Genomic DNA, 72,089 nt, shown 5'->3' with positions numbered 1-72,089 from the left:
ATCAATACAACACTGACATGATTCTCGATAGAACGCAATTGCAAAACATGTGTAAGCAGGAGCACGAGTCTTTCAAGGAGTACACCCAGAGGTGGAGGGATTTGGCAATCCAAGTAGCACCTCCCATGATGGAGAGGGAGATGATTGTAGAAGCAAGCTTCATGATGATGAATCAAGTTAATTCAAGTAGTTTAGATGATGAAAAAGATGATGACAAAAAGCCCAAAGAATGATTTCAAGATTGAGTCAACAAGTTCAAGATCAAGTTTAATTTCAAGCTTCATAAGAAGAAATCAAGAAGATTCAAGAATAAAGAGAAGTTTGATTTCAAGATTCAAGAAAAGATGAATTCAAGATTCAAGAGAAGAAGTCAAGAAGACTTCACAAGGGAAGTATTGAAAAGATTTTTCAAAAAACAAACATAGCACAATTTTGTTTTTCAAAAGAGTTCTTTTCAAATTTTCTAAGTTACCAGAGTTTTTACTCTCTGGTAATCGATTACCAGTTTCTTGTAATCGATTACCAGTGGCAAAGTTTGATTTCAAAAAGTTTTTAACTGAATTTGCAACGTTCCAATTGATTTCAAAATGGTGTAATCGATTACAAGATATTGGCAATCGATTACCAGTGTATCTGAACGTTGAAATTCAAAATCAATTGTGAAGAGTCATATCCTTTCATAAAAAGCTTTGTGTAATCGATTACATGATTTTGGTAATCGATTACCAGTGACAAGTTTTGAATAAAAATCAAAATATGCAACTCTTCCAATGGTTTTTAGGTTTTCTCAAGGTCATAACTCTTCCAATGGTTTTCTTGACCAGACACGGAGAGTCTATAAAAGCAAGACCTTGACTTGCATTTAAAGAATAACTTTTCCAATTTACTTTTGAATATTTTCTTCTTCTTCTTCTTTTTCCTTTGCCAAAAGCTTTCTGAGTTTTCTGGTTTCCAAACCTTGTTCTTTCACAGAAAACAAAAGTTTGCTATATCTTTTTATTCTCTTGTTCCTTTGTAAAAAAGAATTCGACAAGGACTAACCGCCTGAATTCTTTTTGTGTCTTTCTTCTCCCTTTTCCAAAAGAACGAAGGACTAACCGCCTTAATTCTTTTGTGTCTCTCTTCTCCCTTTGCCAAAAAGAATTCGACAAGGACTAACTGCCTGAATTATTTTTGTGTCTCTCTTCTCCCTTTTCCAAATGTTGAGTGACCCTAACTAAGCATGCAGTTGCATGATCAAGGCAAATGCACACTAGAATTAAGTACTGATAGCATAGTGAACACATAAAACATCATTAGATAAATATGAACGTATTTTCATCAAGTACCCCATAGGAAGAACCAACTGAGGATTTAGCTTTCCATAGTAGGGAAGCTTCTTTTACAACAATGAAAAGAGAAAATGAAAGACTTAAGAAGTACAAGTAGTGGGGGTGTCTCCTCCACCTCTAGAAACCTCACAATCACTCAAAATCTCATCCACAGCTCCGCAAGATGGCTTTCTCGTCAGGCTCTGCTATCTCTCAATCTCTCCACAGCTAGAGCTAAAAACTAAAAAGACCTAAAAAAAACTCTCTCACTTTTTTTTTCCTCCAAATTCGAGATTTTAGCTTAAATAGGCAATCCTGTCGGCGGTTGCACGCTTAGCGAGATCATCGCTCGCTTAGCGCGCTGATCGCTCCCCATTGCAGTTACTTTTTGTGCATTTATGTCTCAAGGAAATTTCAATGGGGTTTACCGGAAAGCGCACCGGATCGTCAAGTATTTAAAATTAAAACGTATGAATCCGAGTATCGAATACAGGGAACTAATGTTAGCCTGAATTAAGTTCAGAATCGAAGCATTGTTGAGAGAACATGTATAAATGATAATTTCAAACAGAATTTAAACTAAACTATTATGCTAAAAACTATAAAATGCAAGGTAAATAAAATGACAGCAATAGGTAGAAATGTTGGGTCTTTCTAACAAACAAGCTGATGCATGGAAATATATTTCTCTAATCAATCGTGTTCTTGTGTTCTATGTTGTAGCCTAAATTACTAAACCTTCGATCCCTCGTCAGGCTGAATATCAAAGCTTCGTCCGCAGATCCCTCATGTAAGACTAGGCCCGATTTAGGCAACCCTCTTAGGTTTAGACTAACTTAAACTGAGTTTCATCCGCAGATCCCTCATGTAAGACTATACCTAAACTAAATAGCATAATTAAAACCAAAACTTAACCCGCAGATCCCTCATGTAAGACTAAGTTTCGATCCTGCTTCAATCAAGTTCTAAGACAACAGTACATTTCCCAATGCTAAAGCCACCTAACTGTGCACACAAGTGGGTGATCAGACCAAAAGCCTACAAACATTAAGCATTGAATGAAGCATTGAACACATAAAACATAATCAATTAGATATTAGGTATTTACATCAGTTGTTCATTAGAAATCCCCAACTAGGGTGTTTAGCCAGCCATTGCAAAGAAACCCTAACAATAAATGAGATTAAAAGCAGAGAATGATAGTTTCTTACACAAGAAGGAGGATTCCTCCTCCTCCTCTCAGCATCTCACACTCACTCTCTAGTCAATAATCTTTCTCAAATGATAAAACCTAGGCTTCAATGCATGTTCGACTTTCGACAAGTGCACCGGATCACACAAGTAGTATAAAACGGTAAGAACTGGGTATCGAACACTCGGGGAACTTGTGTTATTTGGTAAGCTATTTCAGCAAATAGGTGTCTGGTGTGTAAAGGTAAGTGTGAATATGAACAGGTGTATAAACTATCTGTGCAAAAAGAAAGAAAATCACGCGAGAGAAATGATGTGTAAAAAAAAGTAGAGAACACGTTGGTCTTCCTAATAGGTGACTGATGCTAAAAAGATATTCTCTATCTGACAATGCTCATGTGTTCTTATGGTGTCTCCTGAGATATTAAACCTCGATTCCTCATGATAGTTTAGCCTAATCCTGATCAAGCATCATCCGCATATTCCTCTTGTAAGACTAAACTTAACCAGGACCGCATTAAGACACACATACTCAACTAAATTATACCCCGATTCCTCATGAAAGCATGACAACTCAGCCCTGCACTATCAAGGACTTTAGAGTCAGACCAGTTTCCACTGTTGAATGACCCTATCAAAGCATGCATCTACGTGATCAAGGTAAAGGCATACTGGAATGCAAAGCAGATAGCACATAGAACACACAAAACATCATTAAATAGATAGAAATATATATACATCAGGTACCTACAGGGAAGATCCAATAGAGGATTTAGCTTTCCATACCAGGAAGCCTTCTTAACAACAAAGAGAAGAACAAGATGAAAGATTGCAAAAATACAAGTGGTGAGGATGTCTCCTTCACCTCTAGGATCTCACAATCACTCACAAACTCATCTCAAGCTCTTAAACCGGCTCTTGCTTCAAGCTTTGGTCTCTGCAGATCTTCACACAACAAAACCTCTCAAAACTCTTTGGAACTTGGACCTTTCTCTCTCTAGAAACCCTAGACATGCAAAGCTCTGAATCCCAGTCCAAACTCCCCTTCTAAAATCTGATTTCAGGCTTAAATAGGTGGCCTTGTTCGTGCTCGTGTGCTTAGCGCACTTATGGACCGCTTAGCCCACATTAGTAATTTTTGGCTTAGTGCGCCTTTCTCGCTTAGTGGATAAACTAAAGCAGTGCACTTAGTGAGATGAAGCGGTGCGCTTAGCGAACCTGTACAACTCATCTTCTTCCAGAGTCTTCCTCGCGTTTAGCTCAGGAGTGTTGCGCTTGGCAGTCACTCGCTAAGCCAACAGATTGGCTTAGCGAGAAGGTGAAAAATAACATTTTCCAAAGCTTGCCTAATTAAGCTGAAATTGAGAGAAAATGATTATTAAACACACAAAATGAAAATACTAAGTATTTATTACCTATACTTAACAAAAAATACTTATAACACTACAAAATAACCATAAATTGGGAGAGTTTGATACAATTTATACAAGTTTTATACACAAAAGTTAGTCGTTTTCACCGACTAACAATGCACAAGCTGTTCCTCTTTACTGCTTCCAGGGCTCTTTTCCCGAAATAGGCATTGTGGCTACTGTGTGATTCTGTGCCCTGGGCATTGTGTAAGTCTGTAAAAGCTGTCCTACAAGATGTACCCTAATTCTGCACAAGGCAGACTTTAAATAGGCTCTAAAATCGCGACGCTACGCTTAGCGCCACCTTCGTGCTTAGCATGGGTAAGTGAAATTGAGCTTAGCGCCAGTCTCGCGCTTAGCCTGGCTGAAGGCACCTTTTGCGCTTAGTGCACTGATCTCGCGCTTATCGTGTGGCTTTGATGCTGATGCTCTGCCAGATTCTCCTTTGCGCTAAGCACGCTGAAGCTGCGCTTAGCGGTGGATATGCACTTAGCCCAACTACTGAGCTTAGCCCAACTGCTACTTTTTGCAATTCAAAACTTAGCCTCTTTTTCACCTGAAAATGCACAGATTTCATCATTAAATCCAATGGAAATGTTCTAGAGACAACTTTAACCATAAAACAAGATTTATTTACAAAATTTACTCCAAAATAACCATAAATTGGGGAACTATACAAGCTTTGGAAAATGATTTCTATACAAAAGTTAGTCATATAAAGTGACTAACACGCACATAAGTGGCTTTTGGGTTAGCGCCAGTCTTCTCGCTCAGCCTGGAGGATGTAAGCGGTGCGCTTAGCGAGTTAACACTCACTCAGGGCTTCTATACAACTCATCCTTCTTCCAGAGTCTTCTATGCGCTCAGCCAGCGGATGTTGTGCTTAGCGGATTGCTCGCTCAGCGTGTGAAACGACATAACAAATCAATAAATTCTACACTTCACCAATCTTGCCCATTTTACCTGAAATTGAAATGGAATGATCATTAAATACACAAAATTGGGATACTGAGTAATGATTACCTATATTAACAAAAAGTAATTACAATACCACAAAAAGAACTATAAATGGGAGGAGTTGTATACAATTTACAACAGTTTCTTAGGAAGGGACCAGTCACCAGAGCCATGAGCAAGAGGCTCCAAGAGGATTGGGCTAGAACTGCTTAAGAAGGTCCTAGGGTTCTCATGAACCTTAGAGTAGATTTCTGAGCCCATGGGCCAGGGTTGGGTCTAATTATCTTTGTACATATTAGATTAGGATATCCTTATATTTGGTCCTTGTATTTAGGGCTCCATAATGTAGGTAGGATGATGCAATCCTACCCCGCAAGGGCATTGGATAGAAGACTCCAAGTAGATTGGGCCAGAGATCCAAGGGAAAGTCCTAGGGTTCTCATGAGCCTTAGGGTAGATTTCGAGCCCATGGACTAAGTATGAGCCCACTTATCTTTGTAAATATTAGAATAAGTTTTTCCTTTGTTTGGGCCTTGTATTTTGGCCATTCTAGTAGTATAGGGTTTTAGCCTTGTATTTCAAGGCATTTTGAGTAGTCTTTGTAGTAGGGATTTTTTTTTTGTATTTTCATGTATTCTGTCATGGGGGTGAGCTTAGCTATTATAGGGGGTGTGTAGCTAAGCTCTAGCTTCTCATCTCAAGGAGGTGAACTTAGCTATTAGAGAGGTATGTGTAGCTAAGCTCTAGCTTCTTTAGAAATCTTCTTAAGGAAGCTTCTCAAGGAGGTGAGCTTAGTTATGAGAGGGGTGTGTGTAGCTAAGCTCTAGCTTCTCAAGGAAGTTTTCTCAAAGAAGCTTCTCAAGGAAGTTTTCTCAAGAAAGCTTCTCAAGGAAGCTACCTAGTCTATAAATAGAAACATGTGTAACACTTGTTGTAACTTTGATGAATGAGAGTCTTGTGAGACACAACTCAAAGTTCAACTTCTCTCCTTTTTTCTTCCTTCAATTTCGTGCTCCCCTCTCTCTCTTTCTCTCCCTCTTTCTTTTCCTCCATTGAAGCATCCTCTCCAAGCTTCTTATCCAAGGCTCATCTTGGTGGTGAAGTTCCTTCTTCCATGGCTTATTTCCTAGTGGATGGCGCCTCCTCTCACCTCTTCTCCTTTGTCTTCCGCTGCATCTCCATGGTGGAAAATCACCATTAAAGGATCTCATTGAAGCTCAAAGATCCAGCCTCCATAGAAGCCCCACAAGCAAGCTTCCATCATAGGGTACCCTAGAAATATAGGATTTTTCAGCTATTGTATTTTAGGGCACCTAGACTAGTTTTTGTATTAGGGGTAGTTTTGTAATTTCACATGCACTAAGTGAATATTTGATGTGTGTGTTGGGAAATAAATTTAATTGAATTGGTAGAACCCCCAATCCAATTAAATTTTAGAGGGGGAGGTGAACATTTTCTTACTACACCCCATTGCCACATCATATAGTCACACTTTGTGCATGTCCTTCATGCTTTACATGTCTCATGACACCTAAGCACAATTAGTGGAGAATCTTGGAATTGATCTTGGATTAGTGGGCTGAACCATAACTGAAATTCACTAATCATAATTAGTGAAATTTTGGCTCAAAAATTTGACTCCACAAATTCAATTTCAAATTCAAGTGAAATTTGAATTGAAATTCAAATTTCCCTCCAATTTTGTGTGACACTTAGGCTATAAATAGAGGTCATGTGTGTGCATTTTTTCAACTTTGATCATTTGAAAATTAAATTTCAGATTTCAGAGTTCTTCTAGAGCATAAAATTTCGAGCTCTTTTCTTCCTCTCCCTTCATTCATCTCCTTCTTCCTCCAAGCTCTTATCCATGGCCTCCTATGGTGGTGAGCTTCTTCTAGACTCATCTTCTCCTTGAAGTGGTGTCTCCTCTCTCTCTTCCTTCTCCATTTTGCTGCCATTCATCTTCCAAGAAGCAAAGGAATCCATTGATGAAGAAGATCCTAGGCCTACAAGCTCCAATGGAGCTTGCATTAGATTGTTTGAAACAAGAAAAAACTAAGCAAAAAGAAAGGGGGATTTGTGTATGGTTTCTTTTCTTTCACACGCCCTTTGTCCCTTTAATAAGTAGAGTCTCAGGTTATAACTTTGCCTAAGATTCAAACTTTTTCTACAAAAAAAAAAAAAAAAAACTGAAAACCAACATGCTTTTTTTTAAAAAATGATCACCAATTTTCTTTGGAAAGTTCGCAGATCAAAACACAAAAGGTTCTTTTTGAAAAAAAAGAAATGTGCACCTAGAGGGTGAAAACAACGAAAGACTTTCCCGAATGCCAAAATGGACTCAGATGTTTTGTGTGACTTGATAAAAGAGCAATCATCGAAACACTGGTTTGGCTTGAATGTGGAAACGAACCCTAAGCCTTAGTGTTTGTGTGGCCACAAAGCCTTGTATTTGAGTGTCTGCATGGATATTGTCTATGATTGATATTGCATGAATTTCTAGTTATCATAATATGCGTTTCGTGGAAATGATCTGGGCATTCCCTTCTTTTTGAGCCATTGGCCAAATAAATGTCCCAATATAAAAAAAAGAAAGCAAAAGAAAAACACAAAGAACAAAAACAATAAGAAGAGAAAGCAAAAGAAAAAGAAAAAAGAAAGAAAGAAAAAGAATCAATTAATCAAAGATAGAATAAAAGCAAAGGAAAATACAAAGGAAAAACAAGTTCTTTGGACCAGACGATGTTTGAACAATGTGCATAATTGTTAAAAAGAAAAATAAAAGAGAAGAGCAATAGTAACTTGGTTAAGACACGAGGGATGTGTAAAGTGAGTGCCTGCTTTAGTTAATAACCAAATCTTTGTTGGACAAGCGGCCTCAGAAATATTAAGAATGGGGGGTTGAATTAAGATTTCGTTGACTATTCCTAATTAAAATTTTCCCTTTCTTAATTATTCCCTAGATTCAATTATTTCTTTGTTAACAAATTACAAAAATAATAAATGAAGGAAAATAACTTGCAGAAATGTAAAGACAATAGAAAGTAAAAGAGATAAGGGAATAGAGAATGCAAAATCGGATTTATCCTGGTTCGGCCACAACCCGTCCCTACATCCAGTCCCCAAGCAACCCGCTTGAGATTTCCACTATCCTTGTAAAATCCTTTACAAGCAATGAACCACAAAGGAATCCTCTCTTTTGTGTTCAGTGATTACAACCAAGAAGTTATGTCCACTTCTTGCAAAGAACCCAAAAGTGGTTAGTCTTTTGAGTCCAATGATAACAACCAAGAAGTTGTACCCACTTCTTGCAATGAACCCAAAAGCGGTTATTCTTTTGGATCCAGTGATCAACCAAGAAGCAAATCCACTTCTTGCAATGAACCCAAAAGCGGTTAGTCTTTTGAGTCCAGTGTTTAACCAAGAAGACCTTTTTCTTGAAAAACAGTCACCAAGAGTAGGTCTCTTGAAAAGCTTTTTGTAAGAATGAAGGAGGAGAGGAAAATAGAATAGCACAAGTTTTTGCCCAATGAACTTTTCTTGACAAAGCAAGTATTGAACAAAAACTTTTAAAAAGATGTTGAGAATGATTTAGTAATCAGTATCTTATGAAATTCGTGCCATGGTCACATATTTATAGCCATTTGATGGTTCTTGAAGAAATCATGTTAAAAGTTGTGACTTTTGGCAATTTCTTCAAAACTAGTCACTTTTAAAAGTTGTGACTCTCTTGAAAACTAGTCACTTAAAAGTTGTGACTCTCTTTCAAAACTAGTCACTTAAAAGTTGTGACTTTCTTGAAAACTAGTCACTTTGAAATTCGTGGCTCTTGGCAATTTATTTTTCAAAACCAGTCACTGGTAATCGATTACCATTATAGTGTAATCGATTACACATCAACAGATGTGACTCTTCATGTTTAGATTTGAAAACCAACATTTAGAAACACTGGTAATCGATTACAAATGTTGTGTAATCGATTACACATGTTTGAAAATGTTTTATCACAAGTTGTGACTCTTGAAATTTGAAATCCAACGTTCAAAAATATTGGTAATCGATTTCATGCCCATGGTAATCGATTACTACTTTGTAAAACAGTTATAAAACTGTTTGGGCTTCTAGTAATCGATTAATGTCTTATGGTAATCGATTGCCAGAGAGTAAAAACTCTGGTAAAAGATTTTTCTTTGAAAAATTCTTTTGGACAAATTGTGCTATTCAATCTTTTCTTTGAAAAAATATTTTTATACTTATCTTGATGCTTTTCTTGAAGTTCTTGCATATCTTGAGTCTTCTCTTGAATTTTTACTTGAATCTTGATTCTTGATTGAATGACTCTTTGATTCTTGAAACTTGCTTGAACCTTGATTCTTGACTTGACTCTTTGACATCATCAAAATAAGCTTGGAAGCTTTGCTTCCACAATCTCTCCCTTTTTGATGATGACAAACCTAAAATCAAGAGAATACATGCAAGTTTTGCTCTATTGTTCACTCATCTCTTTCTCCCCCTTTCTTTTTGAATTCATGCTTAATTATTAAAAAATAAAAAAATAAATATAGTATCTTGATTTCTAAAATACCCATTTTTCTCTCTCCCTTTGGCAACATCAAAAAGCCAAAGTGCGTGAAAAAAATAAAATCATACATAAATAATTTTGAAACATACAAAACATATATCATATGCTAACAAACATAGCAACAAGAAAAAACATAATAAACACATATTTATCTAGGGCACTAACATCAAAAAGACCAAGTACTCTTCTAATGGCAAAGAATGTTTCCTTTGGGAAAGGTTTGGTGAAGATGTCAGCCAGTTGATTTTTAGTATCTACAAATTCTAAAACACAATAGCCTTTAAAAACAAGTTAATTAGTTTTCAAGATTGTATGCATTGGACATTTGATTGCTTGATATTTAAAAAATTTGTATTAGACCTTGGTTTTATAGAAATATATTCACTTTTAATCCTTTTAGGTGTAAAATGATTATTAACAATTAAATTAAAAAGGACTAAATAAAATGGTCAACTTTCATTTATAAAGCCAGAAATTAACAAAGAGTTTTCAAAATCTCATAAATTAAAATGTTAGATTTCTATATATACCATTTAGAAAATTAATTTAATAATTTACTTTTGTTTTTTAATTTTTGTTTGGTTTTTCTTTCTTTTACCCTTTCAAAATGAAGGGTAGTTCTTTTATACAAGTTAGAGACTAGTTTTACTTTTCTCATTTGCGAATTTAATTTAGATGCATTGAAAGTTAAAGCATGGTCAAGAGCATTATATAAATAATTTAAGTTGAACTAAAGTTTTAAGACTAAAATTAAACTATATTTAAAATAAAATGAAAATTAAAAAATATATAATTAAATTTTAAAAATATAAATTAAAAAGTTTAAAAGTAATAAAAAAGCATATATACACATTTAAAGAAATTTAATAATATATCTATACTAAAATGAGGGATATATGTTTAGGAATAAAATGAAAAAAAATAAAATTAAGAGAGAAAGATTAAAATAAGAGATGCACTTTAGAATGAAAAAATGTTATACTTTATTCTATTTAGGTATGGACAAGATAAATTTCTCCATAAATTTATTTAGAAAAAAATTAAAAAGATTGACTGAATTAAATTTTAGTATAAACTAAAATAAATTTATGCACTTAATTTTTAAAAAAGTCTTTCCCATTTAGCTTTTCTAGAATTTAAGGTGCATAGCACTTAAATTTTAAAGAAGTCTTTTTCTGTTAGCTTTTTTAAACTTTAAGGTGCATAAATTAATTTTAACTTATGAAAAAGCTCAATACATTATTTATGGAGAAATTCATTTAAACAGAATCTTAATATATCCGAAACAAAAAAAAATCTTAATGTACAAATCTCTCTCTTTCTCTCTTATAAAATATATATATATATATATATATATATATATATATATATATATATATATATATATATAAAACTCTTATAAATGCTTATAGCTTGGAAAAAAAGTTTTTCTTATAGGAAAATTATTCCATGTCAGTTACCCTATCGTCCTTTTTTTATATTTAAATCTAAATAAATAAAATATCATTTTAGAAAAAAAAACTAATACTTGTAACCAAACGATGGAATGCAATTTTGTGATTTATTTCTATATATTAGAATACACAATGTAAAGTTAAATTTACCTTCTTCTCTTCAGGTACTATCTAATATTCTTTTTCTTATCACTTTTAGACTTAGATTTCACATATTGTTTTGTCTCATAATTAAAAGTGAGAATAGGACAAATCATTAGAGAGGAGCACATGGTCTAACCTATAGTTAGACCAACATACATTTTCAGAAATAGACCTAAGCTTTTTATAAAAGCTTCTTTGATTAAAAAGGTCAAACTTTAGGCCATTTAAAAAGTTTTGTAAGTCTAATGGATATACCTATTTATGTAAATATAAATTAATCTTTATTTTTATTATTATATAATTTTTTTATAATGTATCAAAATTATATATTTTTATTTTTTTTTCAAAGTATTAATCATGTTGACCTACGTAACATATAAATTTATTTGATATATTGATGCTCTATTTGGATAACTTATTAAACAAATATCTTAATATCTTGTTAACTAAGTTATAATGAAGGTCATAATGTTTGACTTCACTTTTATGAAACTTAATTAGTGTCATGCTTTGAGTAATAGTAATAATGATTTTCATTTTTAAGATTAGTTTATTTTACAGAGTTTTTACTCTAATCGGTCTATGACCTTATTACTAGCCCATGTAGAAGGAAGTTGACACTATTAGAAAAAATATTTTTAACATAGATTATTTTGAACATTTTTAATATGGTTAAAAACGTCAAAGCCAATGTTTTTGTCTCTAAAACTGATATAGGTGTATTTTACGTTTTTTTATAGTCACTCACTACCTCTATTACATAATCAATGTAGAATGTCATCTTTCTATAAGAAATATGTCCTATTCTCTTTTTATTTACCTCATGTAATTTTAATAGACTCATCAAAAGCTTAAAATTTTAATATACTTCTGTTAACAAAAATTAAGCCGGAAACACTTATGGTCAATGTTATACCGACTGACATCCCCTCTTAATGAACAGTTGCTTCCACTAGAAAGTACATACACATTACATAGGCATGAATGAGAATGAATAACTAAACTTTGTATGACAACAAATGCCACCATGTAAATTAATTTAAAAAACTCAATAAAAGTGTGTACCTTGGCCAAATTCCGTAAGCCTGCCAAAAGAAAAAAGTCGTTGACATAAAGAGAAAGAACTTCCAAGATGGAAGGCTCGCAGTCGTATATATACCGAATATGACAAATAAAAGCTGATATAAAATAAACAAATGAGAAACTTGTATATTTCTTGTTGCTAGGGAGGTGGACACGAGCAATAGTTGAATCTAACACTAATTGAGCCTTCCAAAATTTGATAAATTAGTTTACTATTGATGTTTTTTTGAATGAATCAACTACACAAACAAAAAAGTAAAATGTTTAATATATTTTACAATAATTAGTTATATTTAATTAAATACGTTAGACACTGCATTTTGTAATAAGTACTGTTTGGAAAAAACACAACTTATATCATAATTTGTTTGAAAGAATATATATTTTTTGTATATGTCAAATAAGATAGTTTGAAAATCCACAGAATAACACGAGTACTAATTTAAGTGAAGCACGCTACCCTGTTTCTTCACCTACTCACATATTTAAAACAAACCAGAAAAGAGAAAATAGGACAGACACACAACAATCAAATCATTTCATAATAATATTAAAAAAACAAAAATGATTTTTTAATCAACAGAAGGAAAGAATTTATCTGATTGTTATCGTGATGAAAATATCCTTAATATAGGTTCTTCTTGCGATGATGAAAAGATGGATCATTTCAAGGCATATAATTAAAAGTTGGAAATTAGTTTATATAAAGTCACATGAGGAATCTTTTGTTTTTGTAGATGAACATCGGAGCTTGTAGCTGGGTATAGTTCTTGGTAATATGGTCCAACAGAGTTCTTCTTCACTTCTGTTCTCCTTGTAGTTGTAGTATCCCGAATTCACTTGTATCCATTCCTAACTCATATGGTATCGTACAAATCTCAGTTTCAGGATTTTCACCATTTTCTGTTCTTGTCACTCTCTTGATTAAATTTGATAGAATATATGATAAGATATTCTATCAGTATTGGTAGTCTAACTAATCAATTTGTATTTGATAGAATGTATTATCAAAATATATGATAAGATATTATATCGTTATTCCTAGCCTAGCTAATCAGTTTGTATTTGATAGAATATATTATCAGAATATAAGATAAGATATTCTATCATTATTCTTAGTTTATCTTTAAGCTTGTAATTCTTTATATAAGTTAATGATGCTTAACGAAAGAGAAGAGAAAAATAATCTTTTCCTCATCCATTGAGCTAGCTTTTGGGGTTGAGTTAGATCTCTCATATTATCCATTCTAAGATGGTATCAGAGCCAATTCTAGTCCTTGGGACCACACTTCCACTAGTCCTCGCTTTGTGGTGACAAGCACCCACCATTTGTTGTTCACGCATCAAGCCCAAAAAGTGTTTGGCGTGAGGGGGTGTGTTGGAAATAATCCAAGTCTCACATCGGTTAAAAGTAATCCCGCATTATAATATATAAGTGAGGGGCAACCCTCACCCCTTGAGCTAGCTTTTGGGGTTGAGTTATGCCTCTCACATTATACATTTTAAGAAAATTGAGTCCACTCGGTGCTCAAAGGAAGAGAGGAAAAATATTTTGATGCATATGGTCTTCAAGATTTTTTACTTGTTTAGTGCGTATTAGTATAATGTACCAATCTTGATCAACTCAAATTACTCATTATGTCTTGTGCACTTAACACAAATTGAATCTATCTCCTTCAGATTTTCATGTCCTCTGACAAGGTGAGGATTTCACTAGTTTAAAGAATTTGTACTCTTGAAGAAGAAACATGAGGATGATGATTTGATTGTTTCAATCAGTTAAATTTACGATTGATTAGTGTGCATCATGGAGCTCATTTCTGGTGATGATTGATACATCACTCTTGGGCAGTGCTCTCCGTGCACCAAGCTCCTCTGGTGTCTCGGGCATATGTTAAGTAAATTTGGAAAATAAAATCTTAGTCACAGAGATCACACAGAAGAACAAAGGGGGTTATTGGACTTAAAAGTGACAAAAATGGAATCAATGAATATATAGGATTAGCAACAGTGATGCATTAATAATGAAATTATTGGTTTTGTGGAGGAAATTATAAAAAATATAGAAGAGAATAGAGACAATACTAATGCGAAGGAAATAGAATTATTCTATTCAAAATTAAATTTTTTTCAGCAGCTATACAGCAAATAACAAAAAAATAAACTAATTAGATAACAAGATATTAACAAAACAGAATATTAAAATTAATTTATTCCAGATAAAAAACACTTATTGATTAAACTAATCTATTAAAATTGACTTACTCCTAAAATAAAAGAAATCAACTTATTTATTAAATTTTATTTGAAAAATTAAAAAATAAAATATTATAAAATTACAAAAAATATATCTTCAACAGAAATTAACATGCATGCGGTAGTTGGGACTCAACCCCTTGTACAGAATCGTCTCCTCTCTTTATTTCTTGAGAAAGTCTTTCCACGTGCCCAAGCATTGAGTAGTACCTGTCAATGCAATGCTAAATTTTCATTCTTTAAATAAAGCTGAAAGAAATATGCTATTTTCTTGGGAACAATACAAATGAAATAGGAATTGAAGATCACAATTTACCAGATGATCATAGTACTAAGTAAGAATAAATTGAAGCAAAAGAAATTCAAATTCGAATTGTGCTTTGACTAGGAGATGTAAAAAACTGTTCAAGAAGTGAATAGATCTAAAACAAGAATTAAAGGAACAGAGTTAAAAAAAAAAAAAAACAATGCATGAAATCCAGGGAGGTGGAAAGAATATTAAAATTTTGAAAGACTTCAAATTTAAGAACCCATTGAAAAAGTAAAAGAAACTCAGTGATAAAAAATCATTTTTAGAACCATCATAGCAGGAAATAACACTAACGACTGATTGAGGGAAAGAAAATTAGAGAAATATTGCAGATGGCAAACAGAGTATAGCAATAAAATATTTTTCTAAAAAAGAAAGAGCAATGAGTGATTAATAAAGAGGATACACAATGTAAACTTTGACAGCCATTGTTGATCCTGCAAGGTCTTTGTGCTTCTCCTCTTTCTCTCTCTCTATCTCTCTCTTTAGAATTCTTAGCTCAATGAAATCAACTGTTTAATTGGAGATTATCAAATGGAGGGAAATTCAAGCCTTATAAATTACAATGATTAGTGTGAGTAGTTTCTAATTGTTAAGCACTAAAACATAAAGCTTATTCAGGAATAAGGATCAAATGAGCAAATGCTCCTCGAAGATTCTTGGGTGCTATTTCTGCTATATAGACTAGATTTTGGTTCCTTCTCTCTGTTCTGTTTATTAAACTCCATCATCTTCCATTTTTATGGTGACAGTCCAGTTAGGATGAGAATTTTTATTATTATGAATGTCTTTAACGTTAGACAATTCTTTATTTGTGAGCATTTGAATATGTATAATTACTATTATTTGTCTTGTGTCTACTACATTCAAATACAGCAAGCATCCCACCATAGCATGCACTGTGCTGTCTGAGATTTATAAGTATTAGCAGTAGGCTCAAAGGATCTAAGGTACAAGAACACAACAACTCAAATCACCTAATAAGCAGGGAATGAGAACGATGACATCCAATACAATCGAACTTAATACCCTTCCAACATTAACACTCATCAATGTCGACCACGGCCAATTTTCCATAAAATATATGATGAACAACTATTATCATAGAATTGGAATCAGCAAACATCCTAAAGGCACTATAAATAGCTAAATGAAACCAAATCAAAGTCTACACCAAGCATAAATACACAAGAATTGTGTAGGAGAAAATTGTTAAAGTGGAAGACTCACAAACAGTGTCTTGGAGGCTCTGTCATTCCACACAGCCAACAATCCCAGCAAAGCGAAAAAACTCAATCCCTCACACAGCCAGGCCAATGCTTCATAATAGTTTCAAAATATAAAAAAAAGTAAGAACAAATGATTTCACACATTAATATTATGATGAATTTTGTACACCAAAAATAGCACAAACAGTATATTTAATTTAATTAGGTTACTAATCTCCAGCCATAACTCTTTCCATAATTCAGCAGATGAATTTGACAATAGTTTTTGCAAAGAATACTTCTATCCTTTAACACAATCAAGATGCAAATATACTCTTAGCAACTTTATAATTAAAACTGAAATGTTGTTGTTACCAAATTTGACCAAGTCAAGTGATTCAGAAAACAGAAAAAGTGGGTTAAAAAAATTAGGACCACTTTTATTTGATTTCAAAATCAAAACGAACAATCTCCCACTTGATCTAATGTTTCTCACACTTTATGATATCTACGGCACTGATAACTTGATGCTCACACCCAAGATGCTAACCACATGAACCATGGCGGTAGGTTCTCTAAAAATGATTATTACCTTGTATTACAATGTAATCACTCTTAACTAATGAACATGTTCAATATTTATTGAGTCCAAATTACACGCTTTCTCAACAAAAATGTATATAGCAAAATGAGAAGACAAACAAATAACTAAAGTTTCACTACAAAAAGGAACTTTATATGACAGAATCAAGTTCCATACTCTTAACATGATCCCTAACTGACTTTGTTTGCATGCCTTTTGTCCATGGATTTGCAATCATTAGTTCAATACTGATGTTTTCAATGATCATTTCATTTGCTTTGACACGTTCCCTCATGACTAAATACTTAATGTCGATGTGCTTGCTTCGACTTTCACTTTTATTGTTTTTAGCTAAAAAAACAATAGCTAAATTATCACAATATATCTTTAACAATCTAGGAACAGAATCAATCACTTGTAGATTGGCCATGAAACTTTTTAACCAAATACCCTGTGATGTTGCTTCAAATAATGAAATAAACTCAGCCTCCATGGTAGAAGTAGCAACTAATGATTGTTTTGCACTTCTCCAAGATATTGCTCCATTAGCCATCATGAAGATGTATCCAGATGTCGACCTATGAGAGTAAACGCAACCAGAAAAATATGAGTTTGAGTAGCCAACAACTTCTAAATTGTTAGATCTTTGATATATAAGTTTGTAATCTTTGGTTCCTTGAAGATATCTTAACACTTTCTTTGCAGTTGTCCAATGCTCTATTCTTGGATTACTTTGATATCTCCCAAGCATTCCAACCACAAAAGCAATGTCAGGTCTTATACACACCTACGCATACATAAGGCCTCCTACAACGAAAGCATATGGAATGTTTCTCATTTGTTTCCTTTCAAGCTCATTTTTAGGACATTGATTCAAATTGAATCTATCACCTTTCACAATAGGTGCCATGTTGGGTGAGCAATATTTCATCTGAAATATTTCTAGAACTTTATTAATATAGGCCTTTTGAGCCGAGAATCCCTTGAGATTGGTTTCTATGGATTTGTATGCCAATGACATATGTTGCCTCACACATATCCTTCATGTCAAAATTCTTAGGAAGGAATTGTTTCACTTCATGTAACATCCCAAAATCATTGGTCGCAAGAAGAATGTCATCCACGTATAAGACTAAAAATATTATTTTACTCCCACTGACCTTATGGTATATGCATTTATCCATATTGTTCTCAACAAAACCAAATGGTGAGATGACACTATGGAATTTCAAATACCATTGATGTGATGCCTGTTTTAGTCCATATTTTGATTTATTGAGCTTGCAAACCAAGTGAGCCCCATCACTAGAGGAAAAACCTTCGGTTTGTGTCATATAAACTTCTTCTTCTAAGTCACCATTTAGAAAATCCATTTTCACATTCATTTAATGTAATTCCAAGTCAAAATGAGAAACTAATTCCATTATGATGCATAAAGAATCTTTCATGGATACAGGAAAAAAGGTTTCTCCGTAGTCAACTCCTTCCCTTTGAGCGAATCCTTTAGCAACCAATCGGGTCTTATGTCTCTCAATGTTACCTAACGAATCCTTCTTGGTTTTGAAAATCCATTTATATCCAATAGGCTTGATCCCATTAGGCAACTCAACAAGATCTCAAACTTTATTATTTGCCATAGATTCCAATTCGTCTTTCATAGAGTCATACCATAGCTTAGAATTACCACTATTAATCACTTGCGAAAATGACTCAGGATCATTTTCAACTCCAAAGTCAAATTGAGACTCTTTTAAATACAGTTGATAATCACTAGGAATTGCAGGTTTCTTTATTCTAGTTGATCTTCTTAATGTTACATTCACACCTTCTGGTTGTTGTTCAACAGGTTGCTCAACATCTTGTGTTTGATGTTGTTCAATAGGTAGCTGAACATTTTGTGTTTGATGTTGTTCAACTGGATCTTCTAGGATAGGATCAACTTGATGTCGAACTTGTGTTACTCAATTTTGGTGAGTATCGCCAAAAACCACTAGCTTATAACTTGATGTAGGAACTGTTCCCTCACATTGATTTTTCTCAAGACCAATGCCTTGAGTTAAATCACTTCCACTGGCCACATCATTTTCTATAAACTTTGCATTTCTTAACTCAACAATTCTAGTGCTATGAGTTGGACAATAAAATTTATACCCCTTAGACCTTTCAGCATAACCAATGAAATATGCACTAATGGTCCTTAGGTCCAGCTTCTTTTCATTTGAATTATAAATCCTAAATTCAGCTGGGCAACCCCAAACATGTACATGATTTAAACTTGGCTTCGAACCTTTCCATAATTCAAATGGGGTTTTAGGGACCGCCTTTGTTGGTACCTAATTTAGTATGTACGCAACTGTCTTAAGAGCCTCATTCCATAATGAACGAGGAAGTTTGGAATTGCTAAGCATACTTCTTACCATGTCCATTAATGTTTGATTTCTTCTTTTAGCCACACCATTTTGATTCAGCGAGCCAGACATATTGTATTAGGCCACAATACCATGGTCTTGAAGAAACTTTGCAAAAGGATAAGGTGCTTGTCCATTTTCAATGTATTTGCCATAAAATTTGCCTCCTCTATCTGATCTCACAATATTTATTTGTTTCTCTACTTATGCCTTGAAAACCTTAAAGGCATCCAACGCTTCATATTTATTATTAAGCAAGTAAAGATACATGTATCGTGAGTAATCGTCTATGCAAGAAAGAAAATATTTTTGGCCATGCGAGTCCATATCGGGACAACAAATGCCAGTATGTATAATTTCTAATATTTCTGAACTTCTCTTGGCATTTGTGTTTGTCTTGTTAGTCTGTTTTCCCTTTATGCAATCCACACAAGTGCTAAAATCAGTAAAGTCAAGAGTCTCAAGTACTCCATCATTCACTAGCCTTTTAATTCTTTCTATAGAGATATGTCCTAGTCTCCTATGCTATAATTTCAATGATTTTTCACTCATGATACAACGTTTAATACCATCATTTTCTTGTGTAGCCATCAAATTATATGGAATCGTGTTAGATAAATTAATTTGAACAAACCGTCATTCAACACACCATTTCCAATAATAGTAGACTTAAACAATAAATCAAATCAGAATGCGTTGAACTTTATTGAATAACCCAAAGGAACAAGTCTAGAAACAAAAATTAAATTCCTGGAAAATTCAAGAATATAAAAGACATTATTCAATTCAAAAACAAATGCAAATCCTAAATTAAGTCTACATTTGAATGCATCTGATTCCCATAGTAGATGAACCGTTCACCTTCAATTGGCTCCCTCTGGCTTGAGAATTCCTGCATGGTATTAGAAATATGAATCGTAGATCCAAAGTCAATAAACCATGTATCATGACAAATAAAAGCCATATTAGATTCAAAACATACAAAGGAAAAATAATTACCCTTTTTTCCAAGACAAGCCTTATGTTTATAGCAGTCCTTCTTCATGTGCCCTTTCTTGTTATAAAAAAAACACCTAGACTCCTTAATTTTGGCAATAGGAGGTATATTGTTATTTTCCTTTCTTTCCTTTTTCCCCTTATCTTGAGTGACGACAAGAGAACCTTCACCAATTTCTTGAGCAAGTCTCCCTTCCTCCTAGACACACATGGTCATAAGTTCATTGATTGACCATTTCTCTTTATGTGTGTTGTATGATATTTTGAAGGGACCATATTGTGATGGGAGTGAATTCAAAATTAGGTGCACCAAGAATGACTCAAAAATTTCAGCCTAGAGTGACTTAAGTTGAGCTGCCAGATTACTCATTTCCATAATGTGTTTCTCACACCTGTAACTCCAATGAGCCTCATAGATGACAACTTAGACATTAGGGTTCTAGCCAAGGCCTTCTCAGAACTTTGAAACTGTTCATCTATGACTTTCATGAAATCTTTGACCTTTGGCATTCCGGAATAGAACCATGGATACTAGTAGAGATACGTGTCTTAATGAACATAATCGAAAGACGGTTAGATCTTTCTCATCGTTTATATAACGCAATTTCTTCTGAAGTGCTAGAATCCGTAAGCTCAGCTAGCTCATCCCCACAAAGAACATAGTCAAGGTCAGCAACCCCTAAATGGAGAAGAACTCGTTCCTTCCATTGCTTATAGCTTTCCCTGTCAATATGGGAACCTCATTTTTACCATCGGAGATTATCAAAGATTTAATTGTAACATTTAACCAAATATCAGTGCTTATAATAATTTAAAATGCATGTGAATCAATACGTCATCAAAATCTACCTATGGGTTAAGATTCTAACACAAAAAAATTCACTTTATTTCTTTATGACGAAACTAATAAATTATCATTCCATCTCCTAATACCTATGGGTTAATTAAGAGATAAATTTATTTCATCCTAATTGATTGTGAAAATTATAATAAATTCTTGTGGGAAAATTCAATATAGTAAACACAATCAATTGCAAGTTATCATATTTATCCTCATGTGATTCCTGTAAGTATAATCTTAGAATGGATGTTGTGGTTACTCCATAAAATATACCATCACTAATATGATATGCAACAACGGAAACAAATGTACATAATATAATGCCAAAAGGAAAATCCTTTTACAATTTGAAAAGGCAATAAATGCTTTTAATGCAATTAATCATGCTCGTATGTTTTTTTTAAGGAACACTGCATAGTGGATTAATAAAATATAAAATATATAAACAAAAACCATACATATTTAATGTAGCATAGAAGCCTCATAGAAATAGAAAAAAAACAATTTGATTTTTTTTAAGAAACATTGCAATCATAATTTAAAAACTACCAGTGCACAACACATGCCTATTACTAGAACAAGGCTTAATATTTAAAGGCTTAATTGAAAACCATAACAAACAGCTAGGCAGAGGAAAACCTGGCTCTGATACCAAATGATGAATTTTGTACCCCAAAAATAGCATAACATTATATTTAATTTAATTAGGTTACTAACCTCTAGCCATAGCTTCTTCCATAATTGAACAGATGAATTTGACAACATTCATAGTTTCAATTGCAAAGAATACTTCTAGCCTTTAACACAATCACTTTAAATGGAATGGATATTATTTCCTGATGTGTTTAGACTAGGAACTCTATGCCTATTTATATAGATTAGATTTTATTCATCATAAAAACTGGTTCCATAATATCAGAATGCAAATATACTCTCAACAACTTTATAATTAAAACTGAAATGTTGTTACCAAATTTGACTAAGTCAAGTGGTTGAGAAAACAGAAAAAGTGCGTTAGAAAAATTAGGACCACTTTAATTTGATTTCAAAATCAAAAATAACTTATTATCCTAAATTTTCCACACGAAAAATAAGTTACCTTTCCAACAGTGTCAGCAATATGATCTATACATGGTTCAAGAAATGCAATGTCGTTGTCCCACAGGAGTTCCTCATTCATAGGAAGCTGAAACCCCCAAATTCAAAAGAGACATTGATTTTTAGGGTTTTATAAAATAAAAATTGGATGTGATAATTTAAGATAAGCGTACACAAAGGGACTACTCCGCGACTTGATTTCTCCAGATTGACATCGGTGTCACAATTCCAACACTGCGGTGGCGTCGAACTCGCTGTGTAAAGGGTGGCAATGGTTGATGAGGACATCAAAGAATAGACCCAAGCCCCCAAGACCCAATACAAGGCATCGAAAGGCCCATGAGAAAAGCAAGAGCTAAAAAGACCCAATAAACTTTGCAACATAGAGTTAATTTGAGGGCAATCCAATTGCATGAGGGGACCCAACATCTATAGGCGGCATGCATGGGTTGTTAATCACATGTATTGCTTGCTTGGAGTGAGAATAGAAGGTAATTATTGACTTAGGCACTTAATAAAAAATAATAATAAAGTGCTTATAGACCTCAAGCTTAATTATACTTCACTTAACCACTAAGGCATTTTAGTTATGCTTACAATGTTGAGATTTTATTTTTCTTTTATTTTCTACCAAGTGCATGAGAACTGATTTGTATAAATCATTTTTGAAGTGAATAGGCAAGGGACTTTTGTTGGGTTCTATCATTAAAGCACGAGAATTGTCTCTGCTAGGGTTCCTCCTTGAACCATTTGATCTTATTAAGAATTGCACAATTCTTGTGGCAATCCTCAAGGCTTATCAAACATCATTGTTTGTGGTGCCTATCTTATTCTTCCTTTCACATTTTTTTTCCTTGTTTAATTTCCGCAATGCTAATTCTGTAATTATGTCCGAATTTCTTATTTGCATACCTCTCATTTTACTTAACATTTTTTTGGTGTTTTTGTGCCTAAATTGCATTTTAGAACGTCCTCTTTCACCTCGTTTTGGAATTGTTCCAATTCGAGTTCTATAGGCTTAGAAACGTATAAAAGTTAACAATATGTTTTTGGCTCAATTAGTGTGCGAATTCCATCCTAGAATTGATTTAAATTGAATCAAGGCAAGAGGGATTCACATCATTTGGTATCAAAGCCTAATTCTAGGGTTGGAAATAAGGCTAAGTTCATCCTTCATGTTTTGCATTTTTAGGTAGCCCTAAACCCTAAATTATGTTTGCTCAATTAGAATTGTACAATTCTGTTACAGCCTTGTGTTTGGTCATAATTTATTCTTTTAATTTCCCAGTGTGTCTTTTTCTTCAATTCTTGTTCAATTGATATAGTTATGCATCTATGTTCTTGGAGTTCATCCCATGTTCATCATTGTTCATAAACTTTAATCCTTTCAATCCATGTGATTTAGGCTAAGTTGTTGTTGAGTGTTAAATATTTGCTTGTTTTGTTGGGAATTTTAGTCCAGTTTCATTCTCAGTTGCTGCAACTTCAAAGCTTCATTCCAAAATTATATATTTCATTATTAGAAGCATTTTGAGTAAAAAAGAAAGAAAGAAAGAAAAAAATTATGCGACAAAAGAAGTTAAAAAAAGTATATCAGTTGTGTTCATTAAATTCATTGCATCCCACTTGTTTGATTAAATTCCTAAGTGTCAAGTGTCTTCTCTAATAATTGTTTTTCCATAAAATTAATGTTTGTCTTGCTTGTTTAGGTATTGAAATTGTTCTTTACTACTTCTTTGCACTTGTTAGTGCTAGGATTTTGTTTAAGCTCAGTGATTGCTACCTTTAAAAGTGTTTTTTTTATCATAGATTGTTGGTTCAAGTATGAACTTTAAGTGAGGGAAAGAGTGATAAAAGGCAAAGAGTGAAACATTAGAGAAAAAGTCATAAAATAGAGCACTATACACAAGTGGTACATCTTTGAGTATAAACACGTGAGAAGAGTGGTGAGGTCCTATTATTTCAGTTTTATTGGTCCTTTACTTAAAATATGGCAGGTACATGTGGTGATGGTCCCCTCCTCTAAGGGGAGACAATAGATTGTTGATTGATGTCATTACAACCCAAATACAAAGAATGTTGATAGAACATACCGAGAAGTTGTATGAGAGAATTAAACAACTAGAAAGTCAAGGAAATGCCAATGATGGTGGAGGTAGAAGGAGGAAATGGATAAATAATGAGGGTGATGCTAGAGAGGACAGAATTGAAGGAGTAAAGTTGAACATACCCCCTTTTTAAGGAAAGAGTGATCCAAAAGTATATTTGGAGTGGGAAATGAAAATTGAGCAACTATTTGCATGCCACAAGAGGATAAAAAGATAAAGGTGATGACCATGGAATTCACAGACTATGCTCTCATCTGGTGGAACCAATTACAAAGGGAGAGGGAGAGATATGAAGAACCCTTGGTGGATAGTTGGGAAGAAATGAAGAGGTTGATAAGAAGAAGATTTGTTCCTTCTCATTATCAAAGAGACCTTCATAACAAGCTACAAAGATCCACACAAGGTAGTAGAAGTGTTGATGAGTATTACAAGGAGATAAAGGTTTCCATGATTAGAGCTAATGTTATGGAGGATCAAGAGGCTACTATGGCTCATTTCCTACATAGACTAAATAGTGATATAAGGGATGTTGTGGAGTTACGAAATTATGTGGAGTTTGAGGACTTAGTACATCAAGCTTCTAAGTGGAACAACAATTAAAGAGAAAGAGTGTCATGAGGAGGAGTTCATCTAATTTTCACTCTCCTGGTTGGAAGGACAGAAATAAAAAGAAGGGAGGGTCATCAACAATCAATCTCAATGTTACAACTCAAAGTACACAAAATAAGTTCGATGAGGCACTTACGAAAGCAAGGAATAGTGAGATTAAGTGCTTCAAGTGTTTGGGAAGAGGTCATATAGCTTCTCAATGAACAACTAAGAAGATTGTGTTACTTAAGGATGATGGAGAAATAATTAGTGAATCTTCTTCAAAATCTTCCCCATCTAGCAATGAAGAGGAAATAGAGTCAGAAGGAGATATGTTCATGATTAGAAGGATGTTGGGTATTCAAGCAGTTGAATTGGATAACTGTCAAAGAGAATATATTTTTCATGCAAGGTGCCTCATCCAAGGGAAGTTATGCTCTTCGATCATTGATGGTGGGAGTTGCACTAATGTGGCTAGTGCAAGGTTGGTTTCAAAAATGAATTTGGAGACTAAGCCACACCTACAACCGTACAAACTTCAATGGCTTAGTGAAGATGTTAAGATTCTCATTTCGACATTCATTTTCTAGAAACCGATGTTAATGATGACATTATATTTACAAAAATGTCACCGTGCACTTTGTAACATGCTTTTATCAAAATCGATCTTAACTGGGCAATGTCAAATCCTATTTTTCTAGTAATGTGGATTTGTATAAAAACTTTAATATGAAATAGACCTTTAAGTAGGCTAAAAGGTTAAATGAGGCTTTCAAATAAGTTAGATATAAAAATAAAGCTTATGACAAGTAACAAACTAGACTCGAACTTTGATTTTTTTTTTAAACATGAGCCTTGTTTCATCCCTACTCACAATTAAGAAATTTTGATCTCAACCATCTTCAATTAGCTTCTTTTATCTTTATATGAATAGTTAATTTCTTTAGAGTTTAATCGACATGCATTGACAATGAAAAATAATTTTATACTGTCATCCAATCACAAATTGTAGTATTTGAAATAATCATTATAAAAGTCAACAAATTTATCATATATGCTAATTTGTGATTGGATAACATCTCTCTCTCTCTCTCTCTCTCTCTCTCTCTCTCTCTCTCTCTCTCTCTCTCTCTCTCTCTCTCTCTCTCTCTCTCTCTCTCTCTCTCTCTCTCTCTCTCTCTCTCTCTCTCTCTCTCTCTCTAAAGAATTAATGTGAATAGTTAATATAATTCTATATCACAATTTAAATTGTTTATTGTAAATTTAAAATATAATTTATAAATTTAAGGATATTTATTAACTACAAATTTAAATTATAATAATATTTAAATATATAAAAACATTTACACATTATGAATTTTAGCTATGTAAAATTATATATTTGTCATGGGTAGTGCACAAACTAAAATATCAAGAAAAATTAATTTAGAGACATGTTCTAATTATACTTACCACAATGCTAAATAGAACAAAAAGTTTTAGCACAAATCTCTTTACAAAACATGATTTTTATATGATTGGCTTAATCATATTATTATTAATAAGATAAATTTAAAATTGACAAAACCACGATCAAATACTGATTTAGTTTTCCTATGCTACAAATTTGAAAAAATTAGCAATTTCCTCTATTTAATTTAAATTAATTCTATCACTTATCTGGATGGATCAATGAGTGATCATGAAGGTATATGAAAGATCCTAAAACCGAAGCTGGTGGAGAAACGAAGACTGGTGAAGATAGTGATGCACGCGCACCAAGACTTGCTTAGCTAGATGTTCAGCCACTGAATTGGCCTTAGAAAAATGTGAGTAACTTTGACGCATGCAACCAATCCCACATTAACAAGGATTCTGAGATGTGCATGAACATGCAGGCCAATTTGTTTAGGGTGGGGTCCATTCATTAATTAATTGCTTACTACAATCAGAACTCCGCCAAGAAATTAAACAATCTCCCGGACCACAATTTTCAGAAGGTTGGACATTAGCTATTCATCTATGAGAGTGTTGAGTGTTTAGTGTTGAGAGCAATTAATTATTCATTTAGACTATTAATGGTTGTAAATGACTCATGAAATGGTTTTGGTTTTATTGAATAAAAGAACGAATTTCATACAGCAAAGAAATTTTTTATACAACCAAAGTTTCACAGATGTTCTAAATTAATTATTGACGTGGCATGAAATTAGAATTAAAAAATAAAACACATGACAGCTTCTTTACTTGTGCTATAGCTTTTATATAACAACCTCATTGAGGAATTGAGCTTGAAATCAAACCAACACAACAAAGAGGAGTTAATAATTGAAGAAAATGTCCAAGTATGGAACATCTCTATTGGTGCCTTCTGTTCATGAACTTGTGAAGCAACCTATCACCAAAGTTCCAGATCAATATCTTCATCCAAATCAAGATCCTCCTGATATATCTAACACAACCTTACCACAAGTTCCAGTCATCGACCTTAGTAAATTGTTATCTGAAGATGTCACTGAGCTAGAGAAGCTAGACGATGCATGCAAGGAATGGGGGTTCTTCCAGGTTTGAATTATTACTCATCCTTTAATACATTTTACCCTACTTAAAGCATCAAAACCAAGAGATCACTTCATTAAAATGAAGAGCCATATGATTTATAATATAGAAATTATTTGCAGCTGATTAATCATGGAGTCAACCCTTCAATGGTGGAAAACGTGAAGAGAGATGTTCAAGAGTTTTTAAATCTTCCAATGGAAAAGAAGAAGCAATTTTGGCAAATCCCAGATGAATTGGAGGGTTTTGGCCAGTTGTTTGTTGTATCTGAGGATCAAAAGCTAGAATGGGCAGATATGTTCTTCATTCACACTCTTCCAATAAACGCAAGGAATCTTCGCTTATTTCCTAACTTTCCTCAACCATTGAGGTTATTTCCACTCTCAGTATATATTTTTTGGACAGCCATATGCTACATATCTTTACCAACTACTACAATATTAATGAGTAATATGTAGGTAATTCAAACAAACATTCTTTCATTGCAGGGATAATATAGAGAACTATTCTTCGCAATTGAAAAAGCTTTGCCTCACAATCATTGAGCGTATGGCGATGGCTCTTAAGATTGAATCGAATGAACTGCTAGATTACGTGTTTGAAGATGTATTTCAAACAATGAGATGGACTTACTACCCTCCATGCCCTCAACCAGAAAATGTCATTGGAATAAATCCTCATTCAGATGCTTGTGCTCTTACCATTCTACTCCAAGCCAATGAAACAGAAGGCCTACAAATAAAAAAAGATGGAAATTGGATCCCTGTCAAACCCTTGCCTAATGCTTTTGTCATCAACGTTGGAGACATTTTGGAGGTAATTGGTAGAATATCAGTCACATGTCCTTTTATTATTTTAAATTTAACTAATTGTATGAGTAGGTAAGAATAAAATTCTGGACATGCAATCGACCATAAATTATGGCAGAATTAAAGACAAATTAATTGCATGTGAGCAAACTTTATACGGGGTTTAATTTGAAACTCAATCGTTCTACCTAGTGGCCAAGGTCATGTTAGAAGAATTAATCAGACATCCTATATCACAACAAATTTTATGAATTTCATGACCATCTATATCTACATATACACAAAAGGAAAGTTGCTAATATACTTCCATTTGTTATTGCAAAGGTGTATGCAATTGCAAGACAATTTTGAGAGTATTTTAACAAATTCCGTAATTGAAAAAGGGTAGGAATACACTTTACATGGCACTTTTTTGAAGACAATGTTTATTAGTTCATAATATTTTGAGGGTCTCAACATATTTAATGAATCTTATAATTTTAATTTGTAGTTTTAATAAATTTTTATCAATAACAAAGAATGTGTAGGTATGTCATCAACAACACTCTTCTTCATAGTTTTAACTTGGTAGCATAGTGTGTGAGATGTTGAACAATGGTTTGTGTAGATATTGACCAATGGGATTTACCGGAGCATCGAGCATCGAGCAACTATTAACAAAGAGAAAGAGAGAATTTCCGTTGCCACATTTCACAGGCCTCTAATGAACAAAGTTATAGGTCCAACACCCAGCCTTGTTACTTCTGAAAGAGCTGCAGTGTTCAAAAGAATTGCTGTTGAAGATTATTACAAAGCATACTTTTCTCGCGGGCTAAAAGGAAAATCATGCCTTGATTTGATCAGGGTCCAAAAATGATATTGGTAAAATGGTAGAAGTTCATGTATGACTTTGCATGAGATGGAAAATTAAAACTTGTACACTGAAAGCAGCTAATATTGAATAATGGTACAAATAAGGCTGCTAAGTCTAAAATTACTTTTCAAGGTTTTAAGATGGTGATAGCGAAAGTACATGGACTTGAAAATTTATATCATGGGATTTGAATAGTGTGTATTCTTCAAGTAGTAAGCTGATACGTGTGTCTCACGTACGTTTTCCCCTCAACCTTTAGCAAAAGGATTGTGTGCAGTTGTGAGTTGTGACATTTGTCTTTTTGGAACTAGACTTGAGAATGTATGTGTTTGGGGGTGTTTAACATTATAATTGACAGTAGGGATAAAAAAAAACGTTAACGAAGAAAAAGTGCATGACTAAGATCGGACAACATTTTGTTTAGTGACTAAAAGTAAAATTTGAAAAAACTTTAAGCATCAAAAGAATATATAAGCCAATTTAAAAATAATAGTGATCGTTAGAGTTTAAAATAAAATATAAAATTTAATTTACAGAGTGCCACATTCAAGCCTATCGTTCCAACAACCTCCTTAGTCCCCTTTCATACTCAAACACCAACCGTTCAAGCATTTCATTTCCTCTTACAGAGTGGTATCTGAGATCCCTCTGAAAGTATATTAAGCTTTAGTAGGAAAGGTAAGAAGAATCTCACTTCTGTTTTTTCTGCTGTTGATGGATACAGTACACTATTGACTTAAAATTAGGAAGTACAATTTTAAGAATTGGAGGTGTTAGATTCAAGATGTTTTGGAGATGAATTTTGATACTTTCTGGTTTTGACCTTCGGAACTCTTTAATTTTGTTCTGCTGATGCATCATTCTCAAGTTTCTCTGCCTTTGTTGATTCCATTATGCAGAGTTTTAATGTAGATTTTTATATTATTATGTAATTATTTTTATCTCTATTTTATTTTTATCTTTTTGTATACACCCATCTCAAAAAAAAAAAAATTAAAGAAAATAACTTATTTATTTATTTTTTTATTGAGGGACAACATATTGATATACCTCTATAAAGCAAACACTCAGCTAACACTTGCTTTTCTCTCATTTCTTTTTAATCAAATTATATCACCTATTATATATGTATTTTTTTTCTCTTTTGTTTCTCTCTAGGTGTTAAATAAAATTTGATGCAAAAAACATTTTCCATTTTTATCCATAATGAAATATTTCTCCTAAAAAGTATGTCCATTTCATGCATAGTCTTGGTCATTATATTTTTCTCAAGAAAGGTGCAAAGAAATTCAACAAAACTGTCATAATTTTATGAACATAAAATCAGGAAATGCTAAAAATGTGACCTTTTAAACATTTTGTAGCACAAAAAGTGACCACTGCGAATATATGCTCTCTCTTGTGTGTCTTTTACTTTTTGCCATCCTTTATCCGCTTAGATACTGAAGACATCATAGAAAGCAATATTTCATATTGTTTTTGCTGGAAATCTCAATTGGGATTCTTCAAAAATCATCAGCAAACAAAGAAATATGCATGTGGTGGAGAATGTCAAATAAGATCCTATACTGACAGCTAATTCTCCAAAGAAGAAAAGAATACCTGTCTTCCCTCACAAGGCACTTGAGTTCCAAACCAATTACCACATGCAAAGTATATTTGACCTTGCTTGCCCTCCTCCAAATAACAGTCTTATGACAAACCTAAAAAGTTTCCTTTCCAAGGTTGCTTCTATATATTTCAGAAAGCACCTGCCTATGGCCAATGGATGACGCATAGAAGGGAAGCCTGGGAACAGAATTTGAACTGGAATGGAGAATTTTTTTAATCAAATGAGGTTAGTGCTTCTAAATTTTCACTGGCTAAAATGTTTTGATATTTCATGCCAGTCATATATCTGACTGAACTAAACTCTTGATAAGGAGACTTTTATTTGAATATTTAAAGTTCGTAGGGTTGGCGCAGTGGTGTAAGGTTCCATTGCGTTCAAATGTGGAAAAACGATCCATTTAGCAGGAGAATCCGTATTCAATTTTCTCCTTGTGCAAAATTTTCTTAGGCCAGCAGCAGTCATGCACCGCGAGCGGGATTAGTCTTGAGACTTTAACCCAAGGGGTTTGGGGTCACCTGTGGTCTTTGACCCAAGAACAAAATAAAAAACCGATTACATGTCAAGTAAAAATTAGCCAATACCATAGAAACAAGTATAGGTTCAAAACCATATAGTAATTTCTCCTTTATCAACATGATCATTTTACGTAAAATTTCGTTTCTTTGCAGTCTCCCTTCTAGCTGATAGTAGTTGGATGCATGCTCATAATAATAGCTGCATAAAGTAGTTTTTCATTCAACTAATATATTTTCACATATTGTATAAAACCACGATTAAGGTGCTCATAATTATTATCCGTTTATATGAACACTTACCAGGGATTCGAAAATACCAATTCAGAAGACTCAATCTTTCAAAGGTAATGTTTTTTTTTCCTCCCCTTGAGGTCTTTATTAGCATATTAGGCAAGAACGGGTGTCCTGGTGAAGAAGTAAAAAGGAAGGAGTTGAGAATATGTGATATGCTGTAAACCTGTAACCAAAATAAGGAACTAAAGAATAAAGATAAAAAACAATGTATATTCCATTTGACCAAAGTTTGAAACACATGAACGAAGATTTTCTGTCAGTTTTTGTCTTAAAATCAATGAGGCAATTTGTTAAGAAACTCTGGTGACAATTCCAGGAGAGAAGAAACAGGGTGGTGAGAATTGGTTCCAGAAACAGTTTTCAAGGAAAAGAAGTGGTGATCATGACTCCAGAGACATGGACCATGCTGCTGCAGTGGCTGCTGCTGCATTCGCAGTTAACTTGCAAGATGTTTCTGAACAGAAGAGTGAGACCCCGGAGGCCTCATTGACAAAGATCAAAAGCAAGGTGGATGGCACAAAACCTCCAATCCCCTTACTTAATAGTGCATCCAAGCGATTGTCAAGTAAGGATGCATGAGATCCTTTTGAAGGGGTCTCAATGCGAATAATATCTCTAAAGATTTTGTCTTTAATGGAATCAAATGGCATCTAGTAGGAAAATACTTTTGTTGTTATTGTACACTTTTGAGGGAGGGGATTCACAATTATAGTAACTTTGTGTGCATCATGTTCAGGTTCATTTAGATCTAAGAATGAACAAGGTAAGAAGCCAGAAGAGAGCATTACCCCTGCACCATCAATGAGAAAGAGTTCAACTTTCTCTGATGAAAAGCCTGAGACTTCAACAAAGCCTGCCCCTGTAAGACAACCAACTGTTACCGAAAGGCACACAAAAGCAGATGAATGGGAGAGAGCTGAGTTTCAAGAGATCAGACAAAGGTATTTAGATTTTGAATGTTATATTACATTGAATTTCTACCAAAGAAGCAGTTCTCAATCAGAATTTCAATAATTGCTACCATGCTTGATTCATGCATTATTACATGCACTTTATACTAATGAAAAAGAAATTGTCAGGTATGACAAGTTGAGAGAGGTGATAGATTCATGGGAAAACAAGAAGAAGATGAAAGCCAGACGCAAGCTAGATAAGGAAGAGGTTTCACTCAGCCATTCTTTATACCTAACCGAAATTAGACTCATGACATGTGATTCTTGTGATTCATCAAACAACTTATAGCATATGAAGCAAAATAGGAACATTAAAATTTAGTCCCTAAACTTTTGACTCATTCATTTTTGAGCCTTATATTTAAATTGTTTTTAATGAAACGATCTACTTGACCATATATGCTGGTTTCTGTAATCCAATTTCATCTAAATTAAGCCGTTAAATGCTTCCATGGCCAATGCCAGATGAAGTCTTTGGTCTAACTTGGTAAATTAAGTCATAAAACTAGCATTTGGTTCCTAATCACAATTTTCTAAACCCCTGCAGAGAGGAGTTGCGCAAAGAAGGATGAAAGCTTTGGAAGATTTTCAGAATAAGATCACAGCTATAGATCAAATTGCAGATGGAGCGAGAACCAAGGCAGAAGAAAGCCGGAGGAATGAAGAACAAAAAGCAAAAGAGAAGGCAAATGCAATTCAAACAACAGGCGAGATGCCAGGCATTTGCTTCTGCTTCTGCTTCTGAGATCACCAATTATGTAGCATCACTGGGATTGGGGAACTTAATGAAATATATGTTTCATAGTTCTATCCATATTAGCTCTTAGTCTTCATTCCTAGTAAAAACAAGTCATCTTCCTATATAAATTGGAAAAAGAAAAACTGAAAAGGTGAACAGATACACGAGCTACTTGTGTAAATTAGTTGCAGTTTTTCTTGCTTTAGAGTTTAGTTTTGGTAAAAACAAAAAACAAAAAAATCATTACAATAGATTGAGTGTCAACTTTATTTTCAGAAATGACAAATTAACCAATAAAATGATTTATCATGTTATGAAACTGCAGAGTTTAATTGTTTAATCAAGCTAACCCAAACTGTTATTTTTCCCTTAGTTTTCACCTTCAGCAATTAGTCATGTTAAACTAGTAAGACACAAACATTGGAGGGGCCAACTGAAAACTTCTCTGAAGGCACGTTTAGTTGGAAAATTAAAAAGGTTTTGAAATTAAGAAAATCCTGACAATAAGCATGGATGGGAGACCAAAATTGCTACTACTATGTTTATATGCAAAACTAAAGTAGAGCTAAAATAATCCAACAAACAAAGAATAAACAAGTGACAATCCAGAGCTTAATAAGTTATCAATTTGGACGATTTCTTTAAGCTTAAAAATGATACATATAATGCAGCTTTTTTAAGCTTTCTTTTACAAGCTACTACTATTTGTAACTTCTGGGAAATACAGCAAAACAGTTTCATTGAAGTTTCTACATTTTCGAAAAAACACTTCCATGACCATTATGATTTATACTTTTTAATATATATCTTTTAATTAAAAAACATTTTTTTCTTTAAAATAAACAGTGACCATTACGGTACAGAATGAATAATCTGGCGATTTTTGAAATCAAGTTAATGAACAGGAAAACGTATGCCGAAACGACATTTAAGCTCAGGTCCAAATCAAGCCTCGACTTAGATATTGCATTAAACATTTTCTATAAGTATCACATAACCATAGTCATTCGAATACATGTACTTTTCGGCAAGTGAACCTTGTTCTTTGTACAAAATATTTAATTACCCACTTCAGAAAAAGGAAATTAAGAATAAAAATACAACTGCCAAAAAATAAAGTTCCTCTCAAGATGAAACTTAAAGTTGATACAAAAATTGCAAAAGCTATAGAGCCATAAGAATATAAAAACCTAAAAGTAACAAACAGAAATTACCAGAGTACGACAATCAATCCAGAGAAACAGTCTGCTGAAGGCTATATCTTAAGATGTTATTTCTCTTACCAGCCTCTGGATCGTAGGGTATGCAAAGTACAATACGAGAAATGATGGTATAGCAAAAAGAATAGTGACTAGAAAGTATAGGACTAAAATAACAGCACAGCAGGGAATTAAGAAAAGGGCAATCAGAAGGAAAATGACGACCAATGGGAACTTGGATGTAAAGTGAAGGAAGAAATCCAGAGATTTATGAAGGGAAAAGTGGTGTGTTTCTCCATCATTGACACCAACGTCGTGGTTAGATCCCAACAGTCTAGAACAAGGACTTACTGAGGCCCTTCTTAGGTTACAATTAGTAACTTGACTTCCCAGAAGGTTGCACTTGGGAGACCAAATTGGTTGGTTGTCCGTGCAAGTGGAAACGAGCTTATTCCTATCACCATTCAGGCTCTCGACCATCCAGAGAAGGAAGAAGTTCTTGCAAGGATATTTAAGATTGCCCTTGCAAATGATCCGGAACGATAACAGGTGGCACCATGGACAAGAAATGAAGAACGGAATCTTGATTTGCTGAGTAGGAAATTTCACCACTGCCCATTGCAGTCCCAAGACACAATTTTTACAGAGAGTGTGGCCACACCACAAGACATAGGGCACGTTCTCAACTATGTTGAAGGATTCCCAACATATTGGGCATTCCAGCCCTTCATCTCTGCTGGCATTAGAGCAGACCTCATCATCTGAGCATTCTGCAGAAGTTTGACTTGGCTGTTTGGAGCCTATTTTCAATCTAATGCTTGTAAGGGCATTTGATGCAAAACTCCACATCATGAAAGATGAACAAATTTAAAATGCAGAGGCAGTAATCATTGAAGCCATTGTCCAAAACAGAAGCACTTTCCCATGAACCTGGGCCTCGGCACTTTCTCTTCCCTTGTTGACTATCAAGCCCTTTCAAGTTTCATCTCAATCAAAATCTACAGAAAAAAAAATTAATTATTGCATGACTACATAAAATAAATACAACCGATGTTATCTTAAGACTTAAATGCAGAAAGAAAAACTAACACAATTTCCAACTACATTCAGTCATCAGTATATATCAAATTTTTAACAGCGCTTCTAACTCAACTAATCTGTCAAGCATTGTCTTACATCCAAGACAAATAGACTCATTAAAACCATAAGATTATGTGTCAAAATTGAAAAGCCAGAAATTTTTACAAGTTATAAAGGACATCATTAGCAAGAAAATAAAAAATTTGAGGAAAGAGATGGGGACAGAATTGTTGACAGTACTGTACTAGGTTTCTCCCATTTCTAAGAAGCATAATCTTTAAGACAACATGATTAAATTTATTCTAAAATTTTAACAACCCGGACTAAGGTTTTAAAAAACGACCACGACCACAATTTCAGCCATAACGTCAAGGCTGTTGGGCTCTCTGTGACCACAACTGTGGCCGCATTGGTCACATTGTCTGCAACTTCCTGCAACGTCAAGGATCCCAGTTTTTTAAAGCATTTGATCCAGACAAAGTGTTAATCATAAATTGTCAAGTTAAACCACCAAAGACTATCATATCACAGTGCCAAACCCCTAGCATTACTCTAACGCAAATGTCAAAAACCGAAAAAACCACACATTACGTGTTCGTTTCGCATTGTTAACCAGCCGTTATCAAGTCAAAGGAAAACAAAGAGCATAATCAACACAATTGGCCAACCGTTTTTAACTGAAGAAAGAGCAAAATATCATAACTAATAAAGTCTAACACGTTCTCAGCGAATAAAGCTGTTAAAACAGCATCATAACAAATTATTTCAATCACAATCATAACAATCTATTGAAAACAAAAAATCTCGAGAATCAACAAGTGAAATCATAACTAACAAAACCTAACTCACACTAGGTCTTAAAGCTAACCAAACACGGAAAGTACTATTCGAATTAAAAATTAAAAACTGAAATCAAAGTCGAAAAGGTGAAAATGCAAATTGCAAGGAAAAAACACAAAAGTCTCACCGTGAACGTGGAGCGTGGGAATCGAGAGCCAACGGAACGCGATTTCGGAATTCGCGAGAAATGAGAAAATGCAACGAATCTTGAAAGGGGGGAGGAAAGAGCAGAGATCGATAGAGGAAGATCGGGCTCTCTCTCTCTCTCTCTCTCTCGATCGCTCTCGGTCACTCTTTCTTTAACCGTTGCGAATGGCATGAAACAAACGGAAGAATAACGATGGAGATGAAATATATATATGTGATGGAGAAGGAGAGAGGAAACGACGTCGTTGAATGAGGTTTTGGTTGGAAAATGACGCTGGCGTTGCCTTATTGGTTATAATCGAATCGAACAAGAAACAGAATTGCAGACGCTACGCCGGTAAATTCAGCGTTTTCACCGGATATTTATATTAATTTTAAAAAAGAAAAAACAAATACAGAGTGTGCCTTTGCATGAAGAGAAATCATTTTATAAGTATTTTGCGTCAATTTTTATTATAAATAGTTAATATAAAGATAATAAGATGTGCAAAAATACCATTAAAAAAAACAGTATCCCAATTGTGTTAATGTCGGTTTAACTAATGATAACATTAATTAGAGCTGTGAATAAAATATGATTATTGGATTGAGTTTGAAAATTATAAATGACTAGGTCATCATCATTAGTATAAAAAAATTATATTTTACTTATTTTAAAATATTTTAAATTTATTATTTTTATCATAAATATATTTTTTTATTTCATTTTTTATAATATTTTTTTTAGATTTATCACACTTTTTCCTTCATTCCACTCAGAGGGAGGGATTTTGGTTTCTAAAAATCATTTTTTCTTTGTCTTTAACTTTATTTTTTCTGGCCAAATAAATAAATAAAAACATTGTTACCTTTTTTTCTCTCAACCAAACATACTACCAGGGTAACAAAGAACTAGCATTTCATTTTAGGGTATACCAAGGAAGATATGAGAAAGAAAAAAAATGATAGATAATAATTATTGTGATAAAAAAAATAGAAAAAAATAAAGTCAAAAAGAAATAAAAATAAGTATATTTTAATAATAACTATAACATTTATTCTTTTATGTGATGGTGTAGGCTTATTAAAAAATTTCCTAAAAAATAAATAATATATACATTGTCATCCAATTACAAATTATTATATATGATAAGTTTGTAAAACAAATGAACACTAGTAGTGAATGCTAATTAAACTATTTTTTTCCAAGAACAAATAAGAAAAGTCTCACATCACTAATTAGGAGTTGATGCAAAGGATCATTTCTAAACATCATCTTCCCTTGACACATTGATATATTTTGTAAGGACAAAATCATGATGACCCACTAAAAGCGAATGTAGACAATAGCTTGGATTTCAGTGATCTTAACGATGTCAGTGGACTTGAAGTAAAAAAAACATTCCACACGTTTTTTTAACACTTTTTGTCCACCTATCTAAGACTAAAACATTTTGGGAATTCACAAAAATCCAACTAAATAGGTACAATGACTAGGTGATCACATGAAAATCCAATGGATTTCATCCTTAAACATGAGCATCTAAACTCAATTAGGGAACGCAAAAAAAAATCCAAAACATTGTAGAACTATCACAGTACTTTGACACAAAAGAATTGGCATAACAAGAAAAAATATCTCCCTAGTAAACAACTTTGAAGCAAAATGCTCCAATAAAAGGATGGAAGTTTACAAAATAATATCACCATAATTGGATTCAAAATCAACCTCCACTTTTGTAAACCGAAAATAAGTTAAGCACATGTAGAATTTTTCAACAAATTCAGACATACTCATCTTATAGCTCATATTTTTTTAAATGTCCATAAAAACCTTCGCAATGGGAAGTAGTCCTAATACCACCAAAAAAATTCTCCCTTATGTGCAACACACCCCCAAATATGCTTCTTCAGATAAAATTCTTGAATTCATTTGTTTTCATGCAATCCAAACTTATCAACCATGTTAGCTCACAACTCTTAAAATTTATCAACCTCATAATCACTCAACATGCATTTTTTAAAATATGACAACATAGCATTAATATATTTACATTTGACATTGCATTGTGAAACAAGTGTCATGAGCATAACTGGTGATGTGCCTTATGAAAGGCTCTTTATAGCATTCTTCATTGTTAAGTCGTCATATGTTATTACCGACATTGGTACCTTGTCTTTCATTACTTTCATTAGTTGCTCGAACAACCAAACATAGGTGTCTTCAATCTCGTTTAGAAACAACATTCGTTGCAAAAGTTACAATTTGGTTTTGATGGTTCACTCCGGAGAAAATGATAAAAGGACACATATTTCTTCTTCTGATAAGTAGCAATAAATGTTAATGCATCACCAAATAACTCTTAGTTCACTTAACTTTCTCCATCACACCAAAATAAGTGTTGCAACCTTCTTTCTTCATCAACAGTGTATCTTACAAACATCAATGGGTCTTTCTTACCCATATCACAAATAAACTTTAAGGCAATATTAGCATTAGATTAGTATGATCTCCTTTGACATGAAATATGATTATGCACATCTTTTTTCCGAAACCCAATCTTCTTATATCCACCAAAAAAAATTTGCAAATGACCCATCATTTGAGAAGGCCTAATCCCAGATTTTTTTTGAATGTATCAACTTGCAAAATATTCATTACACTTAACTTCCTATGTGCTAGTAACTTGCCAAATTCAATTTTATCCAAAAAATCATGACTGTGTAGATCTGAAAAATCAATTACCCACCAACGACCATTGAGAAAAATATTAACACTGAATCTCACTTTACATTCATACCCAGTGTCCTTCTTGATTTTCACTCCCATGTTTCCGTCGTAAGCCCATTCTCTTCTCTACGTCCTTCTCGAAAGAAAACAAAGTTTTGTGGCATCTTTTCACCATTAATACTTTTATGAATTTTACTTTTGTGAACCGAAAAACCATTTAGTCTTGATCACCAAAATCATATCTTCCAACTTCATTGTTGCTTATATTCATCATGTCAATATTTACTATATCAAGCAACTCATTCATGATGATTAAATTGTCTTCAACACTTGGGTTTTCTTCGCTTGCATCAATTTTTTCACTTTCATCACCTACCAAATTACAATCCTCACCAACTGTAGCTTGCCCAGTAACATCAAACTCAAGTTGTCCTTCCCCATTTAATCCATCATCATCATCAAAAAACTAATTCATTAAAAAGCCAACTTCATGTTAGCACTATAATTTCAAATTTAACAACAAAATTAATCTGCTTCAATAACAAAAAAAACACTAATATATGACTTCAAATGTCATCAAACTTACATTGCGTACGGTTCCTCTTCTACCATTTACAACCACCTTTTCTTCCACTTCTACATTATTCTCTATAACTACACAAAACAATATACAATTTTGAAATAAAAAAATTACATAATTTGATGTGTATATTGACATATTAAGAAAATTGGAGGAAAAAATATGTGTACCATTGTGTGGTGGGTGAGTGTTGATTTACTATCTTGTCAACACTATAGTGCATCTTTATGGACAGAAAAATAAACACATGTCCTTCACCCAACCAAATAATAAATTTAACATTAATGTTGTCACAATTCAAAAATAAGTTTGAGCATTGTGATGGCTTCTCTTATCTTTCTGTGAATATAATTGTAAAATAATAATATAAGCAAACAACGACAATTTCCAATTCTTTTATGGAATCTCCTTCTATTCCTTATTTTGTCCTTATAAATGGCACAAAAAAAGCTAGTGCAACCTACATGGGGAAAAATTACATTGGGTACCTTCCATGATAAACTTACAACTGAGTTTAGAAACCATTTTATGGAACATCAAAACCCCCCAAATTGCAAACCAACCATCACGACAACTATAACAGTTATGACAAGTCTAATAACATCAACCACCCAAAATATATGTCATCCCATAAGATTACATGAAGATAAATAGAATATCAATCAAATTTCTTTCACACGGATAGAGACTCAACCATGAAACCAAGTGAATCATACAAACACAATAAAATAAAACAACAAAACATGATAACAACCTGAAGTTGTCTTCATGGCACTAGAGTTATGACCTCTTGCAACAACAACGACAAATTGCTTAGCCAAAAACTAGATCAAAGTTTGAAAAAAATGTAAAGTTTGGTGTTGCAAACACAATTGTAAAACAAAACAAGAGTAGATCTCTAGCTTGAATACCTCTTTTTTCTTTCACCCATTCACTAAATGTTCAAGATTTACCCAAAAAAGGGTAAAAAAAGATATTTCATACTTAATAAAATATTCATTAAAAGAAAACAAATAAAAAATCATTACCTGCACAACCTAGTATAACAAGATCTATTGCATGGTACAATTTGGACCATTTGAGCAAATGGTCCACCAGAGTTTTTCCCTTTTTGTTGAATCACAAAAGCATATGCATAATCTTGCATTTTATTTATTTATTTTAGCACTAGGTAAATACATTGACATTGCCATGATGGAAACATCTCCACCTAGGAAATTAAATTACAAGATGGGATAGTATAAAAACCCAGTGTTATCAAACTCGGCTCAGATTGTTCGAGTTGACCCATTTACCATTGAACTGAGCACCCAACCAGTCAGAGCCTCCTTTTGGATCAGATATGCAAGTGAACTGGTATATTTCGGTCTGACTCGAGTTTTGCATTTAAACTGGTCACTTAGTTGGGTCATGCAATAACGAGGATCTTCTTATTGCAAACAAAACGATGCTTCCCTCTTGGACAAAGACCTCACTTCACTAGTTCACCCAGCCTCCATAATCTTTCGTATTATTCTAGAATAGATTTCTATTTCTATTAGAAATAAAATTGAATATTATAACAAAAACAAAGAATAATAATGGCCTAACTGACATCGCTGGCGTAACCAGCTTCACAGGCGACACCATTTCCTTGTTGCAGTGTTGACAATGTTGCATAAGGACAAAAGTTGAAACCCACCAAAGTTAAAGAAAGGAAATATCACGAAGGAGTAAGTCAGAGGAAACATTTTGCATAAGAGAAAATGAAAAGGTGTTATTGTATTTCAGACTTGCTTGACAAATTTTCAATTTCAAAAATTCAAAAACATGATGGCACCGAATAGGGGCACACTGCCCCCATTATCCATAATTTAATAATGAGTTCAACTCTCAAGTTTCCAATACATTATATAATAACTATTATTATTATATATATAATAGTAATAATCATACACAACAAATAAAATAAAAGTAGAATTAATAAAAAAAAAACTCCACATGTAAATATGTCTTAGGTCTTTTTTTCATAAAAAGAAGGGTAAATGGTCAATTTCATCTTGTAGTTTTCACTCGGTGAAAATTTCGTCTTTGTACTATGGAAACAAACAATTTAATCTACAAATGTGCAAATATATCGACAATTTAGTTCAATTAACTTATCTCCCATTTCCATTAGCGTTGAGTGCATACATGACACATGAAGATCAACATGGCAAAGCCATGTGTGCAGGAGAACGTTCAACATTAACCAACAATGTTTTGGACTAAAATGTTAGTGAAATGTTTTTTAAAATGTTAATTTTTCTATTTTCAAACATAACGACTATTTTCATAAGAAAATTCTTTTTCTTGATTTCATGATAATACATTATTACGTAATGACACTTTGGTCCCCCAACATATATAACTTAATGACAAAATAGTTCATGAGACTTTTGTGAATTAAAAACGTGCAAGCAACAACTAAGACAACTGCAAACTATTATTCAATATATATGATGTTTATTGAGAATGTTGTTAATTGTTAATTTATATTAATTTCATTCATTCACTGTTGGAGGAAAGTATTTGCTCTCAAAGGGCACCAGTCATTGAACCAACTGTAGTTGAAGTTTCACCACAAGCTAACCCTCATGTTGAAGTTATAAATGTCCCATCATTTGTACCAACAACACTTGCGCAAGTAAGGATGAACATTCATTGTTCATGAATCATAATATATATATATATATATATATATATATATATATATATATATATATATATATATATATATATATATATATATATATATTCCAAAACAATGGAATTGTAATGACCAATGTTTTAATGGGGATTTTAGAAGATTTCTACATCATTATTTTGATGTGTAGTGTAGTCATGCATGTATTTTTCTTCATCTGGAAGGGGCAGTTTACTGTCTCTTGCCTGTGTTCAGTAGACTCTGAAGACCATTTAGAGAACCTTCTAATCTATTTTTGGATACAATTTATTATTCTCTTTTCTAACTTTGGCTGTGAATGCAACTGATTTGCCAGAATGGTAGGCATGGATTCTTTCCTTCAGGATTTGCACGATCTGATGCAGATGGCAAGGATCCATTTGGTGATTCAAGGCGAATAGCCTGCAAAAGATGTGCTGGCTTTCATGTCTGGATACACACCAAGAAACAAAAGTCTCGGGCAAGATGGTGCCAGGTTTCTTCTTAATCTTTTTGTTCTCAATAAAGCCTAGGTGGCATGCTTAACTGACAGTTAGTTGGCTAAGTCTATTAATAATTACAAAATATTTGCCAGTATTCTGTCTCTCTCAGCATGCTTTCCCTTAAGAGAGTATTTTTCATATGTATCATGGCATGTTGGCACTAATGTTTTATGGTGGGTTTTTTTTTTTTTTTTAAAGGATTGCCAAGACTTTCATCAAGCTAAGGATGGTGATGGATGGTTTGAACAATCTTCCCAACCATTTCTTTTTGGCTTATTACAGAAGGTGTGAACCAACCATTTTGAAAGTCTTATTGGATAACACCTTATAACCCATAGTTCAAATTTTATGAGTCAATTCCTGGTTCTATGAGATACATAGTCAGAATAAAATTTTGCTTAATAATTTGAATTGTTTTTACTTTAGGTTGATGCTCCTTCAGCATATGTGTGTGCTGGTAGCAGGATATATGATGCCACTGAATGGTATATCTGTCAGGTAATTTAGTTTTTTAATCTTCATATTTTGACCATATTTCATTTAAGAACTCAGTTGTTAGATGTGTGTGCGCGCGTGTTTGACATGCTTGAAAGAATTTGTTTCAGCTCACATAAGATACCAGGCAGGATTGTCTATTTGAAAAAAAGAGTTTTAAATATTGCAGCATAGTTTTGTTCTGATTTTAAAAAATTGTTCTCTCTAGCAATGCCATGTTTCATAGCAATATAGGCATATTTCTCTAGAGTCCAGATATGTAATCTCTATTTTAGTTTGTCTGGTTTGCATGATTCACCGAATAGCTTGCTTAATGAGACTTGTATGGAGATTAAAGATCCACAAGGCATTAATGATGAACATATTTATTGCAGGGCATGAGATGTCCAGCGAATACTCATAAGCCAAGTTTTCACGTGAACACAAATTTAATGTCCAAGCATAATTCTGGAAAAGGAACTAGTTCAGGTCAAAGAGGTGGGCATATGCCAACACCTAATATCGAAGAAACCATGACTGAGGAAGAATTATTTGAGTGGTTACAGAATGCAGTACATGCAGGTGCATTTGACAATTTTAGTGGCACTGCAACAAAGAGCCCATCTCCCAAATCTGGAAATGGAATGAAAAGCCTTTGTGATCCATGCTAGTGTATCAAATTAACAACTTACAGTTAATTAAGATGGTAGCTAGGATCGAAGAAAACTAATGGGCCAAACCAGATTCTCATTTATTTGGTTTGAAAATTTGGCCAAGGCCTCGTAGTATTTAGGCTATTTTCGTGTGTCAACTCTCTAGGTCTAGAACATGAAACCATCAAGCATGTACAGAGGAGTTCAACGCAGGAAATGGGGGAAATATGTAGCAGAAATTAAAGACCCTAAGGAGATTCTTAAACTTACTGGTACGATGACCTAAGCTGTGAAGACCATGGCGGGTCACAGCAGCTACACTTCTGGGAGATGCCACACAGGTCACAGGCACGGGCTCTCTCACGTACTCACAGCACGAGCTCCACTGCACACAATGGGCGTTGCCGAGAAAGCGAGGTTTCGAGGAACTTTCAGGGGTTTGAGGTGGGTTTTGAGAGAGCGAGGTTTCGAGGAACTTTCAGGGGTTTAAGATAGGGAGAGATGGGTTTGAAGGAGAGCGAGGTTTGAGGGAAACCTAGGTACAGACTTCGCGAAGGGCACAGTAGAGAGAGGGGTTAGAGTTAGGGCACAACAGAGAGAGGGGAGAGAGCGAGGTTCAACTATGTTGTGGAAAGAGAGAGTGAGGTTCAGCAGAGAGAGGGGTTAGTATATGGGCCACGCGCGTGAGGAACAAAGACGGGCTTATCAGAGGACCGTCGTTGTCTTGCATTAAGGTAACATTCTAAGGCGGTTATTTGTACGCTTTGTTTCTTTACCAAAAAAAATTATAAAGCAAGATGATGAATTAGCAACTTCAAGTCTTCAAGAATTCCACAAACTAGCAATCATCATTGAAAAAGACACCCTCTAACTCTGGTTCATCTAAAGACAAACTAGCAATTTCAAGAATACCACAATCATCAAGTGACCCAAAAGCATCTCTAGCTACATCCCACATTTTAGTTTCCTCTTGATGATATTGTGGAGTATTTCTTGAGAGAAGTCGTAGGTTGCTATGAACAAATACTAAATCTTCAGCTTTATGTGGTGCCATCTTGTTTCTCTTTAAAGAATGGATAAATGAATATGTACTCCAATTCCTTTCACAACAAGAAGATGAACAAGGTTGCGCAAGTAGCTTAAGGGCAATCTTTTGAAGTATTGGAGCATTAATGCCATGAACTAGCCACCAAGCTTTTGGATCCATTTGACCTCTATCATTTAAAGAATCAAGATCATCAAAACCTTATCTTCCATCTGAGAAGTTGGCAAACTCAATATTCACTTTCCTCCTTACATCCACATCAAGAAATAACCTCTTGAAGCATTTTAATCTTTCACAAGTGAGTTCCATGTCTTGATGTGGAGGAACTCGATTAGAATCTTCACTTAGCCATTCATGACTATAATATCTACAATTAAAAAGAAATATATACATGATTAAAATTTATGTAATTCTAAAAAAAATGTAAGTAAAAAAGTATAGAGTCAATTACCTAGGATTTAAAGAATGAGCAAAACAATGAAGAAGAGTGCTACTCTTAGTCCAACAGTCAATTAATATGGAGTGCACTACCTCATAAAAGGTTGATCCTTCACTCTCCTCATGTCTCTCATATTGATATATGGCGTTCTTCACCTTTTCAATCATTGAATCCCACATCTCATATACTAGATGGAGAGATGAAGCTTCCATATCTGTTCTTCTAAGAACATCATAGATAGGGCTAGTGAAAGAAAGAATACAATCAACCTTATCCCACCATTTATCATCCAACAAAGTATCTTTCACAAACTTAGCCTTTGCAACATCATCTTCCTTATAAGAAAACCATTGGTCACTAATGACCATCTCTTGGAGTCTTTTCTTCAATTGCTTGAATCTCTTGAGCATTACAATAGTGGAGGAAAATCTTGTTGGAGCAATGGATAGTAATTTCAATGCATTGAATGAATTGAAAATTGATAGTCTCATAGAGTGACTCATGACAAAGTTTTTCACAAACATTGCATCATTCGCAATTTGGGTGATCCAAGAACATTCTTTATAAGCAACATTGTTTTTTTTCTGTATTCTTGGCTACACATATGTTCTTCAAAGCAAGATTTAATGTATGGACAACACATGGAGTCCAATAGATGGAAGGAAACTCAGCCTCAATTATTAAACATGCTGCTTTACAAACGACTGCATTATCCGTCACTATTTGCACAACATTTGAGTGTTCAACCTCCATAATTACCTCCCTCATATGTTTAACAATGAAATCCTTGTCTTTGATCTCATTTGAACAATCGATGGCCTTTAAAAACATAGGTCCACTCTTCGTGACAGCCATGAAATTAATAAGAGATATTCTTTGCGGGTCACTCCATCCATCACTAACAATGCTCACACCCTTTTGACTCCATGCATTTTTAATTGGTTGTAACAAATTCTCCACATGTCTTCTCTCATTTTGAAGTAATGTTGTCCTTAATTTATTATAACCTAGAGGTTGGTAACCACTGATCTGATTGTTGGCAGCATAGGCAAATGCCTTCCTATAATGAGGATTTCTTGCTAAAAGAAAAGGCAGCCCCAAAGAATAAAACATCCTAGCAATTTCATGATCAAGTGTCTCTCTAGCTTGCAAATTAAAGACATTTTCTACAGATGATGTCTTTTTCTTTTTTGGATCAACACCAAGAGTGTTTGTATCCATTTGGTGTTGAGTAGAAACCGGAGACAATGACACAGATTTTGTTTTTTACCTCTCCACCCTCAATGTAACCTCATTGTCTATCTTCTTCAAATCTATAAGTTTGACAATTGTTACCTTTTGACAAACTCTAACTCCATTTCCCGTCATCTTCAACAAGTGTGCCCTCACTCTAGTGTAAGACCCATTAAAGGTAAAATCACAAATATTGCATTTTATCTCATAATTTCCACCACCACCTACACTTTTTATCTTTGTAACATAGATCCATAAAGGTTTGGTATCATCATCTTGTTCTTTAGCTTGACTAGGACTAGAAGCACTCATCTCTACAACTATTTAAAAAAATAAAAAATGAATGTAAACAATTTCTAAGTAAAAAACAAACAACAAAAAACAATTTCTAATCAATGTTGTTCTTGTCTTACTGGCCATGTTGTAGCTTAATTTTATTCAAAACAGGACTATTCAAAATAATTTTAGTTTTTGTAAATTATTTGTTTTATTTTTTAATTTTTAAACAATTTAGATACCTCTTTTAGCAAATAATTTTTTTTAAGAATAAATAGGAAAATAAAGAAACATTCAAATTCATAGAGATACTACATTCAAATTACTTTTTATATTTTTTGAACACAAAGAAAGAGAAAGAGTTAACGCATAAAATAAAGAAGCAGCAGATAACAAAGAAAGAAAGAGAAATTTGCTTTTTACAACGAAATAAAGAAGTGGGGTACATGCAACAGCCAGTGGATAACAATTAACAACACAAAGAAAGCCAAGGAATAACAACACAAATATAGAGAAAGAGAGAGAATATGTAAAAAGTTTAAAGCCATTTGAACAAAGTGGAACCACACTAAACACGGACAAATCAGAGGTGAAGGACCCAAGGCACATCGTCATTAACCCTTCAAAGGCAGCGAGAAAAACCAGAGGCAGCGAGAAAAACCAGAGAAGAAATAGGGAGCAAGGGCCTACCTGCGCGAGGAAGGAAACGGACGCGACACTTTGCAGCAATGGAGGCACTTGCGAGAACAGCAAGGAGAAGACGTAGAAGAGCTATTCTTTTGGTAAGCATTTTTAAATAAATAATAAAAATACCTAAGGCTTGTTGGGCCGCGATGCGCGTGTCTACTTGGTGGGCCGCGTCCAACCGCGCATGTCTTACTGTTCAACCGTGTCCGATGACAGCAGAAGCAACGGACACCGCGTCGCACCGGAGTCGTACTCGCATGGGTGTCCAGTGCGAGTCTGACGCGGGACACGCCGGTGATGTGCCGCGTCCGTGCTTCTTAGCTTTCCAGGTAGTTCAATTTCTTTTGAAAGCAGATACTACTGGATTCCCAAGTTCTGCACCTTCTTGAACTTGCACCTTCTTGAACTTGCACCAATTGGGAGGTCCAAAAGCTTAAATGGCATATAACCCATGAACACAATTTGCTCCCAAACCCCATTCTTGATAACATATAATCCAAGAATGACCAGCTAATTGAGTCATATATATGCCTTCTAAAAATTAACTTTGAACATAAACAACTTTTTCTGATATCTCCTATCCCAACCCACCAATTCGCTAGCCACCAATGCACCGCCTAGAATCTACCGTTTGGGGAGGAATGCTGTTTGGCAGGGAGAGATAACTGATGGGAGAACTTTTTTAATTCTCAAAGTCAACAGTTTGGATATGATCTTGTGCATGCTACTAATCAATGATATAGGGCAAAAGTCAACAAGACATAGTGGCTGATTCAACTTTGGAATAAGAGTGATGAAAGATGTAGTAATAGACTTAGGAAGAGAGGCATTATAATAGAACTCATGAACTATTGTACACACATCACCTCCCACGATGTCCCAAAACTCTTTAAAAAAACTCAGCATTCAACTTGTCGGGTCCCGAACTTTTGCCATTGCCACAACTCCACACTGCAGCTTTTATCTCATCACTAGAAAAGGGGTTGCAAAGTCTCCACTTCAGAGCAACTAGGCTTCTTAAACTCAATGCCATCCAAATAATATTATAGAACATTAATTTCCTTAATGTTTGAGTTGATTTTTTTTATTATTGTTATTAAAGAAATAATCATAAAGTTTTCTATCAGATAAATGAACACCTTCGTTGTCTTATTTTAGTGGAAGTGAGGTTAGGATGGGAAAGGTAAAGGTGGATAATTTTTTTATTTTTAGTAAATTGCAAGAATATTTGCAGCTTTCTACCAAATTTTATCATTTTTTTTTTATCCAAAATGTCTTATTCATTTTAAGTTTTTTTTTGGAAGGTTTAATTTTTCATTATAAGTTGGAGTAAATGAGTTTAATAAATTGCATGCATTATTATAAATACTTTATATTTAAGTTTCAATTTTTATGAATAAAAAAAATCATTTTAATTTGATACAGCCTAGCTTGCATTGTGTTGGTTTTAGAAGTTGGGCTAGAGACTAATTTGTTAGGGCCCTTACATTTTGCACGCCCGTGGTTCCCTACACTTCCCAATTTTCTGAATATCCCTAAACTATCCTTGTGTTGTTTTAAGCTTTCCTTTCTTCAACCTTTGCTCGAAATAGCTCCGTGTTGCATAGCTCCATCAATATCCATTACACTCTTCATGTTTTCAAACCAACGTTGCATCGGCAACATAGCTGTGTGAATCTTTTCGTAGCTCTGTCATCATCCTTCACACAACTGATGTTTTCAAACCAAGGTTGTGCCATGTGAACCTGTGTTCTGCAGTGGTTGTTCCAGAATTGTATTTTTTTTAACTTTTTAACACTTCATTTCTGGAATAGGTATTCTAGAAGAATATAAACACAATTATGGAAGATCTTTTCTAAAAATATCTAAGTTGTAATCCAGAGTGGGTATTCTAGAATTGTATTTTTTTTAACACTCCATTTCCGCTACAGGTGTTCCATAAGAATATAAACGCAATTATGGATGATCTTTTCTAGAAATATATAAGTTGTGTTTCAGAGTGGTTGTTCCAGAATTTTATTTTTTAACACTTCATTTTTGGAATAGGTATTCCAAGAGAATATAAACACAATTATGGAAGATCTTTCCAGAAATATGTAAGTTGTGTTCCGAAGTAATTGTTCCGGAATTGTATTTTTTTAACATTTCACTCAGTCATTAAGGATAATTTTGTCCACACACAGGTGTTGGGGGGTGCAGGAAGCACCAAAGAGCATGCAGGAAGTAACGACCATTTGTTGGACATGGACAATTCAGCTTAATATTAAGTTTTGGGCTTTTTGATCTGGTTCTTCAGTGATAGGTTTTATTTTGAAAATACGGGATGCCACTAAAAATGACAACATCTTCAGTGTTTGAGTTTGTTTCTTAAGGTAAGCCACATCACAAATTTCAATAATGTGGAAACGATGTGAACATATCTCTCATGTTGTCGATAGAATGACAACATAGTGAGTCGATGTCGGGATACAAGCCATTATGAATCTCCTCAAACATATTCATACAAAATAAAAATTTAATTCAAATACCTTAATGTAATGATTTTTTTTTATACCATCAATCAATTATAAATTATTATTATTATATTAAAAATTATAGACTTTTGCTATAAGTAGTTTTAAAAGTTATACTTATGATGTCATTTAATTATCTCATTGTATAAAAATCTATATACCAACATGTTGTGTCAAAATTAAACTAAAAAAAATTCCTATAAACTTAGAAAACTAATGGTGTTTTCTGAATGGCAACATAGTGAATCCGTGACAGGACATGAGGTCTTATGTCACCCAACCAAGTTCATATAAAAAGAAATATCCTGAGCCTAGAAAGTGAATGTGCTGTTTTGCTCATTCAAATGTTCCTCCAAGTCAAGTCCATATGGTTTATCTCGGAGGAGTGAATCTGAGAACACAAGGCTGGTTTGCACTGCTATATCATCTATTGGTATAAGGTGAATTTACTTTGTGTTCTCAGGTCACCCCTTTGAGCCAACCTGTTGACATATACCAAAACATGAATCCTTCTCACTTTGCTTCTCATCTTTTTTTATCACCACATCTTGTTATAATGTCTTCAGATTTCAGGAAATGTTGCAGGCTGGATTTGTGGATGGTATAGACATCAATGTTGTTATTTTTATACTTCATTTTTTATACTTTAATTTCCTCTATACCTCACTTTTATTGGAGAAAAAAGAGAATAGAAAATAGTGGATTTCTCTTCTTTTTTTCAATCAAAGGGAGTTGTAGGGGAAAAGTTTAGAAAATGGCGTGTAAGAATAACATCATTGTGGAAATATAAAGTGGCTGCAATCATTTGCACAATTTCAAGTTGAAGAGAAAATGACAACTAGTGCTTATAACATATAAGCATCAGATTTAGGAATACAAGAGGAAGATTCTATTGGCACGTATTTTCTTCTCTAGTGCGAGACACAAGACATAGCCTTCCTTTTTCTACTTTTTTTTTCAAGTTGATGACAATATAATAGAGTTTAACTATGGTATAAGTTGGGAGGTTTCCTTTTTTCTTTTTTTGATACAGAAAAATTAAGGACCCTTGAATGCTAAAGCAGAAATGCAGTTACTAGCTACACGAGTTTCCAACAAAGTACATGTTTGAAGTTGTCCTTTTGCTACCTATTAAACATGAGGAATACAGATATCATAGTTGTCTTCAATTCTGATCTACCAATACATATTCTTTTTTTACTATACTATCAATTTTATGTCGCACCTACTCTGATAAGAATATATTCTACATTCAACAATTGACCTCCCTACACAACTGCCCCATCAAAAATTGCAAACAGAATAATGAAAAGTTTGCTAAATCAGCACACAACACACAACCACTTCCTTTTGTCAATCAATAAATGGCATCATACATAACATTAGTATACATAACTTCCACATTTCACGCACTGATCAACTTAATATAGAGTTTGCCTTCTTTAATTTGCATGGAATCCAGAAGGTTGTCAAAGCCAAATGGGAACCAACAAACTTGCAGTCATCATACCAAACTTCTGCAGAGCATTCAGCATTGTGTATTCCTTTAGATTCACATGCATAATGCATTTGATTATGCTGTCTTTGATATGGTACCATGATCCTTAAATGCAAAAAGGTCATAGTCTACCAAGGTTAAAATCTATGATAAAAGAATGTAATACTACCATGGTTCCAAAGATTTGGAAGAGCACTGTGTTATAGAGAAGATTGGACTAGTGCTCTCTATTCAGGAATCAGGTAAGTTTCTCATTACCACAAAATATAGAAGAATTTATATAGCCCTGCACTGGCTCATGTTATAATAATAGAATCTGTATAACCCTTAGTCTCATTGATATTATTAACACCTCAGCGTTTGTGTCTGGACTGCTCTCTTGCTGTTTCTTCAAACAATATTCAATGCTGGTAATATCATCAACAGATTTACGAGGGTTGCAGATGAGCTTTTTGGCATGTTGGTGTTGTTCATTCAAGAATATGAAGGTAAGTTTGTGATATCTCAATTTAAGGTCAAACTAAAGATGGTTTGGCATAACACACATGTCACATGGAAAAGGACTTCTGATACATGTTTGTGGAAACACAGGGAATGGTAAAGGAGTTTCATGTTCCTAATAATGAAGATCAGACAACAGAACAAAATCAATTTCAGTGGCTCTATGGAAACGGGTTACTGGGAATTATATTCTCATTTGGCCTTCTCTATACTGCATTGAAGAGCAGAAGAACGAGGTCCTGGCTATACAGGGACTGATCAAACCTCGAGACAAAATCAATTGTGAAATCTGAATCAACAATGTTTAATTAAAACATGCATTGGTGAAGATTTGATATGTATGTGATTGCACGTACCATGAGAAAGAAAAAAAAAAAAAAAGCAGAGCTACAAAACATTATGTTGCTGAATTTCCAAACCTATGTGTGATTTACATTTAGATAAAAGCTAAGCATCATACTTTGGCAATCAAAATCACTAAGTTATCTACTGCAGCATGAATATATTATGAAGTAGCATTTCAGCCTGCACAACTTGGCTAGTTAATATTCAAGCCAATACATGAAGTAAAAGAGTAATTTCATATTGATAAAATATGGCTTCATCGAAGTAATGGTAATTTGAGTTATTAATCAAGACACAAAAATAAAAATAAACACCTATAATTTGGCATGGAAGCCAAGATTGATAATATTGACTTCCCAACATGTTGTCATGTACCTTAGAAAATTAGATATTAGCATTAATGGTAATGTTTTATCTAGTTCATATCAATAGCAACGTCATCTATCATCTCATTGCCCCAATTTAAAATTTGGCTACATGTCATGCTAGAAAAATGTAATAAAGTCACTATTAAGGCAAGCTAATTGTAAACAATAACAAGGTGATAAAATCACGATGGAATATTCCTAAAACAGAACATAATGATGAAATAGCAAATTCATCAATCTGGCTATTACTTTCTCATGCTTTAATATACCCAAAGAATTCCACAAATGTGTCAGTCTCTTCTCCAGCTTGGTCACAAGACCGTGAAAGTAAAGACTCTGTATAGACAGCCACGTGGGATCGAAAGGAACCATAACCTTATGTAACGCATGGAACATTACAACAAGATCGACTCTCTTGCAACAGTCCCTTGTCATCCAAGATCCATTCCGTTTTAAGGGATCTGTTTTTTTTTTTATTATTATTAATAGGGAGAAAGAGGCACCATGTTTTAAATAAATAATAATAAAAAGAAAAAAAAAGATTTAGAAGTTAAAAAAAGAGTTTGATGTTTATGTACTTACAGTATCATCCAATCACAAATCACCATTTGAATTACTTTAAGATAATTATTTTAAAAATCGATAAATTTATCATATACGTGAATTGTGATTGAATAATTATGTTTTACACCGTATATAACCATTTTTCTCTATAAAAAAATAAATAACATGAGAATAGGTAGTTATTAAGAAAGAATAGTAAAAATTTAAAATTGATAAAGGTAAATTTGTCTAAAATTTGTGAACACCAAAATGGTATGAGCACAGCACCAAAATAGTATGAGCACAACACATCAAAAGGGGGTAAATTTGTCATAAACATCAATACATTTGAGGGAGAACAGCTCTGCTAGATTCCTAATGTAATGAATGACCAATATGTTTGAGGAAGGGATTTATTTCAAGTTTTTGTGAAAAAAGTTGTGATTTGCTTACAAGTAGAAGCATGAGCATCTGCAAAAGGGACTGTATATTTCCCTCTCGAGCTATTGTTTTCCTCTCTCTGAATATATCAATTTGTTCTCTATGCTCACTTGAGGAGGATTCCCAATTATCATCTGGTTTGTATAAGTTATTTCTCTGTAAACTCTCATTTATTATATAAAAATGTATTAGCTATGGAAAATAATCGAATTACAAATTTCTCAATGGAAGGACCAAAACAATTACTTAGAAAAAAATCCTTTTCTACACCCTTTAAAAATTTGTTTTAGAATTGATTGTATCTCTATAGAACCATTTTCTATCAAAGAATTGCAACAAACATCTTTTATAGAAAGTGATGATGACAAGTGTTTCCTTACTTCACTTCAATGTATGTTTTGAGCTTCATTTGCTGCTGAGTGCTATCCTGTCATATGTAGTATGCACCATGTGTTATCATTGAAGTATCAATCTCTAGGAAGATAGTTGATGGAAGAGGGGCCATTAACTTCAACATTGCTTGGTTCTGCTTAGTCTGGAGTGTTCCATAATCAAACCATCAACTGCTTGGGACTCGGAGGTAATGGAGAAAACAAAGAAATTGAAGTCGAGAGAATGGGTCAATGACAAGTGCAACAACCTTGCTGTAAGATTAACCTTTCTACATCTTGGATTGTACTTTAAAGTTTATTATATATTAATTTGGTGAAGGATAAAAATAGGTCGATTGACAAATGTTGTTGTCCCTTACCCTAGGACATTTAGGCTGATTTTCTACAGTAGACTAGGCAAAAAAAAAAAAAAGCAAGGATTCTCAAAAACAATCATTTTTGTTGATCCTTAGGCATTTTATTTTTGTTTTATGTTTTTTTAGCACTGCAGAGCCTGTTTATACTGTTGTTAATCTTAGCATGTGAATATTTTGTTTTGACTACCTTATTCCTTAAATCATTGAATAAATGCTAATCATGAATATATCTTAGCATGTGACCAGGATACTTGTGAAAAGAAAGGAAAGGAGTTGTATTTTATTCTTTAATTTTTTTGCTACAGGAGTGATTTCATTGCTTCTTACATATTGTATTTAGTACTGAAAACTGGTTTCCTTTTAGCATGAAAATGGGTTATAATCTCTAATCAAAGTTTCCCTTAATACTAACACTAGTGCTTGGCTGGCTACCTAGTGTAAAAGTATTATTTCGGGTACTGAGTTTACTTTGGTTGTTTGTCCCTATCTTGGTGAGGAACTTAATCTACAATTTCTGCTTTTAGGGAGGGACTAAGTTTATGATCATTGGGAGAGGTCTAAGATTTTCTAGACAAAAAGATGCAATACATGTACAATTTATTCAATCCTTGTTTCTTGTTTTTATCTTTCTAATACATTTGGTTCCTTCTAGTGATCGAGAAACTAAGTATTCGTTATATTTCCCTTGTTTCTTGTTTTTATCTTTCTTTTAATACATTTTAGATGTTAGTGATTTAAATCCTTGGTTAGTATTCTCTCTCCAAAACAAGAAGCATTGTTGTGTGCTGCACACTTTATGTGTACCTTTCTTTAAATTTTAAAGTATTTTGCTCATGTCATATGCTTCTAAAATGAAGTGCAGCAATGATTAATTAACTATTTTCAGTTTCTCAGTTCATTTAACATCAATATACGCTTCCTTCCTTCTGTACAACTTTAACTGAGAATTAAATCATGTGCTCACTCGAAGGTCAAATCCCTTGTTTAGGCAGGCATTCCTCATAGAACTGATAACAATGGTTTTCTTAAGATTTGAAGGCACCTTTACTACTTTATCTCTTGATTATTGTGCATTTTGCTCTTGCATTTCTCATGAGCTTTGTTTCTCTTGAAATAATTTGTTTGGTATTCTATGTGAACATTGTTTATCCCAAAGATCTTCGGCATTGGTGTTCTGCTATTAGTCTTTTTAGGGAGTGTCTTTGATATCAAGTATAAAAATAAAAGTTAAAATCAATATTTTCATATTCTAATGTTCTTTATTTGATTTTATTGTGCAGGCGTGCCACTAAGGATGGCTCATCTATCCCTCTTGGCTTTGTCAATAATAATTACATATATTTAGCTGATGTTGGAAGTACAAATGAGAAAGGGTTGGATCTCAAACAGAGGAGATGGGTGAGACAGGACCTGACTTTTCTGCTGTCATTTTTCATGTTGTCCCTGTACTGTCCCATTAAAATAACAATGCATAACAGTTGTGTTAATATTTAATGGTGATATTTAATTTTAAAAATCATGAAAACTGTATAATTTTAAATGACAGCACAAGGACAACACACGAAAGGACAGCAGATAAGTCAAATTCAAGTGGGACAATAAAAAACAAACATGCAGTGTACAATCCTCTAATATGCCATTAAGTCAATCAAGTACTAGCATCATCAACATGGTCCTAGTGTCATTAGTGGAGGTAGTAGGACCTGTCATGAGAAATTTAAGATTAAAGTATTGTAATATAAGCTGCATTTGATCATTTTGCTGCCTAATTTGTTCACTTTGGATGTAAACAGCATTTAATATGTTAGTTAGTACTACTTTTTTCTTGAAAGTGAACAGTATTTTTTAAGACATGGGATCCTAACTTTGCTCATCAACTCGCGCCAGCTTTGATTTTCAACCTGTCATACCCTAATTTCGTCCGGGAACCTTTGCTCGATGACGTGCGACCATTCTTTGGTCCTCGTGAGGTGCTTGGCACCCATCATTAGGCAATCTGTGAAGTTTCAGGACATGCCGGAAAACCAAAAAAATATTGATGCGCAATCCGTAAGTTTCCGTGACACACCGGAAATCAAAAGGAAGCGTCGTTGCATAATTAAGTGAGGTTCCGTAACATTCTGTAAGTCAAAAAGGGGATGATTATGTAATCCGCAAGGTTCCGTAACAATTACGGAAAGAAAACAAGTATCGTTACGAAATTCGTAAGTTTCCGTAACTTTACGAAAAAAGAATCACCAAAAAAACAGCAGAGGGGGTGAACTTAGTAAAAATGGGGGTGCAAATAGCACCCAGGCCCATTTGGGCCCTCCAGAAGATTCCTCCAGAAGGCGGTTGCTTCTGGAGGAAGCAACCCTGCTCGCCTGGGCGAGCTGGGCGGCAAGCATCTCCCCTATTTTGCTATAAATAGGGGAGAAAATGAAGAAGAAAAGGATCCCAGCCCCTTAGGCACTTCTCTCTCTTTGGAAATTGCTTGGAAAAATTGTTTCCGTGAAGAAAATCTAAGCCGAGGCGCTTCCGAAACGTTTCAGTAACGTTTCCCGTGAGGAATTTCGCAAAGATTTCAACCGTTCTTCGACGTTCTTCATTCGTTCTTCATCGTTCTTCGATCTTCAACGGGTAAGTACCTCGAACCAAGCTTTTCGATTCATTCTATGCACCCGTAGTGGTCCACATTGTGTTTCGTGCATTTTGATTCTCGTTTTATTGACTTTTTATACCCCCTGTTGACGTGCTTAAGCCATTTTACTTAAGTCATTTCTCGCTTAACTTAAAAATAAAATAAATTTCCACCGAACGTTTGAATTGTATTATCCATTAGCTTCGGTTAAAATAAATTCCGACCGTTCGGTCATGCCGTAACCACGTTGGAAATCAAAAAGAGGTAAAAAATAATATAATAATCAAAAAGACATCTTTTAGTAAAATAAAGCGGAAAATCAATCGGACGTTTTCTCTTTGGGATTTCTCGTCCTTAATCGAATTGATTAATAACTAAAGTGAAACTAAGGCTAAAATCAACTCGCCTAGTCAAGCTCGTCCACAAAAATAGGCTTTTGAAGTTTGTCATTTCAATTTCTCACTAAGTAAAAATGGATTATTTTTTAAGGTCCAACGCCTTGAAATGATCACCTCTTAAAATCAAAAAGAATCACTTGATAAGGAAAGAACTACGTAGGTCTGATTTTCTCATCCCAAATTGAGGAATACGTAGGAGCAAAGGGAAACACCCTTGTCGACCACAAAAAAGAAAAAATATAAAAAGGGTATAAAGGATATAAGAACATAAAAAGGAACATAAAAATCAAAGTCATGTTTGCACATTCGATTAAAGGCTGCCGTCCCTTAGGACGGGCGTGTGGGGTGCTAATACCTTCCCCGTGCGTAAAAACAACTCCCGAACCTTTCACTAAAAAGTTCGTAGATCGCGTCTTTTCCGGTTTTTCCGACGTTTTCCTCAAATAAACGTTGGTGGCGACTCCGCGCGTATTCCTTTCGTGGAACACGCATCCCGCGAGTCTCGCGTCGCCCTCCCTCCGAAGGGTAGGTTGCGACAGTTGGCGACTCCACTGGGGACTGTTTTTTAGAGAGTTAGGCCATTTAATCTTGTGCAATGTTTTATCATGACTTTCTCCTTTGTTGGTTTCCCTTTACTTTTTTTATGTTCTTGTGTATATAAACTATTTGTTGCTTTTAGTGTGTTTTAAAATGTATGCATGAAGTAAAATATTTATTCATTTGATGCACACAAACACCAACACTATTTGCACACACTGTGAGTGAAAAAGGGCCCTATACCCGGGTTCATGGGAGCATAAGGAGTGGAGGTGAATCTGTGATCATGCTAGGTCTCCGACTTGCTTGATTACAGTGAACCCTCATCTAGAGCTTTTCTCTTTGAAAACCTATTGTTGCTAGTAGTCCCTACTGCTACAATATGTTCTTCAAAGGGGATGATACCTCTAGAAACCATCAAGAGAGATATAACTACCTTGGGGATTATTGCTAAAAGCCTAGTTAGTTCTCTCCCTTATAGGTCCCTTAAATAGGGGCACGAAGCAAACACGCTGCGTGCCATTTTGCACACTGCCATGCATGAGTATCATATACCCTTTTGCTTATGTTCGGTAAATATTGTCATACTGTGCACATTCCCGCATTGTGTCTTTTGCATAGGCATTGCATATGGGTTCTGTCTTGATCCCTACTGTAAACAAACCAACGGAGGGTCCATGTCGCCTTCTTAAAAACGTGCGTTGGGGGCATTTTGCTACCCCTAGACGTCGTATCTAAGAAGGGGACAAATTCCCCGGACCCCCGCATTCCTAGATTGCATCTGTGTCATATGCATTCCATCATGCATTCATCCATTCCACCCATGAGATATCGGAGTTTTGATTTGCACCAGCTTTTATCTCACTTTAGTAAACATGGGAACAAATCAAACCGGCAAGAGGTTCTACCAAGTCAAGGTCAAAAGCCCAGATACCACCAGCATCAAGGAATTAGGGCGGTTGATGGAACCCCTCCAAATGCAAGCCTTCCGCAAGACTTACGGAAAAATCTTAGAATTGACCATAGCAGAGGTGTCCATAGAAGCCATTGCATCACTTACCCAATACTACGACCAGCCCTTGAGATGCTTCACATTCGGGGACTTCCAATTAGTACCAACCATTGAAGAATTTGAGGAAATTCTAGGATGTCCTCTCGGGGGAAGGAAACCATATCTTTCCTCCGGGTGTCTCCCCTCTTTGAGCAGAATTGCAACTGTGGTCAAGGATTCAGCCAGAGGTTTGGACCGCATAAAACAGACTCGGAACGGCATAGCGGGCCTACCACAGAAGTACCTAGAAGACAAGGCGAGGGGTATGGCCAATCAAGGAGACTGGGTCCCGTTTATGGATGTGTTAGCTTTAATAATTTTTGGGGTCGTCCTCTTTCCAAACGTGGATGGTTTGATAGACCTAGCAGCAATCGACGCTTTCCTTGCCTACCACCATAGTAAGGAAAGTCCGGTGGTAGCTGTCTTGGCAGATCTATTTGACACATTTGACCGAAGGTGCGAGAAGAGTAGCGCACGGATCATCTGTTGCTTACCCGCCCTCTGTGTTTGGTTGGTTTCACACTTGTTCCAACAAGACACAAGACATCCATGTCCGCTCCTGAGTCATCGCTCGTGCACTGAAAAGAGGAGAATGGATTGGGACCAGCTCTTGGCCGGGATAGGAGGTAGAACAATCAGTTGGTTTCCCCTATGGAAGGAAGGAAAAGAAGGAGTCCTTTTCTCATGTGGAAGATACCCAAACATTCCGCTGGTAGGAACGAGGGGTTGTATTAATTACAATCCCATGCTCGCTATAAGACAACTAGGGTACCCCATGAGGGGAGCACCGACGGAAGAAAGCATGTCTCCTTTCCTTATGAGGGATCTCGGCGCACAAAATTCCAAGACTATACAAAGAATCCATAAGGCATGGGAAACCCCGTTAAGGAAAGATCAAGAGCTTAGAGGCATTCGTAATGGCATCATTGGTGGGTACCACGAATGGCTGAAAGTTCGCATACGAGGTTTAGATTGGCTCGCCAAGTTAAAAGTCGTCAGCGAAGAGAATTTTGAAGCACCGGAAGAGGACGAGGAAGTCCAAGCTCTCAAAAGCGAGTTAGGAAAGGCAAAACTCGCCAAGGAGAAGTTCAAGTTGGCTGCTACACACGTTCGGAAGGAGTGTGCCGGGTTACGGGAAGAGAATGCAATTACCGCAAGGGCCCTTGAACGAGAGACCAAGAGGGCTCGCAAGGAAGAGTATGGCCGGAACAAATTTCGCGGAGCTCTATGGGGTAGCAATAGTGAACTCAAGTTGCGAAGGGAAGAAAGGGACCAGTCGCGAGCGCATAGCATGGTTCTGAAAGAGGAGTTGATTGCTTGTTCAAGGTCCAAAAGAAGCTTGTCTCAGCGTTTAGGCGAGACAGAGACCAACATGTTAGCTATCGTCGCCAAGTACCAAGAAGAGTTGGGTCTAGCCACGGCCCACGAGCATAGAATCGCGGATGAGTATGCCCAAGTATATGCGGAAAAAGAGGCTAGAGGAAGGGTGATCGACTCTTTACACCAAGAGGCAACCATGTGGATGGATCGGTTTGCTCTTACCTTGAACGGGAGTCAAGAACTTCCCCGATTGTTAGCCAAGGCCAAGGCGATGGCAGACACCTACTCCGCCCCCGAAGAGATTCATGGGCTTCTCGGCTATTGTCAGCATATGATAGACTTAATGGCCCACATAATTAGAAATCGTTAGGAAACTTGTATGGTCTCTCAGACCTTGACTAGATATGATTTCTTTTTTTGAAATAAAATGAGTTGGTCCCATGTTTCTACTCCAAAAGCTTGTGCAAATCAAATCACTCCTACATCTCATCTCTAGCATGCATTTTCTTTCTTTACCCACTCCTCACGTTTGGTTTTTTAGGGAAAACACCATAACTAAACGCGCCGCAAGGGATCCCTATCGCACCAGATCCAAATCTAGAACGATGGGTGATCAAGAGGAGACACAGGAACAGATGAAAGCCGACATGTCGGCTCTGAAAGAACAAATGGCCTCCATGATGGAGGCCATGTTAGGTATGAAGCAGCTCATAGAGAAGAACGCGGCCACCGCCGCCGCTGTCAGTTCGGCTGCCGAAGCAGACCCGACTCCCTTGGCAACTACGCACCATCCTCCCTCAAACATAGTAGGACGGGGAAGGGACGCACTGGGGCACGATGGCAGCCCTCACCTGGGATACAACCGAGCGGCTTACCCTTATGGATTGCCGCCCAACTATTCACCACCCATCTTGCAAGAAGATGCGGGCCACATTGCTTCTCCCGTCCATGGAAAAGAGCCTCCTCAGCAGCCCGACGAAGTCCATAAAGACCCTCAAGATCATGCTCGGAGGGATGTCGAGTTTTATCCCCCGATCCCCGAAGGGCCGGCACCAGGCACGTTGCCCCAACCCAACATCGCAGCGTCGCCAATAGTTTTGTCTATGGAAGGGCCGCCCCCGGCAACTGAAGAAAGGAGGAAGCTCGATCTCCTTGAAGAAAGATTGAGGGCTGTGGAAGGATTTGGGGACTATCCGTTTGCAGACATGACGGATCTTTGCTTAGTACCCGATGTTGTTATTCCCCCGAAGTTCAAAGTGCCGGACTTCGACAAGTATAAAGGGACGACTTGTCCCAAAAACCATCTCAAGATGTACTGCCGTAAGATGGGCGCTCATTCTAAAGATGAAAAGTTGTTGATACACTTCTTTCAGGATAGCTTGGCCGGAGCTGCGGTAGTGTGGTACACTAATTTGGAAGCTTCCCGTATCCGTACTTGGAAGGATCTGATTACCGCCTTCCTAAGGCAGTATCAGTACAATTCTGATATGGCTCCTGACCGTACTCAACTGCAGAATATGTTTAAAAAAGAGGGTGAAACCTTTAAAGAATATGCGCAGCGATGGAGGGATTTGGCGGCACAAGTAGCTCCCCCCATGGTTGAGAGAGAGATGATCACCATGATGGTAGACACTCTGCCAGTGTTCTACTACGAGAAGCTAGTGGGTTACATGCCGTCCAGCTTTGCGGATCTGGTGTTTGCCGGGGAAAGAATCGAGGTTGGATTGAAGAGAGGAAAATTTGATCACGTTTCCTCCACAAACGTGAACGCCAAAAGAATCGGGGCAACAGGGGCAAGAAGGAAGGAAGGAGATGCCCATGCCGTCTCTTCAACACCCGCATGGGTCAAACCCCAGCAAACACCTCATGGTACCCATCAGTACGCGCAACATCACCCAAGCTTCTCGGCTCATGCTGGGAACGCCTCTAGCTCAACACCCGTGCAGCCTAAGGCACCCACCCAGAGGGAAGCTCCCCAAGTTCCAACTCCGAACACGCCTCGACTGGCCGGTAATTCCAACACGACAAGGAACTTCTCTCCAAGGCCATTACCGGAATTCACCCCGCTCCCGATGACGTATGAAGATCTTCTACCATCCCTCATCGCCAATCATTTGGCCGTGGTAACTCCCGGAAGGGTCCTCGAACCCCCTTTCCCGAGGTGGTATGACCCTAATGCGACTTGCAAGTACCATGGGGGTGCCCCGGGGCATTCCATCGAAAAATGCTTGGCCCTTAAATACAAGGTCCAACATCTAATGGATGCCGGATGGCTGACTTTCCAAGAGGATCGGCCCAATGTGAGGACCAACCCGCTCGCCAATCATGGAGGGGGAGCAGTTAATGCGGTTGAATCCGATAGGCCCCACAGGTCTAAACCGTTGAGAGATGTGGCAACCCCTAGGAGGTTTATCTTTGAGGCCCTACAAAAGGGAGGTGTAATTCCCCATAGTGGGTGTAAGGAGGATTCCTGTCTGCTACATCCCGGCGAGATGCATGACATGGAGACGTGTTTGGAAGTAGAGGAATTGTTACAACGGATGATAGACCAAGGTCGACTAGAAGTCGGCATTGAAGGAAAAGAAGAGCAGCATATATGCATGCAATCTACGGAGGGGAGTGGTGTTGCGAGGCCTAAACCCTTGGTGATATACTTCACTAAAAGTGCAGCCTCGCAAAAGCCCGGGCACTCCTTAATGGCCAAACCTGTTCCTTTCCCGTACCAAGATAGTCACGCGGTCCCATGGAGATATACACCTCCGGAGAAGAAGGAAGAAGAAGTCACTGACGTCAGCTCGCTGTCGGCTAAAGTAACAAATATCACGGGACTGAGTGGTGTGACCCGTAGTGGTCGTGTGTTCGCACCTCCGGACCTACCGGTCCAACCCGCCGACGTCAAGGGAAAAGGAAAAGTGGTGGAGGAACAAGATGGCGAAGCACCCCACGCTTCGAATAAAGATATGCCAGCAAAGGGGCCCCCAGAGAAAAGGGATGGTAGAAAGGAGGTGTCGCTAGAGGAAGCTAGCGAGTTCCTTCGGATAATTCAGCAGAGCGAATTCAAGGTTATCGAACAGCTCAACAAAACCCCGGCTAGGGTCTCGCTGCTAGAGTTACTTATGAGCTCCGAGCCTCATCGGGCTCTGCTAGTAAAAGTGCTGAACGAGGCTCACGTGGCCCAAGATATTTCGGTAGAAGGTTTCGGAGGGCTGGTCAACAATATCACTGCCAACAACTATCTTGCCTTCGCCGAAGAAGAAATCCCCGCCGAGGGGAGAGGGCATAATAAGGCTTTACACGTATCAGTCAAGTGTATGGACCATATCGTGGCCAAGGTACTCATCGATAATGGTTCCAGTTTAAACGTGATGCCTAAGAGCACTTTGGACAAGTTACCATTCAATGCTTCCCATTTAAAACCAAGCTCAATGGTGGTTCGGGCCTTCGACGGCACTCGCCGAGAGGTTAGGGGAGAGATCGATCTCCCAGTACAAATAGGCCCTCACACCTGTCAAGTCACCTTCCAAATAATGGATATTAACCCCCCCTACAGCTGCCTGTTGGGGCGCCCTTGGATCCACTCAGTGGGAGTTGTGCCTTCCACACTCCACCAAAAGCTGAAATTCGTAGTGGAGGGGCACTTGGTCATCGTGTCAGGCGAGGAAGATATCTTGGTAAGCTGCCCATCCTCCATGCCTTATGTGGAAGCCGCAGAAGAATCGTTAGAAACCGCTTTCCAGTCTTTTGAGGTGGTCAGCATTTCCTCCGTGGACTCCCTCTTTGGACAACCTTGTCTGTCCGATGCGGCGGTAATGATGGCCCGAGTTATGTTGGGGAACGGTTATGAACCCGGGATGGGTTTAGGCAAAGACAATGGCGGCATAACTAGTCTGATAAAAACCCAAGGGAATCGTGGGAAGTATGGTTTAGGCTATAAACCCACTCAAGCGGACATGAAAAGAAGCATCGCGGGAAGGAAGAACGGTGGTCAGAGCTCGCGTTGGAAACAAGAAAGTGAAGGAAACCCGCCCTGCCACATAAGTAGAAGCTTTATAAGTGCGGGTCTGGGAGACGAAGGTCAAGTGGTCGCGATATGTGAAGATGATGTTCCAAGTACCTTGGATTTGGTCCGACCATGCCCTCCTGATTTCCAGCTGGGAAATTGGCGGGTGGAGGAACGCCCCGGCATTTACGCAACAAGCATAATGTAAACCTTTACGGTTTTAAAAGCTCTATAGTTGGGCCTAGGCTTTAGAGTTTTCTTTTTTTTAAGGCTTTGTGTCTTTTGTCTTTGAATTTATAATACAAGGATCTTTCTTCATCTGTTCCTGGTCTCTACCCATTCTCATTCATTTGCATGTTTACTTCTTTTTCTGAAACGGCAGATTCGATGACGAGTCCCCCGAAGGTACTAATACCTGGGACCCGTCTATCAACTTCGAGCAAGAAATGAACCAAACGGAAGATGAAGGAGATGAGGAGGTGGGACTTCCTTCAGAACTAGAAAGAATGGTTGCCCATGAGGACCAAGAAATGGGGCCTCATCAAGAAGAAACAGAGCTAGTAGACTTAGGAATTGGCAGTGGTAAGAGGGAAGTAAAGATAGGTACAGGCATTACCGCACCTATCCGTGAAGAATTAATAACCTTGCTAAAAGACTACCAAGACATCTTTGCTTGGTCATACCAAGATATGCCCGGTTTGAGTTCTGACATTGTGCAGCACCGATTGCCTCTAAATCCCGGGTGTTCCCCAGTAAAACAGAAATTGAGGAGGATGAAGCCCGAAACGTCCTTGAAGATAAAAGAAGAAGTGAAGAAGCAGTTCGACGCTGGATTTCTGGCCGTCGCTCGGTACCCAGAATGGGTTGCCAACATCGTACCAGTTCCTAAAAAAGGTGGGAAAGTACGAATGTGTGTAGATTACCGGGACCTGAATCGGGCCAGTCCCAAGGACAATTTTCCTTACCACACATCGATATCCTCGTAGATAACACGGCCAATTTCGCTTTGTTTTCCTTCATGGATGGTTTCTCTGGTTACAATCAGATAAAGATGGCGCCCGAGGATATGGAAAAGACTACTTTCGTCACCCTGTGGGGAACGTTCTGTTACAAGGTGATGTCCTTTGGACTCAAGAACGCCGGGGCAACTTATCAACGGGCCATGGTAGCTTTGTTCCATGATATGATGCATCAAGAGATCGAGGTCTACGTGGACGACATAATTGCTAAATCTAAATCTGAGGAAGAACACCTGGTCAACCTGCGGAAGTTGTTCGAAAGGCTTAAGAAATATCAATTAAGGTTGAACCCCGCTAAGTGTACCTTTGGGGTCAAATCAGGGAAATTGCTTGGTTTCGTTGTAAGCCAGAAAGGGATAGAGGTAGACCCCGAAAAAGTGAAGGTTATCCTTGAGATGCCAGAACCCCGTACAGAGAGGCAAGTCCGAGGTTTCCTGGGGCGCTTGAATTATATCGCCAGATTCATATCGCAGCTCACCGCCATTTGCGAGCCGTTGTTTAAACTCTTGCGCAAAAACCAAACTGATCGGTGGAATGAGGATTGCCAAGAGGCTTTTGGAAGGATCAAAAAGTGCCTAATGAATCCTCCCGTGCTTATGCCACCAGTACCTGGAAGGCCTTTCATTTTGTACATGACAATCTTGGACGAGTCAATGGGGTGTATGCTGGGGCAACATGACGAATCCGGGAAAAAAGAGCGCGCTGTTTACTACCTAAGTAAGAAGTTCACGACCTGTGAGATGAATTACTCCTTGCTCGAAAGAACGTGTTGTGCTTTGGTATGGGCATCCCATCGCTTAAGGTAATACATGCTGAGCCATACTACCTGGTTGATATCCAAAATGGACCCGGTTAAGTACATCTTTGAAAAGCCAGCTCTCACAGGACGAATCGCCCGGTGGCAAGTCTTGCTATCTGAGTTTGATATAGTCTACGTCACCCAAAAGGCGATAAAAGGAAGCGCTTTGGCAGATTATTTGGCTCAACAGCCTCTTAACGACTACCAGCCCATGCATCCGGAATTCCCGGATGAGGACATCATGGCCTTGTTCGAGGAAAGGTTGAACGAGGATCGGGACAAATGGACTGTATGGTTTGACGGAGCGTCAAACATTCTAGGTCATGGCGTTGGGGCAGTGTTGATCTCTCCGGACAATCAATGTGTACCCTTCACAGCCAGGCTAGGATTCGACTGCACCATCAACATGGCCGAATATGAAGCATGTGCCCTAGCCGTCCAGGCAGCAATTGACTCCGATGTCAAACTACTCAAGGTGTACGGCGACTCAGCGTTGGTAATCCATCAGCTGAGAGGAGAATGGGAAACTAGAGATCCCAAGCTGATACCCTACAAAGCCTACATCAAGGAGTTGGCTGAGACTTTCGATGAGATCTCCTTCCATCATATTCCCCGCGAGGAAAATCAAATGGCGGATGCACTTGCTACATTGGCATCTATGTTCCAGCTAACACCGCACGGGGACCTACCCTACATTGAATTTCAGTGTCGTGGCAAACCCGCACATTGTTGCCAAGTGGAAGAGGAACGGGACGGAAAGCCCTGGTATTACGACATCAAGCGATATGTCGAAAGCAAAGAATACCCGCCAGAGATTGCCGACAACGATAAAAGGACATTGAGGAGGTTGGCAGCCAGTTTCTTCATGAGCGGAGGCACACTGTATAAGAGAAATCACGACATGACACTCCTGCGATGTGTGGATGCCAAGGAGGCAAATCACATGATCGAGGAAGTCCATGAGGGCTCGTTTGGAACGCACGCCAACGGGCATGCTATGGCCAGGAAGATCTTAAGAGCAGGTTATTACTGGCTTACCATGGAAAGTGATTGTTGTGTCCATGTGAGGAAGTGCCACAAATGTCAAGCATTCGCGGATAATGTCAATGCCCCACCGCATCCTCTGAATGTCATGTCCGCCCCTTGGCCTTTCTCCATGTGGGGAATAGATGTCATTGGGGCCATTGAACCCAAGGCCTCGAATGGTCATCGCTTCATCCTTGTAGCAATAGATTATTTCACCAAGTGGGTCGAGGCGGCTTCATATACCAATGTCACGAGGAATGTGGTGGTCAGGTTCATTAAGAAGGAGATCATCTGCCGATATGGTTTGCCAAGAAAGATTATCACGGACAACGGCACCAACCTGAATAATAAGATGATGGCAGAAATGTGCGAGGAGTTTAAAATCCAGCATCACAATTCCACGCCCTACCGGCCAAAGATGAATGGAGCCGTGGAAGCAGCCAATAAGAATATCAAAAAGATTATCCAAAAGATGACCGTGTCATACAAGGATTGGCACGAGATGCTCCCATTCGCGTTACACGGTTACCGGACTTCAGTGCGAACGTCAACTGGGGCAACGCCATTCTCATTGGTATATGGGATGGAGGCGGTGTTACCGTTTGAGGTAGAAGTCCCGTCATTAAGGATTTTGGCAGAATCCGGGTTAAAGGAATCAGAGTGGGCTCAAACACGCTACGATCAGCTCAACCTCATTGAGGGTAAGCGCTTAACGGCCATGAGTCATGGGCGCTTATACCAGCAAAGAATGAAGAGTGCATTCGACAAGAAAGTACGCTTACGCAAGTTCCATGAGGGAGACCTTGTGCTAAAGAAAATGTCCCATGCTGTCAAGGACCATCGAGGGAAATGGGCCCCGAACTACGAAGGGCCTTTTGTCGTGAAGAGAGCTTTTTCCGGAGGAGCTTTGGTGCTTACCAACATGGATGGCGAAGAGCTACCTTCACCCGTGAACTCTGATGTCGTCAAACAATATTATGCTTAGAAGCTGGGGCAATTAAGGATGTCGCTGCATGTTCTCTATCTTTATGCGTTTTCTAGATTTCCCCCCGGGGTTTTTCCGGTCCGTTGTATCTCTTGTTACGATCTTTCAAGGAAATGAACATGGATTTGAGGCTTTTAGTCCTCGCGTTAGTTTCACACCTTGCGTTAATTTGTGATCGCCTGAGCCCTTCCGCTCAGTTCATGGGATCCCCCAAGCGCTTAATTAGAATTGAACCTGAACCAACTTTCCCTAAATTTTCTACGTTTGAAAACATTCATGCATACGCATACGCATACGCATGTATATTGTTGTGGTAAAACAGGGGCAGGATCACCTTGGGCTACCTTCTGGAGTGAAGACAAAACATGAATGGCAGAAACCAGTCAAGGTAGGGTAATGATGCGGCCAAGATTGGCCATACCTGGTTGTTTATTACTTGCAGGTACTTAAGGATGAACGCAAGCGGGGATGGGGTCACGACCGACCGATCGTTGCTCTTCTCTGTGCGAAACAAGCCGGGAATGTCGCTGCAAGGCAGCCCCGTATCCTTTCTATTTTGTAGCTTTCTTTTACTATTTGTTTGTTTTAAAAAGGAAAAGAGTAATAATAAGATAAGTAATCAACGCCTGATTCTAACCTAAGTAAGTTCAAGTTAGGCAAAATGCTAATCCATGAGAAGGGAGGGGACATGGTCAATGTTCCCCTCAAAAAAAAAAAAAAAAAAGTTGCAGGTTAGCTCGCCTGGGCGAGCTGGGCGAGCCTGGGCGAGCCACCTCTGCACCAAAATATAAAAATGACGAAGGGGGGGACGTTTTTTCATTCAAAAACTTCCCCCCCTCATTCAAAAAAGAAAGCTCACGGGACTCACGGATTTTGCAGCCCTTAGGTCACCATTTTCTGCGTTTTTGATTCCGTTTTGCTCTATTATTCGTCTCCAACAAGTAAGTACCTCATTCTTGGGCTTTCTAGCTTTCCATTGATGTATTCTGGTGCTCTAAATTGCATGTGTTTGCTAAGAAACGTGAGGGATTTATCCTCAAATTGTCGCTTGTTTTTGTTGAATTGAGGGGTTGTAAGGGATGGCCTTGGCCTAGGGTGTATTCTGAAGTAATGGCGCATGCCACATTGTCCCCATATTCGTGCCTAAACATGCGCCCACCAAGTGCTCGGTGAAATGCCTCAACGACATATGAGCATGGTTTTGTGAGCTTTGGGTTGTGGGACTGTTTTATATGTATAGGGACAGCATGAAGGATTTAAAATGAGTGCCCGAATGCAATTCTAGGCCTAGGAACCCAAGCTTTTAATTTCAATACAAGGAAGCATGACTTACGCCTAGGAATCTAAGTTTTGGTTTTAAATGAAAAAAGGCATGAATATTAGGACATGTTTGAGAGGTTGTTATTAGAATTTAAATTTGGCGGCCCCATGAGGAATACCTTGCACCTAGGTAGCATGGAAAATACCTTTCAACGGTATGTATATATGTGAATATATATAGCATGGAAATGCCTTGCAAAATGTTGAATAAAATGCCTTGCAAAGTGTTGAATAAAATGCCTTGCAAAATATGAATAGCATGAAAATGCCTTGCATAATGTGAATATATATAGCATGAAGTGCCTTACAAAGTGTTGGATGGGTAGCGTAAAAGTGTTTTTCAAAATATGTGTATTTGTGAGTAGGTAACAAAAGAAGCCTTCCAAAAAATGTGTGTATATATATAGGATGTAGCATGAAAAGGTTTGTCAAAAAAATATGTACATGGATAGGTGTCGTAAAATGCTTCACACAAAATTTTTATGTGTGCAAATACGTATGTGTCATAAAATAGCACGACCCCAATATGATTATTTTATAAAGTGCATGTTGACACTCGTGCCATGAGAAGTGTAGTTTGGCCCTTGTTTGTAATGATTGTTATATTTCTTGTAAACTAACTTTCCAAATGTTTGCCTTCGCAGGAATGGCCCCGAGGAAGCTTGCCTCAAAGAGGTCCAGGAAGGACAAGGCGGCCGAAGGAACTAGTTCCGCCCCGGAGTACGACAGTCACCGCTTTAGGAGCGTTGTACACCAGCAGCGTTTCGAAGCCATCAAGGGATGGTCGTTTCTCCGGGAGCGACGCGTCCAGCTCAGGGACGACGAGTATACCGATTTTCAGGAGGAAATAGGGCGCCGGCGGTGGGCACCACTGGTTACTCCTATGGCCAAGTTTGATCCAGAAATAGTCCTTGAATTTTATGCCAATGCTTGGCCAACAGAGGAGGGCGTGCGTGACATGAGATCCTGGGTTAGGGGTCAGTGGATCCCGTTCGATGCCGACGCTATCAGCCAGCTCCTGGGATATCCGATGGTGTTGGAAGAGGGCCAGGAATGCGAGTATGGCCAGAGGAGGAACCGGTCTGATGGGTTCGATGAGGAGGCCATCGCCCAGCTGCTATGTATACCGGGGCAGGATTTTGCCCGGACTGCTGTAGGGAGGCGAGTGCGAATCATGCGCACCAATATGACCACCCTGACCCAGATATGGATGACGTTGCTCCTCAGCAACATCCTGCCCACCGATCATAATTCCGACCTCCCCATGCCTAAGTGCCAGCTGGTGTACGCCATCCTGACACGGATGAGCATCCATGTGGCTCAGTTAATCGCTGATGCCATCTATATTTTTGCAGGTATGGCGCCCACTAGGCATCCTTTGGACCCAGATAAGTCCAACAGGGCCCTGGGATTCCCCGCACTGATCACAGGACTCTGCCAGTCGTTCGGAGTCCCCGTTGCACCTACCAAGGTGATTCGGCCGCCTATCACCCGGGCTTTTATTGAGAAGTACTGTACCCAGAGACAGGGTCAGGGTGATGCTCCACAGGCCGCAGGCGCGCCCCCACCACCTCATCAGGCTGGCCAGGCTGGGGCATTTGACATGGAGCAGTATTTACGGCATTTGGTTCGCCAGCAGGCAGCCAACCACCGAGCACATGTACGGACCCATGACTGTCTGTACCAGATGAGTCTTAGCACGCAGAGCCAGGGCTTCGCTCCCTTTTCATGCCCTACTCCAGACCAGTTCAGGGCAGAGGTTGCATGGCCCGGAGATTGGCCCGAGGCCCAAGCAGGAGAGGCATCCCCAGAAGCTCCCGGCGATGGAGAAGAAGCCCACGAGGATGAGGAGATGGCTGATTTGCTTGACTTCTTGGGAGGGAGTGGAGACACGTGACTGGGAGATCCCCAGATTCATGTTTTCTTTCATATTTCTTTTGTCATTTTTATTCTATGTTATTGTTTTGACTTGAGAGACTAACGTTTGTTTTTGTTGTTTCGATTGTCATTTTGTACAGTGCATACATTTTTGTTTAGATTGTTGCGTTAGTATTTATATATCACTACTATCAATGATGTTTGAAATTCTGGAACCATGTAGAGTTCTTCGTTTAGGAACATCGTCCAAAAGTGTATATGTAAAATAAACAAAAAAATCATGATAAAAATAAAAATAGAAAAGGAAAGAAAATGAAATAGAAAAGGAAAGAAAATGAAATAGAAAAGAGAAGAAAGTGAAAAGAAAAAGAGAACAAATAAGAAAAAAGCAAATAAGGAAAAAGGTGGAAAAAAAGAAAATAAGTTGTCTAGCTGAAAAACCGACATGCTTTTGAAAAGAGATGATTTCCAACTTTTCTTTGAAAAAAAATTCATTGATCATAACTAGTTTTTGAAAAAAAAAATGTGTATACACCTGAAGGGTGAATGCTGTGAAGTTTTCCCCGGACGCCCGAAATGGACTCGGATGAATGCACAAATTGATAAAAGAACATATTTTGGAAACATTGGGTTGATTTAAAATAGAGGAAATGAATCCTGAGCCCTAGCATCACATGACCATAAAAATTTGACACTTGAGTGTCCACATAGGTGCATGCATGACCAATTTTGCATAAAATTTCCAAATCATCATTTTTGCATTTGTGTCATGGAAATAATGTGGGGCA

The 72,089-nt window shown here is 36.5% G+C and overlaps 4 protein-coding genes and 2 non-coding genes across 6 annotated transcripts; 5 read left to right on the top strand and 1 right to left on the bottom strand.

The window, feature by feature from the left end:
• Nucleotides 1-26,763: 26,763 nt before the first annotated feature.
• LOC100797528 (protein SRG1) lies at nucleotides 26,764-28,981 on the top strand. Its single transcript, XM_003516277.5, has 4 exons — nucleotides 26,764-27,073; nucleotides 27,190-27,437; nucleotides 27,556-27,883; nucleotides 28,484-28,981. The coding sequence occupies exons 1-4, from the start codon at nucleotides 26,846-26,848 to the stop codon at nucleotides 28,730-28,732; spliced, it is 1,053 nt and encodes a 350-aa protein (XP_003516325.1). The 5' UTR covers nucleotides 26,764-26,845; the 3' UTR covers nucleotides 28,733-28,981.
• A 1,484-nt stretch (nucleotides 28,982-30,465) lies between these two features.
• LOC100802857 (remorin 1.4) lies at nucleotides 30,466-33,161 on the top strand. The gene is made up of 6 exons (XM_003517774.5): nucleotides 30,466-30,566; nucleotides 31,160-31,200; nucleotides 31,467-31,715; nucleotides 31,887-32,091; nucleotides 32,230-32,311; nucleotides 32,651-33,161. Exons 1-6 carry the CDS (start codon nucleotides 30,541-30,543, stop codon nucleotides 32,846-32,848), a joined length of 801 nt encoding a protein of 266 aa, XP_003517822.1. The 5' UTR covers nucleotides 30,466-30,540; the 3' UTR covers nucleotides 32,849-33,161.
• Nucleotides 33,162-33,806: 645 nt separating this feature from the next.
• On the bottom strand, nucleotides 33,807-36,289 carry LOC100796991 (uncharacterized). The gene is made up of 2 exons (NM_001317488.2): nucleotides 36,089-36,289; nucleotides 33,807-35,039 (listed from the first exon to the last, which is right to left on the bottom strand). The coding sequence occupies exon 2, from the start codon at nucleotides 34,891-34,893 to the stop codon at nucleotides 34,105-34,107; it is 789 nt and encodes a 262-aa protein (NP_001304417.2). The 5' UTR covers nucleotides 34,894-35,039; nucleotides 36,089-36,289; the 3' UTR covers nucleotides 33,807-34,104.
• A 6,096-nt stretch (nucleotides 36,290-42,385) lies between these two features.
• Nucleotides 42,386-43,729, top strand: LOC113002190 (dnaJ homolog subfamily C member 14). The gene is made up of 4 exons (XM_026129260.2): nucleotides 42,386-42,577; nucleotides 42,783-42,869; nucleotides 43,011-43,082; nucleotides 43,454-43,729. Exons 1-4 carry the CDS (start codon nucleotides 42,401-42,403, stop codon nucleotides 43,727-43,729), a joined length of 612 nt encoding a protein of 203 aa, XP_025985045.1. The 5' UTR covers nucleotides 42,386-42,400.
• Nucleotides 43,730-50,280: 6,551 nt separating this feature from the next.
• Nucleotides 50,281-50,396, top strand: MIR398A (microRNA MIR398a). The gene has a single exon (NR_048597.1). It is a non-coding gene; the product is annotated as a microRNA MIR398a (primary transcript).
• Nucleotides 50,397-50,531: 135 nt separating this feature from the next.
• MIR2119 (microRNA MIR2119) lies at nucleotides 50,532-50,667 on the top strand. The gene has a single exon (NR_048653.2). It is a non-coding gene; the product is annotated as a microRNA MIR2119 (primary transcript).
• The last annotated feature ends 21,422 nt before the right edge of the window (nucleotides 50,668-72,089 follow it).

The sequence above is a fragment of the Glycine max genome, chromosome 1 (assembly GCF_000004515.6).
Source record: "Glycine max cultivar Williams 82 chromosome 1, Glycine_max_v4.0, whole genome shotgun sequence".
NCBI lineage: Eukaryota > Viridiplantae > Streptophyta > Magnoliopsida > Fabales > Fabaceae > Glycine > Glycine max.
This window is presented reverse-complemented; position numbering and strand designations above follow the sequence as displayed.

Coding starts and splice junctions, on each gene's coding strand:
- LOC100797528 (XM_003516277.5), top strand. CDS start 26,846: ATGTCCAAGTATGGAACATCTCTATTGGTGCCTTCTGTTCATGAACTT. Junction 27,438..27,555: donor AACTTTCCTCAACCATTGAG/GTTATTTCCACT, acceptor CTTTCATTGCAG/GGATAATATAGAGAACTATT. Junction 27,884..28,483: donor ACGTTGGAGACATTTTGGAG/GTAATTGGTAGA, acceptor TGGTTTGTGTAG/ATATTGACCAATGGGATTTA.
- LOC100802857 (XM_003517774.5), top strand. CDS start 30,541: ATGGAGAATTTTTTTAATCAAATGAG. Junction 31,201..31,466: donor GAAGACTCAATCTTTCAAAG/GTAATGTTTTTT, acceptor TGACAATTCCAG/GAGAGAAGAAACAGGGTGGT. Junction 31,716..31,886: donor TGCATCCAAGCGATTGTCAA/GTAAGGATGCAT, acceptor CATCATGTTCAG/GTTCATTTAGATCTAAGAAT.
- LOC100796991 (NM_001317488.2), bottom strand. CDS start 34,893: ATGATGTGGAGTTTTGCATCAAATGCCCTTACAAGCATTAGATTGAAA.
- LOC113002190 (XM_026129260.2), top strand. CDS start 42,401: ATGCAACTGATTTGCCAGAATGGTAGGCATGGATTCTTTCCTTCAGGA. Junction 42,578..42,782: donor CTCGGGCAAGATGGTGCCAG/GTTTCTTCTTAA, acceptor TTTTTTTTAAAG/GATTGCCAAGACTTTCATCA. Junction 43,083..43,453: donor CTGAATGGTATATCTGTCAG/GTAATTTAGTTT, acceptor TATTTATTGCAG/GGCATGAGATGTCCAGCGAA.